The sequence below is a fragment of the Budorcas taxicolor genome, chromosome 3 (genome assembly GCF_023091745.1).
Source record: "Budorcas taxicolor isolate Tak-1 chromosome 3, Takin1.1, whole genome shotgun sequence".
Taxonomy (NCBI): domain Eukaryota; kingdom Metazoa; phylum Chordata; class Mammalia; order Artiodactyla; family Bovidae; genus Budorcas; species Budorcas taxicolor.
In genome coordinates, this window is record NC_068912.1 from 32,498,369 (window position 1) to 32,560,742 (window position 62,374).

The 62,374-nt window shown below is 44.6% G+C and overlaps 1 protein-coding gene, 1 non-coding gene and 1 pseudogene across 2 annotated transcripts; 1 reads left to right on the forward strand and 2 right to left on the reverse strand.

The window, feature by feature from the left end:
• Positions 1–558: 558 nt before the first annotated feature.
• On the reverse strand, positions 559–13,328 carry LOC128045538 (acidic mammalian chitinase-like; annotated as a pseudogene).
• Positions 13,329–19,058: 5,730 nt separating this feature from the next.
• On the reverse strand, positions 19,059–33,234 carry CHI3L2 (chitinase 3 like 2). Its single transcript, XM_052637735.1, has 10 exons — positions 33,165–33,234; positions 30,597–30,626; positions 29,890–30,091; positions 29,544–29,600; positions 25,327–25,477; positions 24,682–24,806; positions 24,107–24,236; positions 22,659–22,841; positions 20,081–20,197; positions 19,059–19,202 (listed from the first exon to the last, which is right to left on the reverse strand). Exons 1-10 carry the CDS (start codon positions 33,232–33,234, stop codon positions 19,059–19,061), a joined length of 1,209 nt encoding a protein of 402 aa, XP_052493695.1.
• Positions 33,235–51,811: 18,577 nt separating this feature from the next.
• Positions 51,812–51,883, forward strand: TRNAS-GGA (transfer RNA serine (anticodon GGA)). Its single transcript has one exon. It is a non-coding gene; the product is annotated as a tRNA-Ser (tRNA).
• Positions 51,884–62,374: the final 10,491 nt, after the last annotated feature.

Below are 62,374 nucleotides of genomic sequence, written 5' to 3' on the forward strand. Positions count from 1 at the left end.
AATCGTAACTCTGCTCCTCACTTCAGAAAAAGGGCCAGTTGGACCCCTTCAGAGTTGTCTTTTTTCCATCCCTTTCCTCATCATCTAACTTTGGCATCCCTTCCTTGGTTTGTCTTCTTTACTCCACATAGTTCCTAGGGCTGGAGCTGGACAGATGAGAACAGAAACAAGGTGTTTGTGGTCCCCTCCCTACCCAGGCTCCAGGATGTTCTCCAGGGCCTCCCAGAACAGCTCTACGAGAACTCTTGGGAACAGTGATGGACCTTTCATGAAGGCAGCCACCCAAGGGCTGCCGCATAGCAGCCATCTGAGTCTTTCTTTCTGAGTCACAAATGCCAGTGCCCATGAACATGCTAAGACAGGTGGAAGATCTGAAGGAGGCTTCCTCTGAGGCCAGGCTGAGAGAGCACTGGATAGTCTTTTATTCCTCCTTAACCATGTCCGGTTTGTCATCTTGTGGACGGTGAGAGGTACATCACTATTCACCGGGAGTGGAGACACCAAGTGCAGACTTGAGGGCGTGCATGAGAGGGTATTTATCTTGTCCACAGAAAGTGCTTATAAGTTATCCAAGCCAATGTTCCAGACCATGCCCCCACCCCACCCCAACCTGTTCTTCAGCAGCCACTTGGCCTGTGGGAGAGAATCAGGGGGTCTATAGGGTGGCCTTTGCACAAGCGCAGGGAGTGACTCCAGTAGAATGATGGGGAAGGCCATGATCCAGCCATGGAGAGGAGGGAATGGAAAATGGCTTTCCACAGGCACATTGAAGACTCGTGGACATAGCTGTGGACAGGGAGGGATTTTAGGACTACCAAGACAGGGAGAATGAGTCTCACCCCTGCTCTCTGTGTCACCAGCCACCTTCTGAGAAGGCCTGTCTGAGCTGGAGCTTGAGTGGGTTGCAGTGGCAAAAGATATACAGGACCCTTCACGTGGCAAGTGTTTAGGCAGAGAGACAGAGCTGGTGATTATGAGGTATAGAGTGAAGGGCTTTGGGGCTGATAAACGGTAGCCAGCTAGATGTCAGTATGTAAAGGCCAGTGGGCAGATGCCTAATAGCCCCATGGATCTCTCATCTCCAGTTTTTGGGTTCTTCCTGCATGAAGTTACTGTAAGCAGGAACAGAGGAGAGGGAGGAACTCAGATCTACACCGCGGTCCTGGGGCAGGAAGAGTGTCAGAGAGCTGGATCAGGAGCAGAGCCATAGAGTTGACGAGGCCAGGGGGTCAAAGGGGAGAGTCCAGGAAGGGGCAGGGGGGCCAGGCATAGGAAGGGGGAGGGGCTGAGGGAAGGGAAGAACCTGCTGCAATTGCTGAGGGGCAGAGGGGCTGTTCCAACTGCCAGGCTCTGCAGCTGGGTTACTGGCTCCCTTGAGACCTCAGGGCCACCTTGGGTTTTGCTTTTCCTCTCTTGAGTATTTTCTTGTACTAATTCCAATGTACTTGGAGGGGAGGTTCCCTGCCTCTCCCAGGTGTACAGAAGGTAGGGTTTGGAGGGACTTACCTTGATCATGAAGCTCTTGGGGTTGGCATATCCAATCTACTGATTCCCTTGTAGGCATAGGGCACCTCCTGAGGGGCATTCCATACTTCAGTGGCTCCTTTCAGGAAGGAGCAAATCTGGGGCAAGAGGAGCAATCACAGCTCAGATGGACCTGGCTCTGCCTGGCTCATGCCTCCCCCTCCCTCTCTTTCTTTTCTGGAATACACTCCCACCCCACCCCTCTTTACTGGGAATAAGAGCGCATGACTCCCATTTCACCCAGGCTCCTTGCTCTTCCTCCTGTGGGTGGCACAGTGGAAAGGGCACTGGCTGGGAAGATAACACCTGAATTCCTGCCATTCCTGGGTGTGCCAATACCCATCTGTGCATAAGGAACAAGGCAGATTATTTGTGCCTTGTGCCCCAGTTTCCCTTTGGAACTAGCTTGTTTGTTCCTTTATTTGAAATAATGTTTGTCACAAAAGAGCCAACAAAGAGGGTGCTAATGCATAATGGTTAGTGTCTGAGATGCTGGAGCTGGACAACCTTAGTTTGAATCTTATCCAGGCCACTTAGTAGTTTTGTGACCTTGAGCAGGTTTCTTAATCCCTCTGTGCCTCCCTGTCTTCTGTGTAAGACGATTAAATTTTAATCATCTCAAAAAAAATTTTTTTAATCATCTCACCATTGTGAGTGTTAAATAGGATAATATATAAAAATCACTGACAACAGAGCTGGCTATCCATTTGGACTTGGTAAATGTTAACCATTACTAGTATTCAGTTCAGTTCAGTTCAGTCACTCAGTTGTATCCGACTCTTTGCAACCCCGTGAATCAGAGCACGCCAGGCCTCCCTGTCCATCACCAACTCCTGGAGTTCACTTAGACTCACGTCCATCAAGTCAGTGACGCCATCCAACCATCTCATCCTCTGTCGTCCCCTTCTTCTCCTGCCCCCAATCCCTCCCAGCATCAGAGTCTTTTCCAATGAGTCAACTCTTCGCATGAGGTGGCCAAAGTACTGGAGTCTCAGCTTTAGCATCATTCCTTCCAAAGAAATCCCAGGGCTGATCTCCTTCAGAATGGACTGGTTGGATCTCCTTGCAGTCCAAAGGACTCTCAAGAGTCTTCTCCAACACCACAGTTCAAAAGCATCAATTCTTCGGCGCTCAGCCTTCTTCACAGTCCAACTCTCACATCCATACATGACCACAGGAAAAACCATAGCCTTGACTAGATGGACCTTAGTCGGCAAAGTAATGTCTCTGCTTTTCAATATGCTATCTAGGTTGGTCATAACTTTTCTTCCAAGGAGTAAGCGTCTTTTAATTTCATGGCTGCAGTCACCATCTGCAGTGATTTTGGAGCCCCACAAAATAAAGTCTGACACTGTTTCCCCATTTTACTAATATTAATCAGGCATATTTACTCTCAAAGATTAAAATTTAAGATATTTTATTAATAGTTTACCCTTCCCTCCCCACCACATACACTCAGAGCAGGCAACATGGGGTACCCTGATTAGAAATCAAAGAATAAATTCTCTCTTTTTTTGGAAGTATTTTTGACCCTTTAGGACAGAGAGTCAATCTCCTTGGTCCTCCCAGCCCTCTGGGACATTACCTCAAAGTAGCCAAGACTCCCTGCCTCCTGAGTGTAGGCTCTGGCAGCCCCCAGGCCAGAGGTGGGAGCATCCAGGCCACAGTTGGCAGGGTTGGTGAGAGGGAAGGTACTGGCATAAGCCCCAAAGCCCACCATCAGTTTCTCAGCAGGGCATCTTGGTTTTTCCAGTAGTTCATTGCATAATCCTAGAAGAAAGGTAAGGAAGATGTTTACTAAGAAGCAGCTGAGCTTGTGCCCATAGGCCTGTGAAATAGTCAACATTTTCTACCCAGTTTCCCAGACACTTTAGACATAGCCTGCAGTCAAGACTTCCATAACTAGCCTCATAGAAAGGAAAGTCATAGCCTCTCTTCTGGAACTGGGTGTTATAGGCACCCTCATTATGTAGGTATCAGGGCTCAGTGTCAATTAGGAATGAAATGTTCCATTATCCTTCTTCCCCTCATACTAGACTTGGCATTTGGGATGTAACTGGAGTTCAGTCATGCATCCTCTCATTTCCCCAACTGGCAAAATATGGCATCTCAGAATTGTTTAAGCATAGGGTTTTCTCCTGGGAGACTTTCCCAAGCCAATTTTAAAGTCTCTGGTTGAATTCTGCACTGAAATCACATCTAATCAATTTATACATCTACTAATCATTAAGAAGGTTTATTATATAGCTGCCTATGCCATACAAGTTAGGAAGATCATCTTGTAGAATAGTGAGAAAGTGGATGAAAAGTGAGGAAGATTAAGGGCAAGATAGATCATTAAATGTGTTCCTAACATCAATGAAAATGATAGTTATTTTTTTCCCCAATGTTTAAGATTATCCCAAACCACAATCCTGCTTCCTTTGGTGTAAAAGATAAATGAGTACAATTAATCATAGGCACAAGGAAGTAGGCAACATGAACTGAGTTAAGAAAGCTCATCATCTTCATCTTGTCCATCAAACTTCCTCAGCCTTCCTTTTACTCTTTGTCCAGAGATCTCAAGACTTGGTTGAAAATATCTATCAGAGCTGGCTGGCCCAAATCCTCACTTACCACACTAAAGTATTTGTTGTCTCCCTTGTCGTTGGGTCCTGAAAACAAGGGGTTGTCCTCTCCTGTGAAACCATCCCAGGAGCCCCTAAGGTCATAGGGCATTATACTGATGAAGTCCATGTACATTGGGTAGTGGGGGGTAGGATACAAGAGAAGTAAAATGACCCAAGGAAAATAATACTCTCCATCCCACTTCCCCTAAAGGTCCTGCTGCTGCTGCTAAGTCACTTCAGTCATGTCTAACTCTGTGTGACCCCATAGATGGCAGCTCACCAGGCTCCCCCGTCCCTGGGATTCTCCAGGCAAGAACACTGGAGTGGGTTGCCATTTCCTTCTCCAATGCATGAAAAGGAAAAGTGAAAGTGAAGTCGCTCAGTCTTGTCCGACCCTCAGCAACCCCATGGACTGCAGCCTTCCAGGCTCCTCCATCCATGGGATTTTCCAGGCAAGAGTACTGGAGTGGGGTGCCATTGCCTTCTCCGCTGAAAGGTCCTAATCCCAGCTGAATGTGGTTTGTAATCATGTCATGAAGGATTGTGCTTTAGTATTCTTTACTCCATTCTGTCTCACCTTTATTTGAAAAGTTGACATATAGAAGGCACACAATCTATAACCAATAACTCATTGCACTCAGACCTTCAGGTCTTATAGAAGTTTGAAATTCAACTAACTTTTCCAAGTAGCCTTTTGTCATTAAGAATTTTGACAGGCTTCCCATGTCTCTCTCAGGCTTTGAGATCATCTTATTCTTTTAGGACAGAGCCCTCTCTCTCCAGGGTATCTGAGCATTAGCCAATCTATGGGGGAGGTCTCAGGATTAATTAGCTCTGAACTTGGGCCCACAGGCCTCGGGGTTAATTACTTTGACATTTCAGGGATCTGGTAGGCAGTCTCAAGGGTACCTTTGCCAGGTGACACAGCAGCAGAAATTAGCAATCTGGGCTTGTTGCTCTGGGTGACTTCATGCTCAAAAGCCTTATACATTTCCTATGAGACAGAGGACACTGGACTGAAGCTGCAAGGACCAATTAGCATCTTACAAGGTCATGATTCTCATAAGGGAAGCTGAAAAGTATTCAGCTTAGAGTTCTTTGCTTCAGAAAGTGTTGTTGGTCTTTGGGAACAATGATGAGTTTTCCTTAAAAAAAAAAAAATTTGTATTGAGAGAAAATTGGTGACCTTCTAAGAGTCCTTCTATATAAAAGAGACCTTCTAAATATTAAAACAAACAGGGCTTCCCTGGTGGCTCAAAGGCAAAGAATCCGCCTGCCAATGCAGGAGACACAGGTTCAATCCCTGGTCTGGGAAGATGTCACACACCGTGAAGCAACAAAGCCCGTGTGCAACAACTACTGAGCCTGTGCTCTAGAGCGCAGGAACCACAACTGCTGGAGCCCCAGCCCTAGAGCCTGTGCTCAACAACAAGCGAAGCCACCACAGTGAGAAGCCCATGCACTGCAACTAGAGAGTCGCTCCTGATCACTGCAACTAGAGAAAAGCCCGTGCAGCAGAAATCAGCAACCTGGGACTGGCTGGGAAGACCCAGCACAACCAATAAATAAATAAAACTACTAAAAAATAAATAACTAAAATGAACAAATAATGTCCAGGGCATAAAAACAAAACAAAAAATCTTCTACAGGACAAAAAATGGCTCCTACCTCTACAAAGTACATGTAATTAAATGTAGCAATTGGAAAAATCAATATGAAAGATGAGGAAGTAAGAGTATCGAAGCAATCATTGGTGCTCAAACAAGATGCCCAGGGGAGAAAACACCCTGGCCCAACAACTTTATGTCTGTTCCTGGTGGCAGAAGTATCCCCTGGAGGCATCTGCCTCCACTTACTAAAGCGAGGGGCTATTGAGCATCTCAGTCTGTAACCAGCTCATCTTGTCCTATACACTGCCCCTTAGGGAAGGACCTATTGGAGGACTATTTGACTTCCAATAGTGGCACCTAGAACATGAATGTTTCAGACTCTTTGGCAGGTTTCTTACTGTAAATAAATTACTTTTCATTGTGTTGCCTCACACTGGTCTCTATAACTTGGCTCTATGAGTTTTCCCTGAAAGCATGATCTGATCTTGCACTAAAGAAATCAGGCTTTGAGCCAGGCAGGCTGAGAGTCACACTTTCAGCTGTATTCAGAACTCCTCATGCAGAGGTTTTCTCCCCCACCGGGATACAATATTCTTCGGACACAGAGAAGGTAAGTCACCTTCAACAGGACAGTGAAGAGTTGCTTGGTGTCAGCTGGGCTGCCACAGTTGCCAGGATACTCGCTGTCAATATCTAGCCCATCAAAGTTGTTCTTCCTCAAAAGCTGTATGGCTGACTGGAAGAAGGTCTGGCGATTCTCAGCAGTGGCCACCGTGTCAGAAAATCTGGAGTCAACAAGTCATTATGATCTTAGTGGCAGTGAGGGCCTTCGACATGGACTTGCTCAAGTGCAGGGTTCTCCCATGGAGCCCTTGGGGCCAGGGGGTGGGGCACGTGGAGCACAGGAAGAAGCAGTAGTGATCTCAGCTCTTGGATCCTGTCTCGTCACTTAGCCTCTTACTTGTCCAGAGGCATATTCAATTATTCATTTGACATTTGGTAGTGCTGGGGTATCAGAGAAGGCGATGGCACCCCACTCCAGTACTCTTGCCTGGAAAATCCCATGGACGGAGGAGCCTGGTAGGCTGCAGTCCATGGGGTCACTAAGAGTCAGATACGACTGAGTGACTTCACTTTCACTTTTCACTTTCATGCATTGGAGAAGGAAATGGCAACCCACTCCAGTGTTCTTGCCTGGAGCATCCCAGGGACGGGGGAGCCTGGTGGGCTGCCGTCTATGGGGTCGCACAGAGTTGGACATGACTGAAGCGACTTCGCAGCCAGCATCAGCAGTGCTGGGGTATAGTGGTGAATAAAAGTTTCTGCCCTGGAGGAGCTTCTTTGGAGGAAGGTATAGACAAGTACACAGTCAGTTAAAATACAGGCTGGTAAGAGCTATGATCAAGGAGGGAAAGACTTCAAAGAGAACTCTAATGAGAAGGTTAAGGGATATCTAAACTGATACCTGAAATCTAAAGATAACCCATGTCAGAGAATCTTAGAGCACTTGAAGTCTGGATGAGACTGAGTAATCTGGGAGTGATTCTGCCTTGAATACAAAGTCTTACCCCTGAGACCTGAAGTTCCAGCCTCCAACAGATATCAGGGTTTTCAGTTCTGTATTGCTGGAGATAGGAAGATTCCAGTGTAAATGAAATTCTCCAGGGAAAGTGATGTCATCTGCTGACCACCCTCTTATCCCACACCTGAGCTGCCCCAGGTCTACCCTATTACCAGTCTATGCGCTTGCGCTAGGAGCAAAGCTCTCTGTAAGAGCAAGGTACTCTCTTACTGGGACTTCCCCAGTGGCTGAGCGGTAAAGAATCTGCCTGCAATGCAGAAGACATAGGAGTTGTGGGTTCGATCCCTGGATTGGGAAGATCCCCTGCAGGAAGGCATAGCTACCCACTCTCACATTCTTGCCTGGAGAATTCTTGCCTGGACAGAGGAGCCTGATGAGTTAGAGTCCACAGGATGGCAAAGAGTTGCTGCTGCTGCCACTAAGTCGCTTCAGTCGCAGCTGACTCTGTGCGACCCCACAGATGGCTCCCCACCAGGCTTCCCCGTCCCTGGGATTCTCCAGGCAAAAACACTGGAGTGGGTTGCCATTTCCTTCTCCAATGCATGAAAGTGAAAAGTGAAAGTGAAGTCACTCAGTCATGTCTGACTCAACTGCAGCCCACCAGGCTCCTCTGTCCATGGGATTTTCCAGGCAAGAGTACTGGAGTGGGGTGCCATTGCCTTCTCCGGCAAAGAGTTGGACACAGCTAAAGTGACTTAGCACACAAGCACTTTCTTACTATAGGTACCTCCAGGACACAGTATTAATACTCATTGAACAGGTTCCTGTTCCTGGCCCTGAGAGTGGGCTGATGGATTCTGCTTTGACAGGAAGCTTCAGGGGAAGACAAGGCAGGCCATCCTAGGAAGGATGAAAGAATCTAAAAGCAGTCCCTTAACACAGATGGTAGGTGGGCTGGAGCTGTCAGGACATACAAGACCAGAAAGCTGAAAGTCTGAGTCTTTTAAAGGAGAGAGCAAGGAATAGGGGCAGTAGAAGTGTCCACAATTTACTAAATGCTTGTACCAAATGCCAGGCATGTCACATGCACTGCTCCTGTCACACTTACAATCAGGCAGGAACTATTTGTCTCACATTGCCCTCTAAGTAATATTCAGAAAAGTTAGGCAATTTGGTTCACATCACCCAGCTACCAAGGCTGGCAGAGCAGGATTCAAACCTAACTCCTCTATTCCATGGTGACTGCCAGCAAGCACCAGGTCCTTTGAGCTTGATCTTAAAACCTACCCACTGATTCCCAACTGGACCAAAGTGTCAATTAACCTATCTGATTAACTGGTCGGGCATTCCTGGATTCTGCCAGTTACTAATTGTATGGTCTAAGGAAAACCTCTCCATGATACAGTGTCCTCAATTTAAAATATGTGTTAAAACTTTGCATCTGTTTTGAGGGTTACATTAAAAAAAATAAATGAAAAGCACTTAGCATAAGGCCTGGCTCACCCAATTCATTGGTAGTCACCCAATAAATATGCCAAGTGTTTAACTGGCATGAGAGCCATCTTAAGTTAAACTGGTAGCTAGCCCATAGGGTGGTGTAGGACTTTACTGCAATACAGCAAACTCCAGGGGACTGTATTCACAATGAATCCCTTGTAGGTAGTACCTCGTGGAACTATAGAATACGATGCACAGGGTCTGCTAAGAAAATAATCTAGGCAAATGACAGTAACCTGCCTCCCTGGGGAGAGTGATATTAACAACTCTGCCAATGAGGCATGAGGGTGATTGCAAACAGGACTCAAAGACTAGGCATTCTGATACTGGTATCTTTAAGGACTTCTGAAAGGCTTCCAACTCAGCCCAGAGCCCAAGCACAGAACTCACTAGTGCTTGAGTCCATTAATGCCGGCATAGAGGGTCTCGTCATTCCACTCGCTGGTTGTAATCTGGCAGTTGGTCATGCCAGCAGAAGCATAGATGATACGTGTGCAGAGGCGTGGGTCCACATTCTCGGGCATGTAGCAGGCAAATCCAGAGCAGTACTGGCTCCAGTTAGTGAAGTAACAGACAATTTTGGTGGCTGTGCCTGGAATGGCAGGGAAATAAGAGATGGTCCCTGCCCTGACTAATGTCCCTTGTACCCAGGGACCCCTGACACTCTGCATCCATGGGGCACTTACCCAGCTGCAGCAGGAGGGCCAGCCCAAAAAAGAAGACAAGAGATCTTGGTCAGAGGGTAGCAGGGTCATTATATCCCTGGCTGGCCTGGGACAGCACAGAGCAGTAAAGTGAGAAGGGGAGTTGGGACCTGCTGAAAGTCCTTTCCCATGGACTCCTACATGATGCTTTCAAGGAAAGTGGCTAAGGTAGGCATTTGGTGAGCTACCCGAAAGCTCAGAAGATAGTGAGCAGTTCAGGAACTAGGGCTGTTATTTACCTGCTATTTATTCAACAAACTCATATTAAGTACTGGTTTGTTGTTCAGTCTCCAAGTCTGACACTTTCGTGATCCCATGAACTGTAGCCCACCAGGCTCCTCTGTCCATGGAATTTCCCAGGCAAGAATACTGGAGTCAGTTGCCATTTCCTTCTCCAGGGGTTCTTGCCAACCCAGGGATTAAGCTGGCATCTCCTGAGTCTCCAGCATTGGCAGGCAGATTCTTTAGCACTGAGCCACCAGGGAAACACAAGTATTGGCTACTGAAAACAAAAAGAAAAATTAGGCAAGCTCCCTCCTTCAAAGAACTCAGAACCTGGTGGGAAATCAACCCTATAAGCACAATCAAACCTCTGTGCAATGCAATAAACACAAGCAATAAAACTGGGATATGCAAAGTATTATAGAAAACAAGTCAAGGAAGACTTCCCCAGAGAGATAACATTTGGACTGCTCTCTGTATTTCCTCTGGGCTTCTTTGGGATTTGTGCTTTCTTCTCCCTGTGACGGGGCTTCCCTCGTGGCTCAGACAATAAAGAATCTGTCCGCAATGCAAGAGACCAGGGTTTGACCCCTGGGTCAGGAAGATCCCCTGGAGAAGAGAATGGTAACCCACTCTAGCATTCTTGCCTTGGGAATTCCATGGACAGAGGAGTCTGGTGGGCTACAGTTCACAGGGGTCCAAAGAGCCAGACATAACTGAAAGACTAACACACACACATACGCACACCACACACACATACGTGCATGCACACACAGACACACACACACACACATCCCTATCTCTGCATGTATTACACTGAAGGCACTAGTTTATTGGTCTGCCCACTAGACTATGAACTCCCTGAGGGCAGGGACTGTGTTTACACTGCTGAAACTCCACTACCCAGTCCAGTGTTTGGCCCACGATCTACTCTCTATTAACAAGTGTTGAATGAACAGACCTGAAAGATAACCCAAAGTGGAAGAGAAGGGCATAAGAGGCAACAAAGGTGGAGAAGGGGTGGGCAGGCAGAGGTCACTTCTGGTAGCAATCTCTTCACACTGAGAACTAGAACTCAACTTTTCCAGAACCAGCTTTGCTCTACTTCTCAACTAAAATGATGGTCCTAAATTTTATTTTCATCCAATCTATTAATACCTAGTCATATCCAGGATGAGTCATTGTGCCTGGCCCAGTGGCCAATCTCACTGGGCTCCTACCCACAATCTGGGCGTCATCTCTGGGGGTGAGTTAGCACTGGAGGAATTGCATGAGTTCTTTAAGATCTTGTCTGCCTTCTTTCTTAGAACCCTCACACCTGTCCCCAGAGTGTTCATTCAGAGAAACCTCAGCCTCACCCATTTTTTTTTCTGCTAATTGTTCCTGTTAATTAATCTTAGTCCAGTCTGTGCACTGAGCTCCCTCTGTGGTTGGCAGAACATTGGGATCAGAATGGCTAGCCCAAGTCTTTTCATCATCCTGCATGAGGAAATGGCCTTGTCCTGCTGCACCAGAAAGATCCACTTTCTTTTCCCTCTGGAGCTCTTTGGTGTTCACTGGGCCCTTCCCTCCTCCCTCTTTCCCTCTTTTTTCCTTCCTTCCCCACTATGTTATGAACCCAAGGAAGCTTCCAGAGAGAAAGGGGACAAGGAAGCCTTGGAAGAGAGCTAGGGTGGAGACAGAGTAAACAGAGGAGAGGAAGCCGGTACTCTGAAAGCTCAGCTGGGCCTCCTGGGACAGACTCACCCGCAAGAAGCAGTAACTTGCCATTTTAATGGAAAGTGCTCCATGCAAGCTCCAAGGCTGAATGGGCACTCGACAGCTTTTTATAGCACTGCAGACCTTGCCACCGCACACCTGGCTCCCCTCAGCAAGCAAGTTGGCAGCCCAGAAATAAAGAGATATGAGGGGTCACATGGTTCCCATTTACCCTCTGAATCTTATCTATGTTTTCCTTCTTGGACAATCAACCCCGAGACACAATGGAGACTTGGTAGGAACAACCTTAAAAGCTTATTGACTGGAGATACATTTAGGAAAATGGCTTATCTGGCCCAAGCATAAGGCAGGCCTGGGGTTCAAAGTCACTACAGGTCAGAGTGGGCCCCACAGGTCAAAAGGGACCACCTGGACTCTAGAGGAGGAGTGTGGACAAGTGAAGTGAGTCTGCCATGTGACCAGGATTTGTCCCTGACTGGACAATGGGAGATGGTCCTGCCCAGCCTCCTGTTCTTTGTAGCAGCAGATGTCGGGAAATGGCTAGAAGTTTGTGAGGTTTCACCAAGTCTGCAGTGAGAAAGTATCACTTTCCAAACTTGCTTCTGTTTAATTGAAGGTTGCTTGGTTTACAGAGGATGGAAGAAATTCATGGAAGGGTGGGGCACACACTTCTAGCTAGGCTTTTATTCAGAAAGGAGAAGTAGCAAGGGCTGGGACAAGGCCCCAGAGAGCCATAAAAATCAGAGAAATCATAGCTGTAAAAATGGCTGCAGATCAAGGCTGAGAATCTCAATGTTTTAGGACCTACCTCCCTTCACTCCACTCCACTCCCAGCCTAACTACCCAGACAGAAGGGGATGCACCTACAGGAAGCCCACCACAAGGTCATGTCCCAGGTGTCCAGACTGTGTCTCAGGCTCACTCAGCCTCAGAAGGCAATGAGAGGAGCAAAAGTGTGGTTTTACCTTGGGCGCTGACACCAGCCCCAGGTCATCCCCTTCGTCTGCCTAAAATCCCAGTTGCGGGTGGTATCACTGGCTGCACTCCAGGTGACACCTCCCACTTAGAGATCTACCAGGTGAGTGTTCAAGGTCTTCAGAAAGATGCTGATCAGACAGTTGGGAGCTTCTAATCCAGACTCAATCTGGGTTCACAGAGAATACAGGGAAGGAACCTACAGACTTCAGTACAAGTACTCCCAGGGCTATTATCCAGTTTCCCCTGACCTTTCCCAGGCCTTAGACTCACTTGGCCTCTGGTCATTGACTGCCAGGAACTTAATGAATTAACTAACTAGAATTGACCCAGTCCTGAAAATAATAATAACAGCTAACATTTACTCAGCACGTGCAATGTGCCAGGTGATTAATTCACTTAATGCTAAAAAACAAACAAACAAACAAACAAAAATACCCTTTGAGGCAGACACTATTATTGCCTTGCCATCCCTTTTACAGACTGGGGAAACTGAGGTTTAAGGGAACTTAAGTAAAAAGTAAAATGCTCGAGGTCACACTGAGAAGCAGAGCTCAGATCCAAGCAGAGACAGCCTGCCCCTGGGACCTGGAATCTCTTACTCCACTCCCCTTCATCCATACCATCTCATGCAACTGTCAATTAAAAGGAATGTACAACCTGAGAGTTGTGAGCTAAGTTTTATTTGGAGCAAAATGAGGACTGCAGCCCTGGAGACTGTGCCTCAGATAGCTCTGAGACACTGCTCCGAAGGGGTAGTAGGGGAAGGTCAATATATAAGATTTGGGTGAAGAGGGAGTTCCATGAAATCAAGTGCTTACCTTATAAGAGGTTTTCTGTAGTCATGAAGAGTTGATGTCACCAAGAAGGGATTTAGTACTTTCCTGGCTATGAAGAAGAGCCATGTCAAAGCTATGGTTAAAGCTGTGTTTGTTCCAGCAATCATGTATGGATATGAGAGTTAGGTCATGAAGAAACCTCAGCACTGAAGAACTGATGCTTTTGAACTGTGATGTTGGAGAAAACCCTTGAGAGTCTCTTGGACATCAAGGAGATCAAACCAGTCAATCTTAAAAGAAATCAGTCCTGAATATTCATTGGAAGGACTGATGCTGAAGCTGGAGTTCCAATACTTTGGCCACCTGATGAGAAGAACTGACTCATTTGAAAAAACCCTGATGCTGGGAAAGATTGAAGGCAAGAGGAGATGGCAGAGGATGAGATGGTTGGATGGCATCACCAACTTGATGGACATGAGTCTGAGCAAACTCCGGAAGTTGGTGATGGACAGGGAAGCCCAGCGTGCTGCAGTCCATGGGGTTGCAAAGAGTTGGACACGACTGAGTGACTGAACTGAACTGAGAGTTAATAAGATAAGATCGGTCACTTAACAGGAGAGTTTTGCAGAATGACACTTTTGCAGAATTTATGTTTGTTTCCCTGGAGCACAGAGGGCCTCATTCTCTACCAGCTGCAGCAGCACAGGCTTCAGTGTCTGCAGAGGCAGGTGGCAGATGCCCTTAAAGCATCAATGGTTTCTCTTTGGCAGAGAACACTTGGCCTTAAAAGATCTCCTTAAAGGAGTTGTTTTAGGGGTGGGAGAGAGGAGGAGAAGGTTAATCAGGGTTTCTCTCCAATCTCAGCTGAACAAAAGGTCCTAATATCCTTACCCTTCTCCTGGATATTTGCAAAGCAAATAGTTCTCTCCTCACAGCAAGTATGAGAAAGGAATGCATAGAGTTCAGGGCTTAGACCTCAAGACACAGACCTTCCATGGACTCTCGGGCTCCATGAAAGGCCAAGGTTAATATGTTGGGCAGCTGTCCATGATAACTGAAGTAACAACAAACTCAAGTACCAGCCTTCCTTACCCCCTCATACCTCTGGCAGCAAGCATGCTTATTATTCCTATTTTACAGAGAAAACGGGGGCACAGAGAGGGTAAAGAACTTGATCAAAGTCACATGGTCAGTGAGTTAGAGCAAAGCCAGGATGGGCACCCAGGCAGCCTGACTCTCAATTATTTCACTCCTCTGTTTCTGGAGAATGCAATAATCAGAGGAAGCAAAGGCCTGAGCCAGTGTTAGAAAATCAGAGAAGTGCCCCCAAGAAATGTCTAACTTAGAGTAAAAAGATCGAAGCTCTTGGGCAGCATTTAGGGGGCCCTGCGGACAAAGTTCCCCTAGTCTCCAGCAGCTCTTGCAACCTCTGTTCTTTCATAAGTACATCTGACATTTTGTCAGTCGTAAAGGAATAAATCTCCTTTTCAACTTAAAAAAAATGCACAATATGAGAGTTTCAAGTTAAGTTTTATTTGGGGCAAAATGAGGACTATAGCCTAGGAGAAAGCACTTCAGATGGCTCCGAGAAACTGAGGCAGAGATTACTAGGCAGTCAGTGTAGAACTCTGAGACCTCGGTCCTATTTTCAGTAAACACCCAGCTCCATTGTCCTGAATTTCTGGAATGTGTGTTTAGTCTGATAAATCATCAGCACTCAGATCCAGGGAAGGGCAGTAATTAAATTCTGTTCCATATGCTTGAGGGTAAAACAACTGATGATCATTAATCTTAAGCCATACATCTGGTCCATGGTAAAATGGCAAAAAGGCATGAAAAAGGGTGGTGACTTAATCCAAGGATCAAGAGAAGCCTTAAAGATATTAAGTATCTTGACCTTCAAATTGATTGGTTAGAAATGTGATTTAAGGAAGGATATAAATACTGGTTTAAGAGCTACCTTGGGGAACTTTTACCCCCTCTCAGTGTCTTTACTGAGGGCTTTGTACTTTCCTCCTCTTTAATAGATTCTATTTGCTTGCTTCTGTGAGTGTTTGCGTGTTCCCGGATTCCATTCTTCGGCTGCATGGGCAAGAACTCAGATTCTCCTCTCAAAACTGCTCCAAAGGAGTAGGGGGAAGGACAGTATACATGTGATTTTGGTGAAGGGGGAATACATGCAATCAAGCACATGTTTTTTACTGAAGGTTTCTGCTAGTCACGAGGAGCAGTTGTCACCATGAAGGATTTAAGTGCTTTTTTAGACATGAGCAGATACAAGGATTGGGCTCATAAAATTGGCTCGTCAAAATGTCTAACTATCTGAAGACCTGTTCTGCCTGTTTTCAGAGCACGGAGTGCCTCATTTCTGCTCTCCATCTTGAGCTCCTTTCAGGGGGTATTGAAAATCAGCAACTGCAGCAGCACATGCTTTAATCTTTTAGAGGTAGGTGGCAAGTGCCCGTGTCAAGTGCCAATTTATAGTTGACACCCTAGTAGTTCCACTCCCCCCTCCTTCAGATCCTATAGCCTTCTCTAAGCACCTCGTCTGCAGAAATTCTGGTCCTGCCACCACTTAGATATATGACCTTACATTCCCTGGGCCCCAGTCAGCTCATCTGCAAACTGGACTTATACACCACCTTTATCAGCCAAGAGGATTAAATGGGTACATGAAAGTGTTGCTTAAGTTTAGGGTAAGGGACTTCCCTGGCAGTCCAGTGGTTGACTCCACACTTCCTCTGCAGGGGGCCTGTGTTGGATCCCTGGTTGAGGAACTAAGATGCCATATGCTACGCAGCCAAAAATAAACAGATAGACAGATAAAAGAAAGTTTAGGGTAAAAATCATTTTTCAATAAGGAAAGGGAGAATGAGGGGAAACACAATTTATCCTGGAATTAGGGTGTCTGAATTCAAAAACAGCCTTACAGTTCAAGCAGCATTAGACCCTGCTTTGGGTACATGCTTTAGACGAAGAATTGCATAGTAATATTTTAGGCTTTGTAGGCCATTCTGAGGGCTTCCCATGTGGCGCTAGTGGTAAAGAACCCACCTGCCAATGCCAGCAGCATAAGAGATGTGTGTTTGATCCCTGGGTTGGGAAAATCTCCTGGAGGAGGGCATGACAACCCACTCCAGTATTCTTCCCTGGAGAAACCCATGGACAGAGGAAACTGGTGGGTTACAGTCCGTAGGGTTGCAAAGAGTCAGACATGACTGAAGTGACTTAGCATGCATGGACACAGAATCTGTTGCAGCTTCTCAGCCCTGCCATTGTGGAGAGAAAGCAGCCATAGACAATATGGAAACAAATTAGGTGCAGCGGTGCTCCCATAAGAGCTTATTCACAGAGGCAAGCAGCGAGTTAGATCTGACCCATCAGCCACAGTCTGCTACTCTCTGCTTTTGGTGTTTCCACTCTGGTCCTCCTGCAGCTGCAGCCTTCACCATGAGGTGAGGAGATGGCAGGGCTAGGGGCACATCCTTAGCCCTGAAGCCCACACCCCTGCTCTTTTAAACCCTAATCCAGATACCCAGGGTTCCTGCACAGGTAGCCAAACAGCCTGTTCCCACTTTCAGGTCCTGTGGAGCCCTTTTCCCTGTTCACTCATCCTGAATGTGGACCACAAGGCTGGTGTGAACACACTTGCCAGAGGATCTGTGTATGCATGTGTGTGTGTGTGCACGCACATTGGAGTGGAGTGAAGACAAATTTTGGATGCAAAAGCTGAGATGTCTGTGTTGCAGCAAGGGGGACCCCTTCCAGAGCCCAAGAGTATACTCTTGTCTGACACTCAGAAATGAATCATCCGAGGAGACACGTGTTCTGACAAAGTATGAGACTTTACTGGAAAAAGGCACCCAGGCAGAGAGCAGGAAGGTAAGGGGAACCCAGCAGGGCTGCTCTATCACATGTCCCTCAGTCTCGGATTTTATGGTGATGGGGTTAGTTTCCGGGTTGTTTCCAGCCACTCGCTCTGAATCAGGGTGCTTCTTGGTGGCACATGCATTGCTCAGCCAAGATGGATTTCAGTGAGGATTCTGGGAGGTGGTGGGACACATGGAGTCTCCTTTTGAGTTCTCCTGAATTCTTCCAGTTGGTGATGGCTTGTTAGTTCTATGTTCCTTACCAGGACCTCCTGTTGTAAAATAACTTATGAAAATGGTTACTATAGTGCCTGACAGGGTGGGCAGTTTCAGTAATTGTTTCCCCTAACAACTTCCCCTTTCACCAACATCTGCCAGTGTGTATGTGAGGTCCTTGCTGTCTGAGTCAGGGCTTTAGATGGGAAGGGAAAGGGGCTACCAGTGGGCTGGGAACCAACGGCACAAGCTGCTGCATTCTGGCACAGAATTCCGAGGAGTCTGGGAATTCTAAATTCAAACCTGGTCTTTTGGGGTCACTGCAAAATCATATTCGTTAAGAGTATAAATCATATTTTAACCCTTGGCTCTTAAATATTTAGACATATGATATGCAGGCCTACACTTGTACCCACAAATGGTGGGAGAGGACAGCCTTATACCTCAAGGTCCAAGCTTGCACAAAGGAGGCCACACTAGCTGGAACAAAATGCTTTTTCTTTATTGTGCCTCAAAGGAACCAGTCAGCAGCTGCAGGAGAACAAAGCCAGACCCAGTCTGAGGTCTGAGAGAAAGTCAAGGGGAGACTTGGAGAAGAGACATCCTGAGGGCCTCGTCTAACCTCCAAGAATCCCACACATGAATTCCTGCAGCAGGAGTACGCAGCAAGGTCACCTTACCTACTTAGCTATGAGTTAAGCCTGGAAACAAAAGAAAGTATTTCAAATCCAATCAGTAACATAAGGCCTCAGTCAAGTTACTAAGACATAGATGTTCAGAGTTGAAAGGCTGCTGCCCAGTCTTATAGTTTAGGAGATTTTGTACTGCTCTGGGCCCTTCTCCAGGACAATATGGCCAGTCCTCTCCAGTTGTCTGTCTGCAGTGATTTCCAGTGTCCCTCTCCTCCACTGAGATGATGTCAGCACACCTGGTTGGTCAGCAGCACTCTCACCTGCACAAGAAGATATAGGATTTGCTTACAGAACCCAGGACCCAGGGATGCAGCAGCAGCCAAACCACCTGCTGTTAAGGCAATAATGGGCATGGTCATCAATAATGACCGTGAGATGTCCTGACTGTCCACACTAAAGCAAGATCTAGAAAATGGACTTGCAGACACAGTGGAGGAAGGAGAGAGTAGAACAAATAGAGAAAGTAACATAGACGTATATACACCATCATGTGTAAAATAGATAACTGATGAGAAGTTGCTGTATAACACAGGGAGCCCAGCCAGGCACTTTGTGACAGCCTAGAAGAGTGGGCTGGGGTAAGGGGAGGGAGACCCAAGAGGGAGGTGATGTATGTATAATCATGGCTGATTTGCATTGTTGTACAGCAGAAACCATCACAACATTTCAAAGCAAATTTCCTCCAATTAAAAAAAAAAAAACAACTGTGGATGGGGAGAGAGGAATAGACCATTAATAACAATTGAGATTGGATCTCTCAGCAGTCAATTGGGAGCATAAACTCAGATTTATTCTGATTTAGAAAATTAAAACAGGCTGATGATTTTGTAGTGAAGAATTGTGGTGGAGTAAATATTTATGCCCACTCTACATGAAAAGAAAACCCTTAGCTTAGACTGTGCTCAATAAATAGTAGCCAAATTACTATTGTTATATATTAAAAGTCTTTGGAAGCTCACCAAAAGAACAGAATCAGACTAATCAATAAGAAAAAGGAGAAGAGAAGGTCCAAAGGAATTTGAGAATTCATCAGTCCAAATATGTGAAGACTACCTCCCCCAGTCTCCTGTGTCCCGCTCTGCCCAGCTCTCTGCCCACTCTCAGTCTGTCCTAAATTCTGTTACCTTTCTAGAGAGCCAAGACTCCTCTTGACAGCTTGAACAAGTGGGTAGGGGCCCTGGCTGCAGAATTTTCCAGTGAAGTCATCCATGTCAATAGACCAGATCATGGCCCCTCCCAGGTTTAGATTCTTTAGAAACTGAACCTGAGGGGAGCACAGAAGGGTATACTGAGGTTAGAAGGGGTTCTTAAAGGCCCAAGACCCACGTCAGGTTCACAGGAGGGTTTGAGCTTAGAATGTAGCAGTAGGTTTGCACCCTATGGAGTCAGGGATTCCCTGAAGGAAAGGGTTGCTTGGGAAGGCTTATAAAATGAAGAGAGAGCCACCCGCTATTAACCACCTCTCATGGAATAATCACATCCCAGGTCCAAAACCTAGGCCTCTAGAATGAGGAGTAGAAACTAGAAAATCACTTGCAAGATTTCAATTACAATTGGGTTGTCAATTACACTGATGTGTTTGTCCTGCTTTGCACCTGGAAAGCAAACATCTTAGCAAGGTCTAAGAACAACCCTGTAGACTCTAGCCCCCCAGGCTCCTCTGTCCATGGGATTTTCTAGGTGAGAATACTGGAGTGGGTTGCCATTTTCTTCTCCAAAGAACTGGTAGACTCAGAAATCTGGAGCCTCATAATCCACGAGAAGGACTGAAGGGTCTGTCCTTGTCAGCCAGGTGGGTGACCATTCTGTATAGGCACCAATGTCTCCTTTGCTCTTTTCCCCTTCTTCTCCCGCCTCCCTTCTCTCCACTCCTTGCTTCTCCCCTTATTCCTAATTCTTTCTTGCACCTTTTCCACCTCTCCTGCATGTTCTATAAGGTGCTCACAGGTATGACTTAGAATCATGACTAGCTTTGCACCACAGAGGCTTCTCTCCTTCCACACAGAGTACTGAGGCATTTGATCACACACCCCATCCCCCAAGCACCGGAGTGTTCTGCTGTCCTAGAGCCTCTTAAGCAAGAGCCTCTCACTTAGGAACAACTGTCCCAGAGCCTCTTGCTCTCCCAGAACCCAGACATACCTTGGTCTCCACGCTCTCCACATCATCATAGCCCACCCACTGGTTCCCCTTGACTGCATAGGGAACTTGCTGATCCTGGAGCCTTGTGATCTTGGCTCCTTGTAGGAACCGACAGATCTGGTAAGGAAAGGAGAAGCAAGAGGTTCACTAACGGGCTCTGCTTTAAATTTATTGAGATAAAAGGGGAAGGTAAGGGTCTTGGGGACAATATCAGAATCTTTACTCCAGGAATCAATGCGAGAAATGATCAGATACAACATGCAGAATGGATGGTTCAAGGTGAACCTTTGGAAACTGTTGATGCTAAGGCCTCATTAGGAGGAACCACAAACAGCTAGAGGGCAGAGAGTACCTGAATTCCACATCAGGCCTCAGTATTGATCAGTAAATCTTCCCATGTCTTCATTTGCAAAATGGAAACAATTATAATTATGTATCTTATATACCTACCTTACAATATTGTTAGGATCAACTGAACTAATACATGTTAGGGAAAAAAAGACAACTTTGAAAACAATAAAGTGCTTTACAGACATGTAGCATCACAATGCCCATCACCATCATTCCCTACCTTGTAGCTTATCCCCACTTCAACCCCACTACTCTCCCTCTGTCCCTTCCCCCCTCCCAATGTGCCTGTGCTGGGATTCCCCTTCTATCATCAGCTATTTTTCTCTTCTTGTTAGCAGAAGTAAGAGCTACTAAAAAAGATAAATCTTCATTGAAAATGCATTTTAAAGCCACACAGAAAACTCATTTTGTTTTGCTCACTCTTTTTAGATTGTTTACACTCATGTTTGCCTCGATGAGACCCCATGGACTATAACCCACTACGCTCCTCTGTCCATGGGTTTCTCCAGGCAAGAATACTGGAGTGGGTTGCCATTTCCTTCTCTATTGCCTCAATGAGGGTGATAAATGGAAAGTAGAATATTCAAGGAAATACCAATTTGTCAAAGTTATAGTGACATAGGGTGATACACTGAACAATCAAGTTAAATTTTCCATGCAATAGGGGAGTGTGTATCCAGTGGTCTGCACTGAAATCCTTCCAGCAGAGTCTGAGCTCTGACCTCTCTTATTCCTTATATTAAGTGATTCAGTGAGGACTCTGATGGTGACTCATTCCCTTTTCCCCTTGTCAACTCAACTGATGGTTCTTCAGTCATTCCCCTGAGTGAGGTGAGATGAAAAACTGAGCATTACACTCAGAGTATCTCAGCGGATGCCAAGAGCATCAGTAGCAGTTCATAGCATGACCATGCCAGTGATGAGGGAATATACTAGGACTCCAAGCGGAGACCAAGATGTAGGATGTTATTCTTTCCTTACCTGATCAAACTCCTTCCTATCCTTCAAGATCCAGCATACATCTCTCCTCTTCTATGGAGCCTTCCCCATCACCCATTTCTGAACTTGTGGCCCTCCACATTGGCCACTTAATCATATCTCGTTTTGCAGTACCTACGTAATGTTATTAACTCTGATAGTTTTAAAACTCTTATTTAACTAGCGTCATTTGTATTCTACATTCTTTCCACCTAGACTGTAAGCCCTTTAAGACAAGGATGAAGAATGAATTCTAGCTCTCACAGGACCCAGTCTTTGCGATATGGGAGCAACCCAGGAGTTTCTGTTGGTTGAATTACTGTTTGACTCTTAGAGCTTCCTATACATTAAAAAAAATTTTTTTCTCCAGATTGAGGAACAGAAAGGAATGATGGTCTAAACAGCTAAACACCTTTGATAGTTATCTCTATGATGCTAAGTCTGTCTGACTGCAGGACAGAATCTGACATATTTGACTGCTCCTTGCTTCTTTTTATTGATTTATTTTTAATTGAAAGTTAATTGCTTTACAGTATTGTGTTGGTTTCTGGCTCCTCTTCTTGAAACACCCACTTCTCACTCTTTTCTTTGGCACAGAACACTCTGGGTTCTGCCTACCTTCTTGTAGATCTTGTCAGTTTCGTTAAAGTTCTCCTCTTCCTCTGCCTAACCCTTAAGTACAAGAGGTCCTTGGGTTTGGTTGTTTATTGCACTTTGGCTTCACATACCATCTTTATGCTGATAGTTTTAGAAGCACAGGCTGGCCTCTTGTGGTCCAAACCCACATACTGAACTACTCACCTTTTATTTGTACATCCCACTGGCATTTGGATGTCCCACTTGCTCCTCAAACTCAGAATGTCCAAAACTGATATGATTGGGACCAATGCCCACTCTGCTCCTTCGTATCTTCCCCAACTCAGTAAAAATGGCATTACCATCTACTTAGTTGCCCAAGTCAAAAACGTGGAACAGTCTCCCTTTTTCAATCTCCCATACCTGTTTCACCTATCCCCATTCCTCACTAGTGCCACCTCCTCTCCAGATTTCAGCTAATGTCACTTCCTCCAGGAAGCATTCCCTGACCCCCTCTCAAGTCAGGGTGCAGAGCTCCTCCTATATGTTCCAATAGCACTCCATACTTTCTTTCCCAGCACTCAGGAAGTGTTACTCTGTTATTGTCAGATTGAAGCTGGAATGCCTATCTAGACACAGGGGGCAGCTGAGGGCACAGGGAAGCTCCAGATACCTCATAATAAGCAAGGAAGCCTGAAGACTTGGTGATGGGGCCAGCGGCTCCAGGACCAGAGGCAGGGGCTCCCACGGCAGTTTCTGCAGAGGCCAGTGTAAAGGAACGTCCATACGTGGGGATGCCCATGACCACCTTCTCTGCAGGCATCCCCTTGTTTATCCAGTATCCCACAGCATATTCCTAGAAAGAGAAGATAGACTGAGGCACAGCATGTATGGGAAAGAAAGATATCAGGCCTTACTGAGCCTCCAACCCAAATTCACAGAAGGGACTCCATGATTCCTTCTCTACATCAGTAACTATGGAGGATCCCATTGGAACCAGGATGTTTATTCTAATGATCTTAATGCTCTTCAGCACTAAGTGACCAAGTCAGCTTTTTCTAATCATGAAAGAAAACTGAACAATGAACCAGAAAGAAATCAGGCAAGTGACCTAGAAAACATGAAATCAAGGTTGTCACCATCTATCTTTCCCCTGTGAGTCAACAGCCTGTGGAATTTGTCTATGCTATGACGGGTTGTATTACTGATGAAGGTGATGGGGGTTGTGGCCATCAGACACTAGCCTGTGAGGCCTCACAACAACATCAGGTCCAAGAGGCAAGATAAGAGGTTAAGAGGCTAGTTTGAGCCTTACTGGCTTCCAGAACAGAATAAGGGGTTACAGAAGGGGAGGGTACGTCTCCTTATCCTTAAAAATCATCGAGAGAGAGGAAAGAATGAAGGGGGCTTGGTTTGATGTGACTTGATCATATGGTGTTCTAGAAAACCCCAGACTAGAAATCAGTATACCCAGCTTGGACTGATCCGTTTTGTAATTTTAAATACGAAGGCTTGGAAATACACAACTCAGACATGTCTTCCTGTCCAATTTTAGGAATATATCCACATGTACCATGACAACAACAAAACTGTTTTGTTAATGACTTTCTTCCCTTGGATTTTCCATTTTCTACCACTTTTCAGGATATTCACATCAGCAAGAACTTGAAGGGCCAATTAATTTGCCAGGTTTCCATTTCATCATCTGTGAAGTGAAACTAATGCTTCCTGACCAGCCAACCTCAGATTATTTTGAAGATCAAATTAAATAGGGAATGTGGGCACATACAGGAGAGTTCTAAGTTCTGTACATCCATGTGGGTTTCAGGAAATGCATTGAGGATGGAGAATTAAGAGAAGACTGGGGTGACTGACACCTCGAGTCAAAGAAAAGTTCAGGACATTTCAGTTGCAAAGTCCTCTGACATTTTCTAGGTGACACTTTACTGTGTCTGGTCCAAGCATTTTCCCTGTTCTCACCAGCTTCCAGGGTTATCTGAGTCCCTCTTGGGTAATACATCTCTTCCTCAGTTCGAGACAGAATTAACTCTAGATGACCTGCACTGGCCTCAGCTCCTCTCACAGCCAGTGTACCCAGCACTCTTTCTCCCTAAGACTCACCACATTGTAGTAGGAGTTTGTCCCTCTGTCCAGCTGTCCCTTTCTCAGGGGGCTGTTGTGGCCAGTGACAAGGGGCTTTTCCCAAGACCCATGGAAGTCAAAAGACAGGAGGTTGATGAAATCCAGGTCTCTAGATTGCCAAAAGCAAAAGAAGAGATTCTGTGATGAGCAGAGGTAGAAGCAACTACGGTCAACCCTTGAATGCTGCACACTTGAGCTGCACAGTTCACTTTTATACTACAGAACAGTAAATACTATGGAATCACATGGTCTGGGGTTGGCTGAATCCACAGATGAGGAGGAACCATGAATACAAAGGGCTGACTGTAAATTACACATGGATTAGCCCTCGCTTTGTTCGAGGGTCAACTGTACACATATTCATGTAGAGCTTTGGATGCTGTTAGAAGGATTGAAATTAGCCATAAAGGAGAAGTTCCTGGCTGGGTGATGTGGTTAGGATAGTGACTTCATGCTTTCCCTTCTCCCTACATCCCTCAGACATATTGACATGCATCACTTGCATCGGCCAGGCTGGCAGCAGAGAGATGGAGGGGATGATCCAGTGCTCTTACTTTGCCAATTCCTTGATCTGATAGCTGTTGTCAATCATCTGCCTCCCTGCAGAAACTCCTGCAGTCAAGAGAAGCCTTTCTTTGGTGGATTTTACAAAGTCCTGCTGAAAAGCTTCTGCTAACTTCTGTGAAAAACAAAAAGCCCACAAGTCAGTGCTCCCTCCCAGAGCACAGACCTAAGATTCTTACCCAATTTGAAATTTCTAGAACCACATTAGGTGGAAAGATCGAAACTTTTCTCCCCATTCCCACATGGGGATGCCTCCTGCCTCAAGCTCAGGAATGTCCACATTACGCAGGAGGACCACCAGTCTCACTGTACTCAAGAAGAACTATCTGGGTTTCCTCCTAGTAGATTCTCTGATCTATGTGATAGAACTTTATGAGACTATTCCAGTGCTCAGGAGAGTCTGTGGCCCTATACTCTTTCACATGGATGTTGCTTCGTTTCGGTGTTGTTTGTTCTATAAGGACGCTCTGTTCTTTGATGGTGTCCTTGCACTAAACTAGATCCAAGGGCTTTTCCTTCATGAGTTGGGGCTTCTCAAAGGAAGGGACTATCTTCCAACAAGAGCCAGTCTCTTCCTTTTTTTCTCCTGGTATGGCTGTGGGTTTCATGTAAGGGTAACGTGGAGTTTGCCTTACATGAATCAGCACAGTGAAATGAGTGTTGTCTTTTACATTTGGGTAGATCCAACTTATGTCCAGTCCATCAAAGTTATGATTCCTCAGAAACAGGATTACAGAGTTGACAAATTTCAAGGTTGATGAAGAAGATTCAACCATGGGATGGAACCTGGGTAGAAGCAAGACAGGTGTTTCTTGGGAAGAAGAAGTAGACATAACACAACATTTTTTTTTTTTTTTTACAGAAATCCTGAGATAGTCTTGCTAGGCCAGAAAATCAATGGAGTTGCGTAGAGGAGGACTGGGTTCTCTGCAGCCCTTTCTGCAGGATAATGGAGCTGCCTATGGCAGAGACTCTCCTTGACCAAACTTTAGTCGTTTGATCCCTAAGCCGTGTCTGTTTGCGACTCCATGGACTGTAGCCTGCCAGGATCCTCCGTCCATAGGATTTCCCGGCAAGAATACTGGAGTGGGTTGCCATTTTCTTTGATCCCTTGATCTAGGGATCAAACCAGTGTCTCCTGCATTGGCAGGTGGATTCTTGACCACAGCCTCCGGGGAAGCCCAAACTTTAGTCCAAGTCCTCTGAATTCTCTTCTCAACTCGGCCTTGACCTTGGGCTTCTGTCCCTATCTTTGCAGAATCCTAAATCAGCTTAATGAGAATCCCTCACCCTTGGTATCAGCTCACCCTCAGTATCATCCTCATCCCCTACCATCCCCCAGGTGATGACTTATCATCCTGGCCTGCCTTCAACAAGAGTTCTGTTGAGTCAGTTTCGCAAGAATCTCCCTAACCCTAATGTTTCCTCTTAGGAATTTCCCATCCACCGACACCCACGAACAACCTGCTTCTTGGCTATAAATCCACTTTTGTCTCTGCCGTATCCAGCATTGAGTCCAGTACTATCCTGAGGTCTCCTTCCCCCTATTATAATACTTCCTGAATAAAATCTGTTTTTCCCTCTTTAATTACTATCCACCTCTGACTTTCTTTAACATCTTACACCCTTGAAAAAGCAATTTGCAATGTGATGGGCTGAGGGTCAAGAGATCTAGATTTGAGTCCCAGGTCAGAGTCCCTTCTAGTGACCTCTTTGTCACCAAATAACTCTCTGGGTTCAGTCTGGCCCATCTTTAAAATGGGACTGAAGACACTGATCCTGCCTCACCTATTTCAAAGTGACCACATTTTGGAAAGCTTCCTAAAAAGAGAGCTGGACTTCATAGGAACTTCTCTTTCCCCACACAAGCAACCCAGTCCTGAATAAGCAACCCAGGTCTCTGCAGTCCCTTCTCGTGAAAAACCAGGAGGACCCTGAGCCGCAGCAACCCTCCAGGGCTTTCATCTGAACCAGAATTCTTAAGCCAGGAAGTTGACTCTGAGCTGCCCATGTGGAGGGCCTGTACTCCACAACAAGATTTAAAATAGAAATCTGTAGACAAGATATCAGTATTTTCCAGAGGATATATCCTTTGACTTGTATCACCTCCCACCTCTCGCAATACCTACCATCCCAGAAAGATTCAGAGTCTTGAATTCATTTGTTTCAATCAATATTAAATTGAGGATTTGCCTCTATGTTACAGCTTATACGTGGGATCTAAAAAATGAAAGAAACAAATGTATGCAGCAAAAGAGAAAGAGACTCACAGATGTAGAGAACAAAATAGTGGTCACCGGTGGGGAAAGGAAATGGTAGAGAGGTTAGATAAAGGTATGAGGTTAAGAGACATTAACTACTATGTATAAAATAAATAAAGATATTATTATACAGTACAAGAAAATATAGCCATTATTTAAATGGAGTATAACCTGTAAAAATATTGACTCACTATGTTGTATGCTTGAAGCTAATATAATATTGTAACTATACTTCCATAAAGTTTTTTTTTTTTAATGAGGATTTTGTTCCTGTATATATCTCAGCAGCACAGTGGAGGAAATAGCGAAACCAGGTCTATTAGCTGAAAACCAAGGGTAGAAGTAGCTTTGTAACTTTTCTCTTGTATTTCAAATGTGTTCACAGTGCTTAGACGAAAAGCAAGGGATACCCCTTTTAGAGAGCAGTGGCATCTGATGCTCTGATCAAAGGTGCTCTGCTGCTGTGGGCAGAAGCCTCCAGTTTTAGGAAAGACAACCATTCAACAGAGAAGCAAATCTGTGTGGTACACATTTTTAAGCACTGCTGCATGGCACCTGGCACAAAAAGACTGTCATTTATCTAATAATAGTGACAAAGTTAATGAATAACAATAATTATTGCAACCACTGGGCCCTTATTGCACATCAGCACTGCCTAAACAGTTTGTTTGTGTTGCCTTCCCTCACAACTTCATCTTTAAGTTGATTCTGTTATTTTCTTCATTGTGAATTTTTTTAGAAAATGAAGCATAGTGACATTATAAAATTGCCTTTAAAAAAAGAGAAGAAATTGCCTCAAGTCAAACAACTTGCACACAGCTTGCACATAGCTAAAGAGAAATTCAAACCAAATTTTTTAATCTCCAGAGTCCTAGTTTCAACCACTAAACTAATATACAAGGAGTATATTAGCAAATTACTTATTGAAAAATGAATGCATGCACGTAAGAATGAATGAATGAATATATTTTTAATTGAATCAAGGATAAGCAAGTATTATGAATGAGAGAGAATTTGGGAATCAGAGGGATAGTTACCATGAAAACCCATTAAAAACTGACAGGAGATTGTGATGAAGTTAATGTAGAATCAAATAAGTTAGATAGGTTGATCTTTTTTCTGTCTGTGTGTAGAAATTGTGTTGCTAAGTATTTTATAAGTTTTGAACTGGTAAAGACTTTAAAAATTAATTAGGTCATCCTATTATTTCATAGGTGAATGTATTCAGAATAAAAGAAGAAGAGAAAGGAAGGAAAAGTTGGCATTAGTTAATTGAATGATAACTAAGGCAGGTACATGACATATGTTACCTCATTCAAAATCTTTGCCTGCACCTTATGAAATAGATGTTGTGATGTACATTTTACAGATGGGTAAATTGAGCTCAGAGAGGTATTTTGTTCACTTCCCCTAGGTAACTCATCTATATAGGTCTTCTAATGTTACTTCTTTCCCCTGCTTACTGCAGCTATACAGAATACTAACCAGCTGCACAAAAAAGATGTCTTATCAGATTTCTTGTGAAAGCTGAAAACCTCTGCTGGCTAAGATTAAGATCTCTCAGCTTTTTTAAAATGCTGGCACTTAAAAAAAAATTAAAGCAGAAGAAATTCAAAGTTAGATTAACTGTATTTGAAGACTGCAAAAAAGATGCCTTTCTTCTTTACAGACTTGTGTTTATTTAGCTCTTGATGCAAATGGAGTATCATTTTCCTGTGAATAGAATTATAATTTGTAATATATGTTTCAAAGTAATAGCTATTCTGCTTTAAGCAAGACCTACCCAATTGTCCCTATGCTCAGCACTTTCAGGCCATCCAGCTACACAACCATGGCCCAGGAAACTACAGTTCCCTGACTGCTGCTGGTCAAGGACGTGGTTTTAGGAAAGCATTCACCTGACCCCTACTCAAGGTGAAAGGCAAGCCCTCAAATCCCTTAAACCCTTAAAAAATTAAATTTCCCAACTAAAGCCATCTCCTCATAGTCCATCAGGTGAACAACCTTCATGTGAATAATAGAGTTTACTGAATGCCACTCCCAGCTCAGTTTCTTAAGTTCCTGAAGAGTTCCTTCCAAGATGTCAGAAAACACAGGGGTATGCCTCAACCTGTGACAAAACTCAGATCAGTTTTGCCATCTAAGCCAAGCAGGGACCTTTCTAAAGCCCAGTTCAATGTTTCTTTTCAAGGGTAGGAAAAGCAGTGGCAAAGAGAAATTACCCATACCATGACTTTTCTGGTGCTCCAGTGGTTAAGAATCTGCTTGCCAAGGCAAAGGATGCTGGTTTGATCCTTGGTCTAAGGAACTAAGATGCCACATGCCGTGGGGCAACTAAGCCTGTGCACCACAACGACCGAGTCTGCATGCCGCAACTACTGAAGCCTGTGTGCTCTAGGCCATGCTCCACAAACACAGAAGCCACCACAACGAGAAGCCTAAGCACCACAGCAAAGAGCAGCCCCCGTTCACCACAATTAGAGACAGCCTGTGCGGAGCAACAGAGACCCAGGACATCACCCCCCAAAAAGGAAGACAGAGAAGAAATTACATGGCAGAATGAACAAAAAATAAAGAGACTGTGATCTTACCCTTTGGAACCAAACAGATACCCTCCAATAGACAAGAGAATTTTCAGTTTGGGGTTCCTGGAGTAGAAGAATAAGCTGATTATTTCTTTGCTGGCTGCCAGGGAAAACTTTGCCTAAAGAGTTAGGGCTAGATTACGGATAAATGGGCCCTGGCTGCTTAGCAGCTAAGTTTAGTAAAAGGATGAGGAAGAGGGAAGAACAGGAAGGATCGGGGTTATACCCAAGGAAATACACATGAATAAATGCACAAATGAGTGAATGGAGACAGGAGGCCTTAGGCCCAGTTTAGAGCTATCTTCTCTCCCCAAAACCCACCCTGGGTGCTCCCCACTCCTCCCCTACTGACTTGGTTTTGAGACTGTTGATGGTCTGGTAAAGCTTCGCCTCATTCTTGTCCTTGATGATGACCTTGTTGTTACTGATGCTGGCGAATGAGTAAATGAGGTGAGAACATAGGAAGGGATCAGCGCTCTCAAGGGTGAACTTCCCTGGCTCCTGCCTGTCTCGTGACCAGTTGGTAAAGTAGCAAACCAGTTTGTAGGCAGATCCTGGAGTAGAGGGAAGAGGGACAATGGGGAACCCAGTGCGATGATCTCAGAGCCCAGACTGCCACAAGATTCTCCCCCAAAGCCATTGCCTCCTTTACTTATTCAGTCAGAGCCTCTGAAGGTCATTCAGCCTGGGCCCGCTGTGCTGGAGTCTCTTGAGCATCCAGACTCCAGTTAAGAGACACATTGAGAGACGTATATATCATCCATGTGGCAAACATTCCCAGAGCACTGAGATTTAGTGTGGATGGATAGATGGATGACACAGTGATATAAGTGGATAGAGAGATGATACACAATACTGAGGTCAGCAAGAGACAGAGAGAGAGGCTCAAAGGGCAGAACAGAGCCACGGATACACAAAGAGATACACAGAATGAAAACTCGGAGTCATCGACATGTTAATGTCAGAACCTGGGAGAGTCATAAGAAGAGACATAAGCCCAGCATCAGAAAGGACACAGCCCAAGGGACCCAGGAAGATGTAAACTCACAGGTTACTTACCTTCCTGAAGAAGCAGCAAGACCATGAAACCTGTAAGAGGTGGACAGGAAGGAAATTTGTTGAGCCCAACATGGTTCTCACCTCAGACTGTGGTAGTGAGTGTGTGGGTGTGCCTACGTGAAACATATAGTTGTGCTTCCTCTGAGCGATCCAACCACAGTTGCTGAGGTCCCTCTATAGGCTTTGAGGTACCCAGCCCTTGGGTGTCTTGCAGAGTCTACAGCCCTACAGAGAAAAATTTTCCAAGCTGGGAATTCATTCGCTCATTCATTCATCCAACAAAAATTTATCTAACCACCTGCTCTGTGCCAAGTGTTGCCCTGGATCCTGGAGAAACAAGGATGAAGTCAGTGCTGTCCCTGTACTCAAGGGGCTCACAGCCTGGTCTGGAACTGAATATAGTTAAGGTGACCAAATAGTTTATTGTCCAATCGGACTCTTTGGAGAGTGAAAAGGAGCGTTATCAATCATTTCCCTGTGGGTAACAGTGTGGACCAGAACTCTCCTGGGTGAACTGAGATGAATAGTCGCCCCGTGTACAGACAGCTAACTCTGAAGGTGAATTGAGGAGTGTGAGTTGGCTCTGGTAGTGCTCTAAGCCTTCCTGTTTAAGGTCTTGTCAAGCCTCTTCTCCACAGGACACCTCCCCTGGAAGGACTGGTAAGACCATCATCAATTCAGTTCAGTTCAGTCGCTCAGTCATGTCCGACTCTGCGACCCCATGAATTGCAGCACGCCAGGCCTTCCTGTCCATCACCAACTCCCAGAGTTCACTCAAACTCACGTCCATCGAGTCGGTGATGCCATCCAGCCATCTCATCCTCTGTCGTTCCCTTTTCCTCCTGCCCCCAATCCCTCCCAGCATCAGAGTCTTTTCCAATGAGTCAACTCTTCACATGAGGGGGCCAAAGTACTGGAGTTTCAGCTTTAGCATCATTCCTTCCAAAGAACACCCAGGGCTGGTCTCCTTTAGAATGGACTGGTTGGACTTCCTTGCAGCATAGTCTTCATTTATTCTGCTAAAGGAAGGGAAAGGACAGAACTCTGGTCCTGGAAACATCACCCAAAAGGCAAGAGTCCTTGAACTATGACCCCCTTCCCTGGGGACATTATCTAGAATTACCCACACTAGGACATTTGAAGGGTTTGAAAATGGAGGAAAAGGCAGTTAAAAATGAAATGAATAACGGCAGGAACAGCAATGGAAGAGATATTTGGCAGTGACATTTGACATTTGGCATATAAAATCCCATGGACAGAGGAGCCTGGTAGGGTACAGCCCATGGGGTCGCAAAGAGTCGGACACGACTGAGCGACTTCACTTTCACTTTCACTTATCCCGAGTGCTGCTTGGCATATTATAGTCTGGGGGTAGGTCTTAAAGAACATAAAAAATTCATAGACAGGGCTTCCCTGGTGGTCCAGTGGTTAAGAAACCGCCTGCCAATGCAGGGGACAAGGGTTCAATCCCTGGGCTGGTAAGATCCACATGCCACTGAGCAACAAAGCCCATGTGCCACAACCCCTGGGTCTGCATGCGAAAGCTCTGCAACAGGAGAAACCACCATGATGAGAAGCCTGTGCACCACAGCTACAGAGCAACCCCTGGTTACCGCAGCTAGAGAAAGCCCATGCACAGCAATGAAGACCTAGCACAGCCAAAAATAAGTAAATAAACCTTGAAAAAAATGAGATGAACCTTTGGGTGACAGCTGCTGAAGTGGGTGCCTTCCTCACAGAGCTTGGGGCTGGGGAAGTGAACTCTAGGGTTCTGGCCTGCTGATTCACATGACTTTTAGGCAGAGCAGGTAGGGATCTGGTCCTCACACCGACTAAGCAGGTAGGAGAATGCTCATTGCCTCATCTGCTGTCAGGTTGGCCTCCAGGCCCTTTTCAAAATGCAGGCCCTCTGTGGGCTGCTCCCCCAAGGACTCAAGGCCAAGAACCTCAACAGGAAACTCCACATGCTCTTGCCATTTCCAAGTGGGTAGGCATGACTCAGGAGCATGATGAAATGGTTGCTTTTCCTCCGTAAGGCACACTCTTTCTCCTCCCGTCACACTTCTTTTCTTCACCCATAGCCCTGTGTATTTAGTCTCATCCCCACCTTTATCCAATTTCCCAGCCACCACAAAAGTCAGAGTTTTGGATCAGAACTTTAGAGCTGAAAGACGGTTTTCGAAACCATCTACCAATGAATCATTCTGCAGACAAGAAATATGAAGTCTCCGAATTTTTTAAATGTGCAGAAAGTATAGTCCATGAATCATGGGACAAGACAGTGCTCGTACATCACCATCTGGACAAGAGGCACCTCTGTGCAAATGCATACAGACTGACAACAACCCTGACGGGCTGAAGGGCTTTGGCCACGGCTGCTCCCTTGCCCATCTGGGAAAGATCCAATGGTCCCTGATGCAGTTGTCTTGGCCTGATAGGTATTGATAAGGAGGTGAACAGAGAGATTGGAGTCCCAGAAGACAACCACTTCTTCTATTGGTCTAAGTTATCTAGGTTATACCTTCTCTCCTCATTAGCCTCCTGCTGAATTATCAGCCCAGATCTCACCTTTCCAGAAAGACTTCTGATCCATGGTGATCACTCCCATATCCCTGGTCAGTTTCTCTGGGATGCCCATACTCTGGGCCTTTTATGCCTCTGAGTTTTCGACAGCCTCTCTTATGGGAAGGAAGCAAGAAGAAGTCCAGGAGATTCCAGGGACTTCCCCTGGCAAATCTGTGAAAGTTTCCCTTGTGAAACTTCCTGGCAATGAGACTCGGGTTTGAGCAATGCCAATTGTCTCAAAAAATATGCTGCAGTGGAGACAACCACTGAGAGGTCCTTTTCCTCCAGTCTCACCCTGAAGGTATGTGGTCCCTGGGAAGGGAAGGAGATGGTACTTTGGTTTGCCTCCTTGTACTGCTTTCGGGCTCCCAAATCTTGCTCCCCCTTCATCCAAGATCTGTCTCCTTCCTCTTTCCCTCACTTCCCTCCACACTCACATCACCAGTGGCCTACTTATGCTTGATCATCATCCCAGTTGGTTCTACCCTAGCAGCTCTTCTTCACATGATACCACTCAGTGATGCCTTCTCTGTGGAGCCCTTCTTGCTCCTCCCTGAGCCCAGGGAAGCTGGCCCTTCTGCTCACAGTGCAATGTATTTCTTCTCATGTCTCCATACTGTACTGTAATGCACTGATGTATATGTTTATCTCCTCAATTTGACTGTGCAGTTCTTAAGTACAAAAATTAAGTGAAACAAGAAAAACAAAAACCTCAACAAGTATTTATTGAGGAGGCTCCATTAACTTGTTAGAACTGAGTTGTACCTCAGATTCTAAGGTGCAGACTCTCAAGGCCCTGTGCCGTCTGCTCCCTGCCTTCCTCTCTCATCTCCTGGTTTTCCCTATGGGTGTGTCTGCATCTCTCACTTCCTATCGCTGTTCTCTCACTCTGTATTAGTCCCAGGAGGCCTCTCTCCAGTCTTGAGCCTGTTGTTTTTCACATATCAGATGTGGGTCACGTGGAAAAGAAAAATGGGCTAGATCCATTTAAAATCCTGCCCAAGGAAAAGCAATGGGACCCCAACAGAGAAAGTCTGCTGTTTGGAGGGACACACCTGAAAAACTGGGACAGATGGGAAGCAGCACCTGGAGGAAAATGCACAAATTCTCTGAGTTCAGTTCAATCGCTCTGTCATGTCCGACTCTCAGGAGGGATAAATGTCAGCTTCAAACATCTGCTAGGTCCATGAGGCCCTCTTAAGCCCACTCCAGTTAAGTGACAACTCTCCTGGTCCTCTTGCCACTCCTCTCCCTGCCCTACCTCTGACTAATGCTGGTTTAGAAATCATAATAACAAGTTGGAAAAAGACAGAGCAGAAGAGTAGACCAAGAAAAGAGAAAAGGAAGGTGCGGTTAAGCAGCTTCCCATAGCAGGCTGGGCTGGGGAATAGGATCAAATTCAACATTCACTCAAGATTGGAGTCTTGGTTATTGTCCATTACAAATTGGTGCTTGCCAAGGGCATTTGCCAGTGACTGAACAACAACAAGGGTGTTTGCCATCTGCCTCTGTGGAGAATGAACCCTGAGCTGCTGCAGCTGTTGACCTTCAGCACGCCCCAGGAAGCTCAGGGTGGAGAATGAGGCACTCTGTGCTCCAGGGAAACTGGTAGAACAGGTCTTTTGATAGTTATTTTCAGGAGCTGATTTCGTGATCCCAGTCCTTGCATCTCCTCATACCTAGAAAAGCACCAAATTCCTTATGGCGATATCAGCTCCTCATAACTAGCAGTGCTATAAAGTGCTTTTATAAATTAAGCACTTGATAGCATTGAACTCCCCCTTCTCTAGAATCATATATATTGACCTTCCCCCACTACATCTTTGGAGCAGTCTCAGAGCTATCTGAGGTTCTGTTTCCCAGGCTGCAGTCCCCATTTTCCCTCAAATAAAACTTAACTCTCAACTCTCAGGTTGTGCATCTTTTTTTTAGGTGACATTACCATCTGGGACTGGCTAGTAAACTGAACTGGGTTTAGTTCAGTTTTATTACCTACAAGTCAGGAGAAAAGTCCAGGAAGAGGGCAGAACCATCCCCACTGAGAAGTAAGCTTAAAGGGACCAGAACAAAAAGTAAAGTTGCTTTGATGATTCCAGGAAATCCTGCTAGTTCAGTGTACCAGCCTACTGGTTCACATCTTAAGAAACCTACTGTGTGGGTGCATAAGTGCTCAGTCGTATCTGACTCTTGGAGACCACACAGACTGTAGCTCAGCAGGCTCCTCTGTTCCTGGGGTTTCCCAGGCAAGAATATTGGAGTATTTACTCCTCCAGGGGAATCTTCCTGACCAAGGGATCCTTGAACTCACATCTCCAGCATCTTCTGAATTGGCAGGCAGATTTTTTTTTTACCACTGAGCCAAGAAACCTAGAGTTATATCTAAATAGAAGCATAAAATAAAATATTCATTTTCTTTACTTTTTTCCCACTTAATATATTTAGATACAGCAAGGAGAGATAATTTCTTATCTTGCTAAGTGAACAATGCAAAGAAATAGAGGAAAACAATAGAATGGGAAAGACTAGAGATCTCTTCAAGAAAATTAAAGAGACCAAGGGAACATTTCATGCAAAAATGGACAGAAATGGTATAGACCTAACAGAAGAAGAAGATATTAAGAAGAGGTGGCGAGAACATACAGAAGAACTATACAAAAAAGGTCTCAATGACCCAGATAACCACAATGGTGTGATCACTCACCTAGAGCCAGACATCCTGGAGATAGAAGTCAAGTGGACCTTAGAAAGCATCACTACAAACAAAGCTAGTGGAGGTGATGGAATTCAGCTGAGCTATTTCAAATCCTAAAAGATGATGCTGTTAAAGTGCTGCACTCAATATGCCTGAAAATTTGGAAAACTCAGCAGCGGCCACAGGACTGGAAAAGGTCAGTTTTCATTCCAATCCCAAAGAAAGCCAATGCCAAAGAATATTCCAACTACTGCACAATTGCAGTTATTTCGCATTCTAGCAAGGTAATGCTCAAAATCCTCCAAGCAAGTCTTCAGCAATATGTGAACCATGAACTTTCAGATATACGAGCTGGATTTAGAAAAGGCAGAGGAACCAGAGATCAAATTGTCAGCATCCACTGGATCATAGAAAAAGCTAGAGAATTCCAGAAAAACATTTACTTCTGCTTCATTGACTACGCTAAAGCCTTTGACTGTGAGGATCACAACAAACTGGAAAATTCTTAAAGAGATAGGAATACCAGACCACCTTACATGCCTCCTGAAAAAACCTGTATGCAGCTCAAGAAGCAATAGTTAGAACTGGACATGGAAACGTGGGCTAGTTCAAAATTGGGAAAGGAGTACATCAAGACTATATATTGTCACCCTGCTTATCTAACTTATATGCAGCATATATCATGTGAAATGCAGGGCTGGATGAAGCACAAGCTAGAACCAAGATTGCCAGGAGAAATATCAATAGCCTCAGACACGCAGATGACACCACACTTAGGGCAGAAAGTGAAGAGGAACCAAAGAGCCTCTTAATAAAGGTGAAAGAGGAGAGCAAAAAAGCTAGCTTAAAACTCAACATTTGAAAAACTAAGATCATGGCATCTGGTCCATCACTTTTGGCAAATAGATGGGGAAAAAATGGAAACAGTGAGAGACTTTATTTTCTTGGGCTCCAAAAATCACTGCAAACGATGACTACAGCCATGAAATTAAAAGATGCTTGCTCCTTGGAAGAAAAGCTATGACCAACCTAAGCAGCATATTAAAAAGCAGAGACATTACTTTGTGACAGAAGTCCATATAGTCAAAGGTTAAAGTGCTGCTTTTTCCAGTGGTCATGTATGAATGTGAGAGTTGTCCATAAACAAGGCTGAGCACCGAAGAATTGATGCTTTTGAACTGTGGTGTTGGAGAAGACTCTTGAGAGTCCCTTGGTCTGCAAGATCAAACCAGTCCATCCTAAAGGAAATCAGTCCTGAATGTTCATTGGAAGGACTGATGCTGAAGCTGAAGCTCCAATACTTTGGCCACCTGATGTGAAGAGCTGACTCGTTGGAAAAGACCCTGATGCTGGGAAAGACTGAAGGCAGGAGGAGAAAGGGACAACAGAGAATGAGATGATTGGATGGCATCACTGACTTGATGGACATGAGTTTGAGCAAGTTCCCGGAGTTGGTGATGGATAAGGAAGCCTGGTGTGCTGCAGTCCATGTCGCAGAGTCGGACACGACTGAGCAACTGAACTGTAGCAACAGTACACTTAGATGCCCTTCCAAATCAGCCCCTATCTAACTCAGTCTTTTTTTTTAATCAATTTCATTGCATTCCTTTGTATGGCTATACCTTTATTTTCTTACTCATTTCCTATTGATAAACATTTAACTTATCTCTAGATATTTTTGTTATGTAAAATAAAGCTAAAATGAGCATCCTTGAAAATATCTGCTCTTTATATGTGTAGGAGTCTATCTATGGGAGAAATCCTTAGCAGTAGAATTGATAGGTCAAAGGGTTTTTGAAGTTTTAAATTTTGGAAACTATTGTAAAACTGCCCTCCAAAGGGTTTCCAACTCTCTCAACTTGTTATGTCTGCCAATTTCACAGTTGACAATGTTACCTCATTGTTTTAATTTGCATTCTTTTAAATGAGTATTACTGTTTATATTAGCAATCATTTACATTTCATTATCAGAGCACTGCCTGCATATTTTTTGTCCACTTTCCCATTGGATACTTGTTTATTTGAAAGACCTCTACGCAATGAATAAATTAACCCTGACTTATATATAAAGTGTATTAGAGCTTTGTCAAATATGTTGCAAACGTATTTTCTCAGTTTTTTTGTTTGTTTGTGGTGCTTTTGCACATAGTATTTTTTATTTTTATGTAATTAAAACTAATATTTGTGTGTGTGTGTGTGAGTTCTGGCTTTGGTATCTTGCTTAAGCAAACAGGCTTTTTTAACCCAAGATTATATTTTTAAAAGTTACTTATGCTTTCTTCTAATATTCTGTGACTTACTTTTTACATTTTTGATCTGTGTGGAGTTAAATTTTTTTTTAATGCATGTAGATCCAGCCTTTTCCCACCAGAAAGTTAGCTACATGCTTCAATATTATTTATTAGAAATTCTTTTTTTCTTCATTGATTTGGAAGGCCACTTTCAGGTGGCAAACTGACTAGGTAAGTTTCTTTATTCTTTGCCCCTATATTCTGTTCATTGATGAATCTGTGCATTTTAACGTGTAGCATATCTCATTACACTTTATTTCTGCTTTTTAAAATATGTAACATTATATTATGCCATGTACATTGCTTTTTTCTTTTTTCTTTTAATTTTATTTTTTTAACTTTACAATACTGTATTGGTTTTGCCATACATTGACATGAATCCACCACAGGTGTACATGAGTTCCCAACCCTGAACCCCCCTCCCACCACCCTCCCCATATCATCTCTCTGCCATGTACATTTCTTGAGAACACTTTCTTTTACATGAGTGCATATCTAAAGGAGCCCTCCGAATGAATTAGATATGAAGCATAGCCCCAAGATAATAAAATAAAATATTAAATGGAGTCATTTTGTGTGGATACCAAATCATAGAATATTAAAAAGCTGACATTCATCAGGCCATGTTGTAGAGGAGGGACATGTACACCAAAAGCAACAGTTTTAATTCTGGAATTCATTCCTACCTATTCTGATTCTCCATTGCGCCAGAAGCCAGCAGAACCTGGTTCAACTTGAAAATCGCTCAGCTCAGTCCACTAAGAGGGGGTCAAGAAAATGGTGTGGCAAGCCTTAATTTTCTTCTAGTTTCTTCAGTGAGTTTTACAAAATATAGCAGAGAAAAATATTAATATTGTGTATAGTATTAACACTGTGCATACAAAAGTGTTCATTCTCCTTGCAAATTAAAGTGAGACTTTGGAAAGCATTTTTGTTTGTTTGTTCATCTATTGTTTAGGAGAAAGCAGTGTGGAGATCTGAGGATTTATATAGAAAACCAGTGTGTTTGTGTTTTGGGTGAATATAGAGCTTTGTACTTTTTGAAACTGGACAAGATCAACGGTTCCCAAATAGTTGTCACTGGACCAGTGATTAACTAGCTACAGTAAGAGTTAGGTAGCCTGGGAAAAGCTAAAAGTTAAGTTCATCCTAAGACAATTACATTTGCTTAGTTAGAACTTGGAAAAGTAGGGGACTTACTATAAAAATCAGAATTAGATTTCAGTAGTTTCAGTAGACAAAGAGCTCCTAGGATCTTTTCAGTGGCTTATAATTAGTCAAATAAATTAGAATAGGTGATAAGATTGAAACGGTTTTGGTGTCATTTTGGAGGCTCCAAAGATCTCCAGTACCATAGTTTTTTATGTCTTAATACAGAAAGAATTGAGTGTGAGCCAAAGTGATAGGTAAGTGATTTATTAGAATGGCTGGAGGGCATCAGCGATGCAATGAACATGAACTTGGGCAAACTTCGGGAGATGGTGAGGGAGAGAGAGGCCTGGCATGCTGCAGTCCCTGGGGTCTCAAAGAGTCTGACACGACTGGGCAACTGAACAACAGCCTTAGAATAGGATGCTTGTTAGGCTTACAGATGGATACTGTGCCCTGAGAACTTAATGGCCTACAGTTTTATAATCAAAGGAAAAGTGGGGAGGGGAAGAAGAATTTGTTTGCCTTTCTTGAGTAGACATCATGCTTTCATCATCAGCTCCTTTTCCAGGTTAAGCAGGGGAGTTTTCTTATTCCTGAATGGTCAAGTTAGGGTCACAAATTATTGTTTTTTAATGTGTGTAGAGAGCATGTCCTAGGGATCATTAACGTATGGAGCTCCCTGGGCAGGATGTGAGGCTCATGCCACTATTCCTTTGTTGTCTGGGATCGTGTCTCATGCTTCTGCTGCATAGTTTGATTGCTAAGCAGGCTTGCTTGGTTTTGAGGTTAAGCAAACTTGTTTTCTTGAGTAATCATTAACTTACAGGGGTCTCCTATATTTTTCTACTTGCAATCTCCTAGTGGGATTAACTATTTAACTATCTGCTTTGTCCCTTTACTCGACTCCTGTCAAGATCTTACAGAAATTTTCTTGTACTTATGAAAGATTTTCTGTCACAGGGCAACCAAGGTGTGAAAAATAACTTTGTCATCATTGGATGTTGGTGCTTCCATGTTTCCCAGGCTGAAATCTACACCCAACGTAGTACCTGAATTTTTTACTTTGGGCAGTTAATTTTATTAGGGTCCTTGAATTGCAGTCAGTCAGAAATGGAGGTGACTCCAAGGATTATGCTGTCCAGCAACTTTGACACTGAGCTTCGTGGAGTCTGGAATTCCTTGGATGCCCTCAAAGGCAGTCTGTGTGAACAGATGGTTCCAGACACTCATGCCAGCTTCAATCAGAACAGCTTCATTTTATGTTTGTATACATGCAGCTTCTCTAAACTTACATTTTAAGACAGTGTGCTGGATTTTTCAAAACAACAACAAAAATTTTTGAAAACAATTTATCAGTTTTAATTTCCTCACTTTGAAAAAGAGAAAATCATGGCCTATAAATGTTTAATTACAGGTCCAAGATTCTACATCTAGTTAAAGACAGAACCTAAAATTAAACCCTTAACCTCTTAACATCAATTTGGTTATTTTTGATATTTCCACAAGATCTCATCATTTAATCTAATTTATTTGACTAATAATTTATTTAGTTTGAATGAAAGTCTTCTCATCCCATGGCAGGTATTTCCTGCCTTTCTAGAAAAGTTAACCTTAGTATTTCATGAAAGTGTATCTGTGAATTATACACTGGCTTGTATTTCTTTGCTTGTGTTCATCTCAGTTTTTTAATCAGATGGCCAGGTCCACAGACAGTATGTTAAACAAAGTAATTCAGGATTTGTCTCCTCTTTCCTGCCACTATACTTTATTATTAACATGTTGGTAGAAGAAGAGATGGAGAAGGCAATGGCAACCCACTCCAGTACTCTTGCCTGGAAAACCCCAGGGACGGAGGAGAATGGTAGGCTGCAGTCCATGGGGTCGCTAAGAGTTGGACACAACTGAGCAACTTCACTTTCACCTTTCACTTTCATGCATTGGAGAAGGAAATGGCAACCCACTCCAGTGTTCTTGCCTGGAGAATCCCAGGGTTGGGGGAGCCTGGTGGGCTGCCGTCTGTCGTGTCGCACAGAGTCGGACATGACTGAAGCAACCTAGCAGCAGCAGCAGCAGAAGAAGAGATGTATCTTTTTTTTCTCCCTTTATCTTAATTCTGGAAAATAATAAATTTGTCCCCAAGACTGAAAAAGGGCTTCCCAGGTGGCACTAGTGGTAAAGAACCCACCTGTCAATGCAGGAGACGCAAGAGACGTGGGTTTGATCCCTGGATTGAGAAGATCCCCTGGAGGAGGGCATGGCAACCCACTCCAATATTCTTGCCTGGAGAATCCCATGGGCAGAGGAGCCTGGTGGGCCACAGTCCATAGGGTCCCACAGTCAAACATGACTAAAGCAGCTCAGCACACAGCACAGACTGAAAAAGGAAACTTAGTCAATCATATTTTGCTTTTCTCCATCAAGGTCATGGCAGTTGTTTCCAGACTTTTAAACAAGTCTTCTTCCAGATTCAAGTTGTGGATTTTATTCACAGAAGTCCCACAATAGAGGGACTTCTGCTCCACTGTTACATTGTTCAAAAAGCTTATATTACAGACATTCCTTACTAGATTCAGGCTCTCACAACAGGCATTAGTATGTTCTAGACTCAAAGCTCCACTGCGGAAAAGAATATGAGTGGGAAAAAATGAGGTCTGAGCAGTGAGTAAGGTTTGCAATTGCTTAGCATCCAACAAGTTTAGCACACTTAATGCGAAGTCTGTACTTTGCAATGAATTGCTAGAGGGTTTATAAGGGATGCATGTGATCTGCCTCAAGGAATTTGTGCTTATGGAGGCAAATTTATAAATATAGTTGACCCCTGAACAACACAGGTTTGAACTGCATGCATCCACTTATATGTGGGTTTTTAAAAATAAACACATACTACCGTGCTATACAACCTGTGGTTGAATCCGCAGACGTGAAACCATGGGCCAACTGTAAGGTTTTACGCGGGTTTTCGACTATGCAGAGGGCTACCATCCCTAATTCCCACATTATTCAAGAATCAATTCTACATCTAAGTATAATATTAATGTTACAGGAAATGAAGTATAGCGGTCCCTTCTCTTCCATGGTTTTGCTTTCCTTGGTTTAATTTTCTACAATTTCAGTTACTTGTGGTCAAGCAGGATCTGAAAATATTAAATGGAAAATTCCAGAAATGAACAACTCGTAAGTTTAAAATCGAGAGCTGTTCTGAGCAGCATGAGAAAACCTTGGTCCATCCCTCTCCAGCACACCTGGCATGTGAATCATTACTTTATTCAGAGTATCTGTGCCATATCCACTGCACTCGTTTAGTCACTTAGGAGCCCTCTTGGATATCACGTCTGTCTGAGCACTGCAGCACTTGTGCTCACATAACCCTTGTTTTAGTTAATTATAGCCCCAAGGTGAAAGAGTAGAGACGCAGGCGATTAGGATACTATCCTACTGTGCCTAACTTGTAAACTAAACATTACAATAGGTATGTCCGTATAGAAAAAAACAAACAGTATATACAGGGTTTCCTGCTAGACACTGTTTCAGGCGTTCACTGGTGGTCTTAGAAATTATACTCTGTAGGTAAGGGAGGAATGCTAAACAGAAGAGCAACTTTTAAATGGCGTAAAAGAAAACCAATTCAGAATAGATTAATGGAATGTTTAATTTATGCCATCTACTTTATAAATATTAGCATGATATGGTTCCAGCTTTCCAATAACTTATGTTCTTAGCGGTGGAGACACATGTGTAAACAGATTGTTCTTTTCACTCAGAACTGAAAATTTGGGCGGAAAAAAGGGATAATTGTAGCAAATGTACACTGCAACAAAACCCTAAAGTACATGCAAGCACTCATATGTAAGGAAGTATACCAAGCAGAAAATTAAACTAGCTCGTCGTCCTCTAAAGGGACCACTGTGGCTGCTGAATGCGCGCCATACCTAGCTCTACCTCTTTCTCGCTCCCTCCCTCTCTCCACATACGCACACATGCACTCAACCATTCATGATAAAGCATCCTCACAATCATCAATCAGGACATATCAATTTATATGCCTTTTTCAACAGCTGCAATTCCCCACTGATGGATATTTTGGTTCCTAAATTTCACAATTACAGTAAATACTTCAATGAAATGAGTTTGTACCAAGAAAACATGCATTTGCCACTTCTATGTTACTCTTCAAAATGCTACTCAGATTATATTCCTTCTAACAGTATGCAGAATGTGTCCATCATCTCCTTTCTAACAAATAATGGTTATTGTCAGTTTTTTATATCTTTTCAATTAAACAATGATGTCTTATTTTAATTTACATTAAAATTAAATATTGGGTAACTAATTTATTTATTGGCCAGTACTATTGCCTGACCAGTACTCAACTGTCTTTTTTTTTGGCACTGCTTTTTAGGAGTTTTCTCTATATTACATATATTAACCTTTTCTTTCTCATATTTATTTTAATTTTTATCATTGTGTTTACTCTATATTTTGTTTACATCTTCTTTGTGCAGTTAAAAAATTTGTTTTGAAATCTGATCTGTTAATCTTAATTTATATCTTATGCATTTAACCCAGGAAAGAGGACATAGGTGAGGGCTATGTCAGACGCAGGATGAAGGAAGACAGAATAAAAGGCACGCAGCACAGCAGTGCAAATTGAAATGAAGGCTCACCGGAGAATGGCTGCAATGCCCTGAGAGGCACAGGGCTGGTTTCCTGCAGAAAGCAAACCTTCAGATAGGCTGAGAGGGAGAGGGTGTAGGCTTTGCTAGGGTGCAGAAGAAGAGTCAGAAACAGGCACTGCAGCCAGACCTCAGGCAGGTCTCAGGTGGAAACAAGAGTCTCGGAGAACTTTCAGGAGCATAATAGAAACTGAGAGTCACCAGATGGGGGCGGGGAAGGGGGAGTGTGAGGATGTCCATTCTGGTTACACGGCCAGATTTCAATGCCAACTCTGGGTAACCTTGATTTACAGGGACCTAGGAAGGCAAAACTAAACTCCAGTACTTTGGCTGAAATTCCAATACTTTGGCCACCTGATGCAAAGAACTGACTCCTTGGAAAAGCCCCTGATGCTGGGAAAGATTGAAGGTGGGAGGAGAAGGGGACGACAGAGGATGAGATGGTTGGATGGCATCACCGACTCGATGGACATGAGTTTGAGTAAGCTCCAGGATTTGGTGATGTACAGGCAAGCCTGGCATGCTGCAGTCCACAGGGTCGCAACGAGTCGGATACGACTGAACGACTGAACTGAACTGAGGAAGGCAAAATTCAGCTTTGTTTCAAGCCCCAGGAAAGACTCAGATTCCTAAAGGTGGGGAAAAACATTATATTTACTAAGTCAAGGTTTGGTCAGAAATACACTTTTTAGGGATTTGCTTGAGGAGGAAACTCAGAACCCAGTTCTGCCAGAAGAGGAAATACACGTGAAGGATGACTTTTTAGGAGTCAGTGAGGAAAGTGAGGCACTGGCACTGGTTCAGGTAGAATTCTGGGTCCAGGGCCCTGCCTTGCGGCTGAACCGTCACCAGCCTGGACTGGGCGAGTGCCCGGGCAGCAGGAGGCCAGGGGGAGTAGCGCCCTCTGGTGGTAGTTTGTGGGAGGCTCAACTCCTGGGCACTGTCTCCCCCAAGCCCTCAGTTTCTTCCTGGGATAAAGAATTTCTGAAAAGTTGGGAGGATTAATACGGAAGGGAATAGGGAGATAGGAGTGAGTCTATGACACCACTCACTGTGGAAATAGGTACAAACCAAAAAGGGGAGGGGTGGGGGGAGAAACAGAGGTAGAACACCAGGGAAAGTCAGAGGGAAAAAGGATGAAGAAATGTTCTGTTTTAAATATGACAAGTGGGTTTTTCTTGTTTGCCCCAACTTGCACACATTCCTGAGGCTTGGCACCTTCCCATTTTGCCATCTGGGACCCGATTCAGGCCTAGGCTTGGTGCAACAGAAGGGGGCTTTTGTTAATGTGTCTCAAGGCAGAGGAAGACACAGGCTCTTTCAGCACGTCAGCCTGGGGACAAATGAGATGTGTGCTGAGAGAGGCCCCACTACAGGGCAGGGAGGCTAAATGAGGCCAAGTGCCCATGACGGGGAGGAGTAAGAGCAGGTTCAGAAAGAGGTATTTCCTCCCTGGTGAGAGGAACTGGCCTGTGACACACTCAGAGGACCTAAACAGAAAGACCCATACCTCTCAGAAGAAGTACCCATCTGTCCGAGAACCCCTTTTGCTGTTAAACCTGAACTAAAAATGTCTTCTGGACTTTGTGTATGAGACAGGACAATGGTAAAGTAGTTTAATAATGGACTCTAGCCCTTCTCCCTGGAGAAGGAAATGGCAACCCACTCCAGTATTCCTGCCTGGAAAATCCCATGGACAGAGAACTGTGGTGGGCTATAGTCCATGGGGTCACCAAGAGTCAGACATGACTTAGTGACTAAACGATAACACCAACAGCCCTTCTCCTTTCCGCTAAGCGGAGTGTGAGGTTAAGACTGTTTCTTACAGACTCTCAGACACAGAGAACAGGTCTGTGGTTGCCAAGGGGGAAGGGGGAGGGATGGAGTGGGAGGTTGGGGTTAGCATATGCAAACTACTATATATAGAATGGATGTGTGTGTGTGTGTAAAAAAGGTCCTACTGTGTAGCACAGAGAATTATAGTCAATATCCTGTGATAAATCATAATGGAAAAGAATATAAGGACTTCCCTGGTGGTCCGGTGGTTAAGAATCCGCCTCACAAAGCCAGGGGAACAGGTTTGACCCCTGGTCCAGGAAGATCTCACATGCTGAGGACCAGCTAAGCCCGTGAGCCACAGCTGCTGAGCCAGGGCTCTAGATTCCAGGAGCTGCAACTACTGAGCCCGCGTGCTGCAACCACTGAAGCCTGGCCACCTAGAGCCTGTGCTCCACAAGAGAGTAGATCCTGCTCGCTGCAGCTAGAGAAAGCCTGCAGGCAGCAAAGAAAGACCCACTACAGCCAAAAATAAATAAATAAATATTTTTTTTAAAAAAAGAATATAAAGAAGAACGTATACATAGGTATAGGGGCTTCCTTGATGGCTTCCTGGTAAAGAATCCACCTGCCAATGCAGAAGACGCAAGAGATGTGGGTTTGATCCCTGGGACAGGAATATCCCCTAGAGCAGAATATGGCAACCCGCTCCAGTATGCTTGCCTGGAGAATTTCATGGACAGAGGAGCCTGGCAGGCAACTATAGTCCATGGGGTCACAAAGAGTCATGACTGAGTAGACACACATGCTCATGCGTGCATGTGTATAACTGAATCACTTCGCTGGATAGCAGAAATTAACACAACATGGCAAATGAACTATACTTCCATTTAAAATACTGTTTATTTCTTTCCCTCCTCCTGCATAACTCCAAGGCTTTGCTTCAAACAGAAGAAGATCTCAGTTAAGTCTTTATTAAATAAACAGGGGTAAGAATAAATGAATAAGCCATTCATCTGTGTTCTTCCAGTTGGCTGCTGTCCACAGCAGGCCCATCATCAGTAGTGCATCGTTGTTAAACAGATGAATGAGCAAGTGAACTCTTGAGACCCCAAGCTGGTGGTTGCTAAGCTGGTGGGAAGCTGAAAGATGTTGCATAAAAGCTTGCCTAGGTTGAACCACTGGTGGGAACTTGGCTCAAATACAGGATGTGGGCTGAGTGCGTCTTGCCTTCCTATTTTTGAGGGTGGGGGTTGAGCACTGAAAGCGCCTCTGATTTGTTAGTGGGCCCCGTGCAGGGGCTGCTAGATCTGCAGAATTGAAAGCTGAGGGAGGAAGAAGGAAAAGAAGGATGTAAGCAGCAGCCAGAGATGAAAAGCAAGCTGTTGTGAGGGGTTCATGCCTTAGAAGTCGGGGTCAGCGTCCTGGAGGGGCCTGAGATAGGCATACATCATTGTCCATGGACCCGCTCCAGTTCTTGCAGATGCAGGTCAGAGAAGACCAGAGTTCTTTATACAATAGGGACAATAAGATGACCTCCCCTGTGGGATTGTCAGGGATTAAATTTGAGCATACACGTGAAGCATTCAGTATAGTACCTGGATGAGAATGTACACTCTATAAATCTGCTATTTTCCAACACCTTCTGGATGTTTATTTCCATTTTCTGTCACACTGATGAAGAAGGGAGGTAGAGAGCCATGAGGAGACAGAACCTGTGTAATAGGGTGACCTTCCCATGAGGTCATCACCCACTGCCTGACCTTGAGACCCTGGCTGCAGGGAACCTGGACTCCACGTAGCTGCCCAAGCCCAGCTGTGGTTCCCTATGACACAGGTTAGGTTCTCCAGTAACAGGTGTGGAATCAGAGCACAAGTCATTTATCAGGAGTCATCACCTGTGAAAGGAAGGGATGGAGGCAGGATGGGGCAGAGAGAAAAGCTGCCTCATGATACAGCCCTGACAAAGCTTTGGCCAACCTGGCCAGGAGCTCTAGAACAAGTGGTGTCCAGCTGAGTTGTCCTCTGTCAGACTGAAATGCCTGGGCCTTTCTCCTCCCACCTAAATTAGTCTCCAAATATGGGCTACCCTGGTAAGGGCATGACCTTGGCAAAGGGAGACATCTATTCCTGAAGCGGGCCCTGAAACACCAGCAGCAAGATGTGCTTCCAAACACATGTCCCTCGAACTCGGTGCTTCCAAACACAAGTCCCTCGTACTCGGTGCTCCTGGAAAAAACAGGCCTTTTATTTGTGACTCTCAGCCTCTCCAGGCCTGACACACAGAGGCAGGTATTTATTACTCTACTTATTTTTTGATTAATGCCATTTGCTAACGTGTTACTGTTCACAGGATAGTTTCCTAGACCTGGACTCATCTTGTTGCATGTTGGCATGAAGGGCCTTTGGGACAGACTTGAAGCAGATGTCCAAGTGGGGAGAATCACAAAGCTCATCCCACTGGCTGCTGATGGAGTGAGTCTCAGTGCTTCTAAATGGTCTGTTACGACTTAGCCACAGACACAGGGGGAAGATGACCATATGAAGACAGAAGCAGAGATTAAAGTCGCACTGCCCCAAGTTAGGGATTACCTGGGGCTGCCAGAGCTGGAGGAGACAAGGAAGGGTCCTTCCTTAGGGGCTCTGGAGGAAGTGTGGCCCAGCCAATATCTGGATTTTGGACTTCTGGCCTCCAGAACTTTCTGGAGAACAGATTTCTTATGTTTCAAAACAAAATAAATAAATAAATGGTCTGTTACATGTGGACTTGAAAGACCTTTCCCAGATAGTCTGAAAGCAGGGTTGGGGAAGCGTTGGAAGGGAGCTGGCTGAAGGAGAGTCAGTATTCCAAGCATTAGAAGACAAGGACCAAGTGGGGAAAAGTGCTCAGAGGCACTAAGTTGGGGGGGAAAAGTGATATGGCTGAACATAAAGACCAGCCTGAGAATGGAAAACACCTGGACACGCCTTCTGTTACCAGCAACAGCTTTATCTTAGGCAAATTATCTCCCCACTCTGAGTTTCAGTTCCTCCACCACGTGCCAGTGTATTTACACTCAGCTCCATATTCTGGTAACTAGTGCAGAGGTTGAAATGCACTGTACATTTAAAAAGGGCTTGTGACCACTTCCAGTTATGACTGAGTAACCCTCGCGCCATAAACTAGAGAACTAGATCAGAATGTGAAACCATTATTTCACATATTTAAATGCAGGCAAACAGTAGGCGGCATGCAGTGCAGGGCTATGAGATCAGAGAGAAGGAAAACAAGTGAGGTGAGCCCAGCTGCTCTCCTGGATTTCTGCCTTGGGACCATTTCCTGACTGCAGCACAAGGAAGGGTAACCTATTAAGAGAATCATGATCTCCTTGAGCTGAGAGGACAAAGACTGGAGTTGGAAGAGGCTGGGAGATATGGAAATTGTGCAACAGAGTCCCAGAGACAAGGGAGCAACATGGAAAAAGAACTTCAGTAATCTGTGTTTCCTCTGGATCCTTACTGAATGTGAAGTGTATGCACAGAATGTTAAACTCCAGCAGAATGGGTGAAGATGTAGCACAGAGGAGGAAAAAAACACACACACCACTAGAGAGCTGAAAACTAAATAACCACTAGAGCCTGCTCAGGGCTGGGAGACATTATTAAGTAAGAAAGACTGGCCAGAGTAGAAAGTCTTGGTTGAGCAGTTGGTAGATTAAACTGGGACCTCATAAGGTTCAATCCTTGGTAAAGGACACGCTGGCCCGAAGACAGCTGGAGACCTTCTCTGACAAAGCCTGAACACAAGCTTCAAAACACTGAAGCCAGTCTGCTGGTAAATTGCCTGCCTGCCAACGAAATCTACACATTCAATGACGTAACAGTTTCCGTGTTCAGCATCCAATAAAAAAATTACTAGATATGCAAAATACAGGAAATATGACTAACAACCAGGATGAGAATGTTATATGTATATAGACATAGAAAATGGAGATTGACTCCCAAAGTCCTTAAAGCAGCTATAGTTAGCATGTCCAGGGACTTAAAGGAAAACAGAAATAGAACCAGCAACTAAAGAATGCTACTCACCATCTGGCCTTACAATGGTTGAGTCATTAGCCACTAAAGTCACTGACCTTCATTATGCCCCGAAAGGAGGTTAGGGCAGAAATCAGGAAGGAGGCACTTTGTGCTCTGTGAAAATGGGCAGAACCGGCCTTCAGACAGATATTTTCAGGAGATAATTTTATGAACCCAACTTATTGCATCTTCCCATACTTAGAAAGCACTAAACTCATTAGCTAAGCTACTCCTGCCTTGTGACTAATAGCATGCTTGACTGAATGCACCCCTTCTTCAAAATCACATGTATGCTGTCTCCCCCTTCTTCCAAGTGGGCCCTCAGAGCTCTCTGAGACACTGTCTCTATGGTTAGTCCTCAGTAAGTCCCCAGAAAAAACTGAAACCCATATCCTTCACACTGTGTTTGTATACCAGTTGGAATAATGAAGAGAGAAATAGAAACCATAAAAAAAATGGAACCTCAAGAGCTAAAAAATAGAATATTCGTCATTTTGAATACTGGATGGGCGTAAAAGTAGGTTAGATCCTAAAGAAGAAAGTAAACTTGACACTTTACTGTACAGCAGAGTTTGACACACATTTGTAAATCAATTGTGTTTCAAATTAAAGTAAAATGAAAAGAAAAAGTAAATTTGAAGGTGATGTGACAGAAACTGTCTAAACCCAGGCGTGAAGTCAGACAGGTGCCCTGCAAGTCATTCTAAGGACACTGACTTCTACACTGAGCAATGTGGACACCACTGGATAGTTTTGATGAGAGGAGTGATACCATCTAACTTACATTTATGGGATCATTTTGGTTGCTGTGTTGAGAATAGACTAGAGGCAAAAGGGTAGATGCAGGTGGCCTGCCAAGGGAATACTACATCATTCTGAGTGAGAGAGAATGGTGGCTTAAACCAGGTTAGTAGCAGCCGGGGCAATCAGTTCAGTTCAGTTCAGTTGCTCAGTCGTGTCTGACTCTTTGCGACCCCATGAGCCGCAGCAAGCCAGGCCTCCCTGTCCATCACCAACTCCCGAAGTCCATCCGAACCCATGTCCATCACAGATGGCATTTTTTTCATGCACTGAATTTGGAATCAAGATTGATGTCAAGGCGTATAATATACACTGAGCCATTAACTTCTGGAGAGCAAGAACTATACATCAGTAAGATATATATGACAGGAAACCTAAGTACATAAACAAATAGAGGCTTATTTGTTTCACACAACTTGTTAGACCAAGGATGTTCAACTACTCAAGGTTACCATTAGTATTTCAGCCTTTTGCTTTCTTTCCCTTAAACTGTACTTAATAGACTGTATCTTTGTCCTTCTTCACGTGTCTCATGGTCCCAAGATAGCTGTTGTAATTCCAGGCATGATGTTGGTATTTCAGGAAAGAAGCAATGGCAAAAGGGGCTCTGGCAGTTGAATTTGTCCCTTTCAACTCATGAAAGCAAAAGCTTTCTTGGAACCCCCATCCAGCAAACTTCCCCTAATATCTCACTGGGTCAAGTAGCCAAACTTAGGAGAATAGATTGCTACGTGTGGTCTAGGAAAATTCAGTCCTTATGGTCAGAGTAAGACATCTCCTCTCCCCAAATTCAGAAGACTTCTGATAGCTAAACACATGGAGGTTTTTTAGCAGAGTAGAAGGGGCAAGCTGTAGGAAGAGTGTTAGGTTGGTGATAGACAATTTCTGTCATAGATTGCTTTTTGCAATTTGGTTACAAACCCTGCCCAGTGTTCGGCAGATGTACATAATAAACATGTACTGCTGTGATGCTGGCATGAAGGTGGTGATTTTGGAAAACTTCATAAACAAGCTGACTGAAAGACAGAGGAGGGAGATGGAGGGGAGAAGGGTTGTCATGACTGGTTTCAGTTTGTTTAAAAAAAAAATGACCTGTGATGGGAGCAATGCTCTGGGGACTTGGATGAACATATCTTCCCTGCCAGATGTTTGAAGCATTGAAGATTTGTCATTTTAAATTTCTAAATGTAGAGATGTCTACGGGCCTCCCTGGTGGCTCAGAGGTTAAAGCGTCTGCCTGGAATGCGGGAGACCCGGGTTCGATCCCTGGGTTGGGAAGATCCTCTGGAGGAGGAAATGGCGACCCACTCCAGTACTCTTGCCTGGAGAATCCATGGAGGGAGGAGCCTGGTAGGCTACAGTCCATGGGGTCGCAAAGAGTCGGACACGACTGAGCGACTTTACTTACTTACTTACTTAGAGATGTCTAAAGATCTTCAGTGAGTTTCAAAACTGTACATGATCCTCAGGGCAGAGTCTGTAGAGATGGCAGGATAGGTTGGCCCTCTCATTCATTTTAGGTTACCTTGAGGAATGGGGGAGGTAGGGAAGTTTAGAGTGAAGAACCAATACAATAGCCATGAGGGGTAAAAACGGATTTTATATTAAAACTGGAGGCAGAATTCCTTCAGGAGAAGAATTTTATTGTTGCTAGCAAAACACTTGCAGAGTCGCTCAATTTTGCAAAGTTAGGTCTCAGAATCAGGTTTAGAGAGCAAAACATGAAACAAAGAAAACAAAACTTCTTTGCAAAATAAAGTAAGAAACATGTTGAGTTCTGGCTGGCTGAACAGGAAAAGACATAAAGGGAACCTGGGAACTGGGAAGGAGAGGAGGAAAATTAAAATGAATGGGAGACAGTTATGTAACCCTCCTAGCCAGTGGGCTTTACACCCTCTCCTCAACACAGCTTTCAAACGGCAGAGACAGGAACCCAAAAGCCTGGTACTGCTTCTGCCTCCAGCCTTCCCCAGTCAGCACGAAAGAAGAGCTCAAGTCTGAGCTGGGAGGCAGCTGGTTGGTCATTCACAAACCCTCCTGTCTCCATCCATGGAAAGATTTTGAGGTGAAGGCGCACCTCAGTCCTGAACAAAAACGTCAGGTGCTCTGGCAGGAAGCGCATAATGACCTTGGGGAACAGTTTCCTCTGGTTAGTGCTGTGGGTGAGCCTTCCACCTACTTCCCCAGAACAAGCTGGTAAACAACCATCCCCCCTCCTTATCCCCGCCCCACCTCCCACCCCCCCCCCCGGCCCCCCCGCCCCCCTCCCCCCCCCCCCCCCCCCACACACAGACACACACACACAAAGGTCTCTTGCAGCTGGGACTCTGTTGTTAGGGCAACGGATACTTTCCATTTCCTGATGAGCAGGGGACTCTGGGCGCCTGTAGAATAAGTAACAATTTGCATTTGGTTTCCTTTGTATATTACAAAAGGGGGGCCGGGGAGAAAGCAACAACAACACAAAGAGCATTCACCATGGGACTCTGCTCACGGTTTCTCACCTACTCAAACTCGATTGCTGCTCAGACCTCACAACCTTCTTGTGGTCGGTGCTGAGTACTGTTACCTTCTGCTTCCTCTCGGCTACAATGACACTCATGAACTCTGTATATGGCAATAATATCAGCTTGGATAATCCAGTTACTAAAAGCGTGTTCATAACTAAAATTTCCGTTGGTCCTCGCAAGAAGCCTGCAATTTACATTGGTGGGAACTCCTCTGAACACTTGAGAGGGGATCTCCTCGGAGCCAGGTTCAGGTTTGTGGGGTTCAATCCACAACACCCAGCAGCGTGCCTGGGACACAGGAGAGGCTCAGGAAATGACAGCTGCATGACAAAGTGTTAGAGTGAGATGAAAAGTGAGGAGAGAAGGGGAGAAATGAGGATATAGGCTGCAACTTTTTTCAACTCTTAGAAAAGTGTGATATAGGCATCCATTAGGAGGATAGGTGGAGAAGGCAATGGCACCCCACTCCAGTACTCTTGCCTGGAAAATCCCATGGACGGAGGAGCCTGATAGGCTGCAGTCCATGGGGTTGCTAAGAGTCGGACACGACTGAGCAACTTCACTTTCACTTTTCACTTTCCTGCATTGGAGAAGGAAATGGCAACCCACTCCAGTGTTCTTGCCTGGAGAATCCCAGGGTCGGGGGAGCCTGGTGGGCTGTCGTCTATGGGGTCGCACAGAGTCGGACACGACTGAAGTGACTTTGCAGCAGTAGCAGCAGCAGGAGGATAGGAGGCAGGTCCCAATCCTTGAGTCTGTATGTCATCCCAAGAGCGCCAGCTCCCTCAGGGCACTGGGTTTGTGTGGCTCCATTCAGCAGAGTGCAGTTTGGGACACGTGTTAGTTAGGTATGTATAGCTAAATAGCCGTGAGGCACCTATGTGAGCCTGTGTATGTGTACATACACACACCTTTGTGTATCCATCTCTTTAAATATGACCAAGACATAAGACAAAATAATACTGTCTGCAGGAGTCCAAGGGTGGGACAGGAGAGCAGTCTCGGAGAACCAAGCGGGCAGCCTCGCCTGTGAGGAGATGCCGTCCTGCCCCCAGCCTCTCTACCCAGCCTCCTTTCCCTCTTCCCTGCCCCTCGTGACCTTCTGCCTTTTTTCACTTACTTGTCTTTCAAAGTCTTTCATCATTTCCCTAGCTTCCTCTACGCAGCGGCCATGGTCAAAGCTGTTCAGCACAGCTCCTTTCTGAGCCGGGCTGGGGTGAGGGGAGAAGAGACTCGTGGGTGTGTGTTGGGGGCTCTGATGTTAGGGTGAACGTGGACAACTGGAGGTCAGTGTCATTCGTCAGTCAGAGAACAAGTATTTATTGATCTCTGTGTTCTAGGGGTGTGCGGAGTGCTCACTGCCTTCTGTGGTATCTGCTCATTAAGGGCAAAAAGGGAAAAAATTGAAAACAGTTATCTATCAGACCCCTTCACTGGGCTAAAGACAAGGGCTCCTGAAAGCCACTAACTAGCTGTGTGATGACAAGGCTGTGCACACACACACACACACACACACACACAGACTGGCAGGCCACAGACTGGCAGGGGTTTTCCTACTGCTGAGACTGTACCTGCAGAGGTGGCAGCCCTTGAGAGGGTTGGCTTGGGCCATAGGAATGCCTCTGAACCTGTTCCTTCTGATTGGACATTCTACAAGCCTGGGTTCTTTCTATCAATAAATGGCCAGAATATGGTGAATGAGACAAATGAGATAGAGAAACAAAGAGATTTTACTGCAGGCAATAAAGGTATTTCATTGCAGTTTTGACAAGGAGAAGAAAAGTTAAAATCAGTGAATTAAAATGTACTGAGATGAGAGGACTTCCCTGGTGATCCAGTGCTTAAGACTCCGTGTTTCCACTGCAGGGGGCCCAGATTCCACCCCTCATCATGGAACTAAGATTGTGCATGCCACGTAGTGTGCCCGAAAGAAAACTGACTGAGATGAAAACATCTCAGTAAAAGTGCTATAAAAGATTACTGTCCAAAATAGCAAAAAGGTGATAGAAGATGTACTATGTTGTAAGAAAAGCTATAGAATCGAGAAGACTTCATAAGAATAGTTCAGTTTATTCATTTGTGGCTCATCTAGAATGATCTTAGAATTATTATGTAAGCTTTGTTTAGTCATCCAGAGTCTGAGACCAAACTCTGATTCTGAAATGTCAGTTACTACAGTCATGGGACTGAGGGGTTTTTTTTTTTTTTTTCTTGGTGGATGAGAAGAATATGTAGTTCTAAGAAAATGTACAAATAAACAAGGAGACGATAAAGAGATAACTGTGGGGTCAGTACTTCTGGTAAATTGTGTTCATTCAGGTAAAGTGATTACTCTTCATGGTGCTGCTCTGGCTGGACTTCCCCAGTGGTCCAGCAGTAAAGAATCCACCTGCAATGCAGGAGACACAGGAGACTCAAGTTTGGTCCCTGGGTCAGGAAGATCCCCTGGAGAAGGAAACGGCAACCCACTCCAGTACTCTTGCCTGGAGAATCCCATGGGAAGAGGAGCCTGGTGGGCTACAGTCCATGGGGTCACAAAGAGTCAGACATGACTGAGCGCACACACGCACTGCTCTGGTTTTATTCTATCTGCTTGCCAAATTTAGCAGGTGAATCTGTCTGATTTGCAAGACTCATTTACATGTTTAGAAGATTTGCTTGTTAGATTAATATATCTTCCCTGCCAGAAGTCTGAAGTGTTGGACAACTGGTCATTAAAATTTTTTTAACATAGAAATGTCTAAGGATCTTTGAGGAATTACAGAGCCATACATGCTCTTCAGAGCACCTTCTTACCTCTGCAGTGGTGAATGGTGGAGTTTTTTTTTTCCTGCCATTTCAGTAGAACTGTCTACCTTATCTCTAGGGGGGCATTTATATCCCTGAGGACTTGTAGTAGCTGGGACACTGATTACGGTAAGCCTCTGTCCCATATAGAGAAAAGCAACAACAAAACCCACAGAGACTTTGAGGGATTCCTTCATGTGGAAGGTAGGGCATTTTAGGAGCACTGATCAGACTGGCCTGACTGTAATCATACAGGATATCCATCTGAGGACATCAGGGAAGGCTTTGAGGACCAGACCACTTACTTGTCAGTTCCATAGAAGACTCCACAGAAACTGCTGGTGGACTCACCCACAATCCCTCAAGCACCTGGAAGTAATGTTCCCATCTCAGTGTGAATGAAAGCTTCACTCTACCTCACTGTGTGACCTTGGGCAAGTTTCTTAACATCTCTGAACTTGTTTCTTCATCTATAATGCAGATATTGTAACACCCGGCTGAAAGGATTATTAGTAATCCTGATTTGAAATAGTATTTGTAAAATGCTTAGCATAGTTCCTGGAACATATAAAGAGCTCAAACCATGAGAACTATCTGTTCCTGTCAAGTGAATAGCCAAGGAGAATTGGAAAGCTCCTAAGTTAAAATCAAGGTTTAGGACTGTAGTTCAGCTCAACAAATACGTACTAACCGTGTGCTAATGTTTTAGTCATAGCACTAGAGATTAATTCATATTTCTTCAATAAATATTTATTAAGCAGATACTTGTCAAGGACATTGGTTATTCCTACTGGTCACTCAGAGCCCTGAATAGTGTTGAAAGACACTGTCAAGTTCTTACTGTTTTGTTCTTTTTCTTGGGAATGTATTTTGCATTCAGAGACTTTTTTTTTTTTAAGATAAGTAGATACTGTTAAGAGAAAGAATCCAATCTGACAATGTACATGCTACTTGATTCCAATTCTATCACATTCTGGAAAAGGCAAAACTATGGAAAGAGTAAAGGAACCACTGGTTGCCAGGAAGGGAAGGAGGCAAGAATAAGTTGGAACATAAGGGATTTTAAGGCAGTGAAACTACAACATATGTTATTGTAATGATGGAGACACATCATTACACATTTGTCAAAACCCACAGAATTTGCAAGACCAAGAGTGAATCCTAATATAAACTATGGAATTTAGTTAATAATAGCGTATCAATATTGACTCATCAGTTGTAACCAATGGAGTACATTGATGCAAGATACTAATAATAGGGAAAATTGGGTTTGAGGGTGGGAGAAAGATATGTATAGGAATTCTTCGTACTTTCCATTCAGTTTTTCTATAAACCTAAAATTGCTCTAAAATTAGTCTATCAATTTTTTTAAGTAAGTAGAATTTTCACAATTCATTGTATATCCCAGTCCCACCTCCCGGAGATTAGATTTCATTCCACAGCTGGAATACATGCTTCTCGTGTTTTTGGACTGTTCTGTATTTCTCTTAATCTCAGCATCTCTATGTTAACAGTATCTTTCGCACAAAAATGCAAACTTCGTGAGGACAGGGACCATGGCTTATTTATCTTTGTGAGATAAAGATAATCTTTATCAGATAAGACTGTTAAAGATAACAGTCTTCTGTTCAGACCTCCCAATTTCTTCCCTTTCCAAGTGTTTTGGGTATGTGTATGTGTGTGTGTGTGAAGTTGCTCAGTCGTGTCCGACTCTTTGCGACCCCGTGGACTGTAGCCTACCAGGCTTCTCTGTCCACGGGATTCTCCAGGCAATACTGGAGTGGGTTACCATTTCCTTCTCCAGGGGATCTTCCCAACCCAGGGATCAAACCCGGGTCTCCCATATTGGAGGCAGACATTTAACCTCTGAGCCACCAGGGAAGCCCCTTTTGGGTATATTAACTCTTTAATCCTTAAAGCAGCCCTGTGAGGTAGATCAGTCTTATCCTCATCAAATATGAGAAAACTGAGTCATAAAGAGGTTAAGAAACTTGTCCAGTGTAACAAAGCTAGGAATTGGCAGAGGTGGGATAGTAACCCAGGTATCTGGATCCACAGTCTGCAGTCAAAAGTACCAGAAAACCCCAAAATGTTTTTTATATAAATTTATTTATTTTTTAATTGAAGGATAATTACTTTACAGAATTGTGTTGTTTTCTGTCAAACCTCAATATGAATCAGCCATAGGTTTACATATATCCCCTCCCTTTTGAACCTCCCTCCCCAAAATGCTTTGAACTGCAGATTATACACATTTGGGGAGTGATGACATCATTTTCAGTTCAGTTCAGTCACTCAGTCATGTCCAACTCTTTGTGACCCACTGTACCGCAGCACGCCAGGCCTCCCTGTCCATCACCAACTCCCGGAGTTCACACAAACTCATATCCATGCTTTTCCATGTCACCTGTGTGTGTGACCGTGTTGGGTGCCATGTAACATGGACTGAGAAAGCTCATTGCCTTAATCTGTAAGACGAGTTGTTACCACAGACAGGTAACAAGAAGGGCAGGTCTGAGGCAGCTCCAGGCTCCTGCCAGCTGTACCTGGCTGCCATCCCCAGCAGATTGCCCCTTGACTAGGATAGACCTCCCTACCTTTCCTTGGACCAGAACTGAGTCACCTGCCTGCTATCAATCATTCTCAAAAAAGGAGACCAGGACTGCCATGATCAGATCTTACTGATCTGATAGACCTCTGATCAAAGACTCTTTCAGAAAAAAAAAAAGAGAGAGAGAGAGAGAGAGAGAGAAAGAGAGACTGGGAGTTAAGTAATCTAAGTATTAGTCCTGAAAGAACTTCAGTTCAGTTCAGGTCAGTCGATCAGTCGTGTCCGACTCTGCAACCCCGTGAACCGCAGCACACCAGGCCTCCCTGTCCATCACCAACTCCCGGAGTCCACCCAAACCCATGTGCATCGAGTCAGTGATGCCATCCAGCCATCACATCCTCTGTCGTCCCCTTCTCCTCTTGCCCCCAATCCCTCCCAGCATCAGAGTCATTTCCAATGAGTCAACTCTTCCCATGAGGTGGCCAAAGAATTGGAGTTTCAGCTTCAACATCAGTCCTTCCAATGAACACCCAGGACTGATTTCCTTTAGGATGGACTGGTTGGATCTCCTTGCAGTCCAAGGGACTCTCAAGAGTCTTTTCCAGCACCACAGTTCAAAAGCATCAATTCTTTGGTGCTCAGCTTTCTTTATAGTCCAACTCTCACATCCATACATGACCACTGGAAAAACCATAGCCTTGACTAGATGGACCTTTGTTGACAAAGAACTTGGAAGACCAAAAATATTTCAATAAACGTTATGTCTCCTTAGAGGCAGACACTTTGGGCAGACTACCAACCTTGTCATTCACTCATTTATTCAATCAAGAAAAGTCTGCTGCTGCTGCTGCTAAGTTGCTTCAGTTGTGTCCGACTCTGTACAACCCCATAGACAGCAGCCCACCAGGCTCCCCCATCCCTGGGATGCTCAAGGCAAGAACACTGCAGTGGGCTACCATTTCCTTCTCCAATGCATGAAAGTGAAACGTGAAAGTGAAGTCGCTCAATCATGTCTGACTCTTAGCAACTCCATGGACTGCAGCCCACCAGGCCCCTCCATCCATGGGATTTTCCAGGCAAGAGTACTGGCAAGAAATGTCTACTGATTACCTAATGTGTGCCCGGGACTGTGCTAGGCACTGGGGACACAGGGATGAGCAGAGGAAACACGATCTATGCCTCCTGGGGGCAACTCTAGAAAGGGAGAGAAGAGTTGAACAACTAATCTCAGAAATACATGTATAGCTATAAATTGTTAAGTGCTTTTAAGAAAACAAAGAAAAGAGGGTGATCTGATGTTGGAACAGGAAGGTCTGATTTAAATAGAGAGAAGGCGTCAGGTTTGGTCAAACTTACCCAAATATAGAGCAGAGACTATAGTCCAGGAGAGAGGTCTGAGAACTTTGACTTCAGGATCTTTTTGTGGGAATGTAAAAGGTAGTCTTTGTTTCCAATATTCAGAGGTCTTTTGCTAATTCTGGCTATTGTTGCTTATTCCTAGCAGATGTATAGGTCATTGTTCAAGTCATTTTTTTGTAGGAGATCAGAAGCCAAGACTCCAAGGTGGCTTGATGAACAGAGAGTTGAGCTTCTGTGCATCTCAAGTTATGAAGAGAAATTGTACAGGACTATGGACAGTACTGTTCTGTACTGAAGAATCCATTCTTTGGAGGTGTATTTTGCTGCAGTTTTGTTCTGATGCTTTGTGCCAAAAGATAGGATCACATCCTGTCCTTTGGGGCAGGGGTCCTCCCCGAACGTGAACACAGAGGCAGGTCTGTGTTCAGGGCATTTCCACTGCAGTCAGGTCTGCTGGTCCCTGCAACATGGGGGCAGACTTGGGGGCAGGCAGAGAAGTACCAGGACAAGAACCCTCTGCAAACCCCAAGAGCAGTGATACTTAGTTTTAAAACTCTCTGTTTCATAAAAATATCCTTTTCTTATCACAAAACCTTCAGCAAAGTCGTAACAAATCTTATTTCCTGATCGCAGTTATCACCATACTGAACAGGAGATAGGGCCAATGTCCAAACTGGGCAAAATGACACAGGGGAGAGCAGTAGCTGTCTTGAGACAAACACGTGTAACTGAGGAAGGAGAAAGTAACAGTTTGCTTCCCTATTGCAGATTCTGATGACAAGCAACTACCAGTATTCATTTTCAGAATGTGTAAATACTTCTTAACAGTTTCCCAGAAATCCCTGGAAACAGGAGCCTGGTCATAGATGGTACTTCTGCAATTAAAAGAGAGAGTTGAGACTACATGTGCATTAAAGGGATATGTGAAGTTTCAGTATTTGGATTACATATCAATTCTTTCTAGTTTCCACAAGCACCCTGCTAAATGATTCTGTTGCTTTAGGAGAGTGAGGTATCAGTTCAGCCCAGTCGCTCAGTTGTATCTGATGCTTTGCAACCCCATAGACTGCAGTATGCCAGGCTTCCCTGTCCATCACCAACTCCCAGAGGTTGCTCAGACTCATGTCCATCGAGTCAGTGATCCCACCTAACTATCTTGTCCTGTTGCCCCCTTCTCCTCCTGCCTTCAATCTTTCCCAGCATCAGGGTCTTTTCCAGTGTGAGTGAGGTATAGGAAAAGCCTAACCCAAGACTGCAAGTAAGCAGCAGCCTGGGGCTAAGTCCATGCATCCAAGTCATTCTGCTGTGGGTCTTCTGCACCCAAGCCATGCTGCCTTCCTGAATAACACTTACCTGTTGGCTTCCTTTCAAGACCTTCAAGAAAAGGCTGGCGCATTTTCTTCCACTCCACAGCCAGTCTCTGGGACAACAGGCAGAGGGACAGAGTGGGAGGCGACAACTACAAGAATGGTGGGGGGCAGGCGGGTGCGGGAGCGGCGGGGAGGCAGAATTTTTTCTAGTTGAAACTGAGCCCTCTTTTTTTATCCTTTAAACTTTCATTTCCTCATCTACAAGTTAATCAACATCTATGACCATTTCCCACAAATACAGCTCTTTCCCCATTTAAAGCCAGTCTTCTGCCAAAGCCCCTTCCATCTTCTCCCAAAGCCCCTTCCATCTTCTCAACCCTCTCAGACCTTGTTCCACCTACCATTTCCTGTACTCTACCTCTCTTTGCCAATCCCTGGTTCCAGCCCATATTTTGTAAATATGCTCTCATTTTCCCCACTTTATCCCACTTTAAACCCAAATCTCCCTCTAACTCCACTTCCTTACATCCCAATAATTTCTCAATTAATTCTCAATTTGCTTTGTTATTGTTCAGTCGGTAAATCGTGTCCGACTCTTTGTGACTTCATGGACTGCAGCACGCCAGGCTCCTCTGTCCTTCTCCATCTCCCGAAGTTTGCTCATATTCATGTCCATTGAGTCAGTGATGCTAGCTAACCATCTCGTCCTCTGCCATGCCCTTCTCCTTCTGCCTTTAATCTTTCCTGGTATCAGGGTCTTTTCCAATAAGTTGACTCTTCACATCAAGTGGCCAAAGTATTGGAGCTTCAGCTTCAGCATCCATCCTTCCAATGAATGAATATTCAGGGTTGTCTACCTTTAGGATTAACTGGTTTGATCTTGCAGGTCAAGGGACTCTCAAGAGTATTCTCAACTTGCTTGCTGCTGCTGCTAAGTCGCTTCAGTCGTGTCCGACTCTGTGCGACCACATAGACGGAAGCCCACCAGGCTCCCCTGTTCCTGGGATTCGGCTTCCATTTATATCACCCGAACATCCTAATGCATACTTTTAAAAAACAACTTTTTAGTTTCACATGCACAAAAAGAAGTACATGCTGCAAAGAATGACCATGTGCAAAGGTGGGCACATCTATGCATCTGCCACCAGGTTAAGAAGTAAGACATTACTAGCACCACAGAAGCCCTATGATGTTCTCAATTATTACTTCCTCCTTCCTCCCTAATGTAGCATCATCCTGACTTCTCTTTCCA

Bases quoted from the DNA above. Each gene is read 5' to 3' on its own strand.
- CHI3L2 (XM_052637735.1), bottom strand. From the start codon at position 33,234: ATGGGCATCCCAGAGAAACTGACCAGGGATATGGGAGTGATCACCATG. The intron at 30,092-30,596 runs GTAAGTAACCTG...CCTCTACTCCAG, and splicing joins CTTGCTGCTTCTTCAGGAAG to GATCTGCCTACAAACTGGTT. The intron at 19,203-20,080 runs GTATGTCTGGGT...TGCTCCCCTCAG, and splicing joins TGGAGAGCGTGGAGACCAAG to GTTCAGTTTCTAAAGAATCT.